This window comes from Salminus brasiliensis, chromosome 1 (genome assembly GCF_030463535.1).
Source record: "Salminus brasiliensis chromosome 1, fSalBra1.hap2, whole genome shotgun sequence".
Classification (NCBI taxonomy): Eukaryota; Metazoa; Chordata; class Actinopteri; order Characiformes; family Bryconidae; genus Salminus; species Salminus brasiliensis.
Genome location: NC_132878.1, coordinates 32,243,953 through 32,316,041, shown reverse-complemented (window position 1 = coordinate 32,316,041; position 72,089 = coordinate 32,243,953). Strand labels below are relative to the sequence as shown.

At 39.2% G+C, this 72,089-nt stretch overlaps 3 protein-coding genes and 1 pseudogene across 4 annotated transcripts; 3 read left to right on the top strand and 1 right to left on the bottom strand.

The window, feature by feature from the left end:
* Window positions 1-13,752: 13,752 nt before the first annotated feature.
* On the top strand, window positions 13,753-18,125 carry LOC140554667 (E3 ubiquitin/ISG15 ligase TRIM25-like; annotated as a pseudogene).
* Window positions 18,126-20,701: 2,576 nt separating this feature from the next.
* LOC140554662 (tripartite motif-containing protein 16-like) lies at window positions 20,702-24,775 on the top strand. The gene is made up of 6 exons (XM_072677890.1): window positions 20,702-21,325; window positions 21,534-21,629; window positions 21,797-22,030; window positions 23,373-23,532; window positions 23,660-23,719; window positions 23,853-24,775. Exons 1-6 carry the CDS (start codon window positions 20,735-20,737, stop codon window positions 24,398-24,400), a joined length of 1,689 nt encoding a protein of 562 aa, XP_072533991.1. The 5' UTR covers window positions 20,702-20,734; the 3' UTR covers window positions 24,401-24,775.
* A 1,500-nt stretch (window positions 24,776-26,275) lies between these two features.
* Window positions 26,276-40,655, top strand: LOC140554658 (uncharacterized). Its single transcript, XM_072677876.1, is given in 15 exon segments — window positions 26,276-26,352; window positions 27,730-28,331; window positions 28,540-28,635; window positions 29,829-30,062; window positions 30,208-30,364; window positions 31,255-31,314; window positions 31,434-31,649; window positions 31,652-31,857; window positions 33,887-34,615; window positions 35,183-35,278; window positions 36,156-36,389; window positions 36,574-36,730; window positions 36,819-36,878; window positions 37,831-37,902; window positions 39,235-40,655. Coding segments are annotated over 14 exon segments (3,423 nt in total). The 5' UTR covers window positions 26,276-26,352; window positions 27,730-27,746; the 3' UTR covers window positions 39,756-40,655.
* An 8,605-nt stretch (window positions 40,656-49,260) lies between these two features.
* esrrgb (estrogen-related receptor gamma b) lies at window positions 49,261-70,623 on the bottom strand. 2 transcript variants are annotated; one of them, XM_072695325.1, is made up of 7 exons: window positions 70,552-70,623; window positions 64,929-65,284; window positions 61,802-61,918; window positions 55,488-55,604; window positions 55,069-55,251; window positions 49,711-49,980; window positions 49,261-49,505 (listed from the first exon to the last, which is right to left on the bottom strand). In XM_072695325.1, exons 1-7 carry the CDS (start codon window positions 70,608-70,610, stop codon window positions 49,261-49,263), a joined length of 1,347 nt encoding a protein of 448 aa, XP_072551426.1. In that variant the 5' UTR covers window positions 70,611-70,623. The 2 variants fall into 2 exon arrangements, with proteins under 2 accessions (XP_072551426.1, XP_072551435.1); XM_072695334.1 differs by having other exon boundaries at window positions 55,494-55,604.
* Between the last annotated feature and the right edge of the window lie 1,466 nt (window positions 70,624-72,089).

Here is a 72,089-nt window from a genome sequence, read left to right as displayed (position 1 = left end):
CTGTGCCATGTGTTTCATTGGAAATGTAATTGGAAATGCGACTGTGATATGAGGGCAATGTTGTGAGAAACCTAATAATAAACCATACCAAATATTTTGTGATGGCAAATTATTAAATTATTATTATATATAGAAAGGACATTTGTGTTTGGTATATTGTTTATTTGTTGTAACAATGCTTCTTGGCAATTCATCCTATACTGTTAGAAAGCATGTTAATTTCCCTTTTAAATGGTGCCACATTTGTAAGGAACATGCATTTGTGGGATGAGCAGCAGAGCAGAGCATGTGGTTTGCGCCCATGAAAAATTGGCCAAATCCTCTCTGTCAATGCCAAACAGCTTATTTTGCCATTGACGTGTTTGGTGTTTGGTGGACTGGATGATTGAAATTTGAAGAATCAAGACATATTTGGCAATTTAACATTTTTTTTAATTTAACAAACAGGAGCCTCAGTAGCGTGTGAAACAACCATACACAGGCACAACAGCCTGGTGCCTCCTCCTTATGCTGGTCACCAGCCAGGTCACACACTGCTGTGGAATGGCATCCCATTCTTCAACCAGCATTTGTCGCAAGTCAGCCAACGTTGTTGTGTTGGTTACTCTGGCATGAACAGCACGCCCAAGCAAAATTTTATCTCATTATCTCTTTGCAATGAGATTGCCTCCAGTGATGACAAGTCTCATTTTTCCAGTGATGGAGATGCCGGCTCACACCATCACACAGCCTACACCAAAAGATCTCCACACTTTGACCCTACGATCCAACTGCCTTAGGCAGATTATGGACTCTGGAATCTGGTTGCTGACACCAACGCAAACTGGCCTGATGATGAAACGGGGGCAGACATGGCAGGCCTCCTGGCAGCCTGATGAGACCGGAGATTGGCTGTGTGACATCTGTTCTGGATTGTCTGGGTAGAGAGCCATCAGCCATATCGTCCTGCAAACCTTGACTGCTAATCTGTTATTCTTCTCGTTAGCTTTCTGGTGGTATCGAGAAGTGGCTTGATATTATGAATACAGCAGTTGTAGCCCCTTTCCTGGAGATGTCTGAACATGGTGGCTCTTGATGCACTGACATCAGTCTTAGAGTTCTTGAATCAACTGTTCTCCTCTCAAAGCTGGTAGTCCTGTTACTTGTGTACCTTTTGCAGTAAGTATGGCAACTTGATCTTAATCAATATAATAATATTAAGAGATGGAGGCAATCTATCAATCACACAGAACCTACCTTTGAAAAATGTAATTAATAGAAGTTAATTATAGCCATGACTGGCTAGGTCAGACAATGAGGGTGAACACTCAAAGGGGATGGCTCAATGCAAGAGTGTTTTATTAAACAAATAAAACAGAGGTAAACACAAGAAACATTTACAGGGACAAAGGATATATAACCGAAATATAACCATGACAACGAAAGGGGCCAGAGAGAATCCTGGAGCTAGGCTAGCCAGGAATGAGTGGGAAGAGAAACGCTAACCAATACCAGTGCGTTGGGGAAACTAGGAATAACCAAAACTGTGCTCGTCAGGTGCTAGGGAACTTACGTGACTTGAGAGCTGAGAGATCAGCTGCAAAACCTAAAAGGCAAGGCAAAAACCGACTTGGTAACGAGGCTTGCCCATGAAGGGTACAACTATCATGAACCTGGATAGAGAGGAAGCCTCTCTGACGACCTTGTGGATAATAGGACTTGAACCTTGACGCCCTTGGTTAGTTCGGCTTTTTCTATGCAAATAGCACCATGAATACATTCACTACCTTGACTGTGTTCAGTAAGTTCAATGAGTTCAATGAGTTAAATTCTCGGCAATGGGGAGCTAGCGCTAGCCCCTTAAATACCTCAGCCTCAGGTAACAAAACAATGAACATAGATTAAACACACATGACAATAACCAAACCGTGAAGTAAGACATGAACATGAATAACAACGTAAGAGTCCTCATGAGAGCCTGCGGGCCATGGCTCGCGACACATGCCTGACAGTGAAGGAGAAGATAGGGAGAAGTTAGGACATGCTATGCCCTAATTGCTGATATTCCCTTTCTTGGCTGAAATAACTTTAGTTATACATTTCCTATAAAGATCTACCAGTCTCTGACATCAACTGGGATTTTTCCCACTCTTCCTTGCAGAATTCTTTCAGCTGTGAGACGTTTTAAGACAGATGGTCTCACATGTTTCTCAAGCACCCTCTGATACAATAACGCATTCCTAGAGGATTGTATAATGGAGCTCTCTCCAGTCCCTACTGCAGAAAAGCAGCCGCAAACCATGACATTTCTACCTCCATGCTTCAAAGTTGATGTGGGTTCGTCTGCTCAAATGCTATATTTGGTTTATGTCAAACATGTCCTTTGTTACTGTGCTGAAAATAACCTATTTTAGTAGATACATTAGTCCAAAGCAAATTCTTTCAAAATGTCATGGTCATGGCCTATGTGTTCTTTTGCTCTTGTTTTTTATAGCAAGGTTTTACTCCTTACACGCCTCCCATGAAAATCAAACATATGTGGTCTCTCTCAGATGGTAGATGCTATACTTTGATGTCAGCTGTGGCTGGATTTCCCTGTAGATCCTGTGATGACATTTTAGGACTTTTGGAAACTCTTTACACATTGATGGCCTGCTGTTGCAGAGAACTGAAAGGATGGCCTGATCCTAGCCAAATCATTGTTCCACTTGTAAATTATTTTGCGGACAGTGGAACAGCCGATTTTAAGTGTTTTGGAATCTATCCCTTCACAAGGAAAGGCAAAACAAAACTTTGTAAGTTTGTATGTATGTATGTTTTTTTTATTATTATTTACAGTGCCTTGCAAAATATTCTGCCCCATTTATTGGATATTTTTAACTTTTTTTGGAAAAAGTTAAACACACCAGGCTGGTCCGAGATACTGTTGTGGAGAAGTCTAAAGCCGGATTCCCAAGCTTTAAACATCTCAAGGAGCGCTGTGCAAGCGATCATATTGAAATGGAAGGAGTATTAGACCACAGCAAATATACCAAGACCCGGCCGTCCACAAATAAAATTCACAAATAAACGTATCCAGGTATTAGAATGGCCAAGTCAAAGTCCAGACCTGAATCCAATCGAGAATCTGTGGAAAGAGCTGAAAGGAAAAGAAGAATGGGCAAAAATGTCAGTCTCTCGGTGTGCAAAACTGATAGAGACATACCCCAAGAGACTTGCAGCTGTAATCGCAGCAAAAGGTGTCGCTACAAAGTATTAATGCAAGGGGGTTGAATAAGATTGCACGCCCCACAGTTTTTTATTTCTAAATAAAATATCCAATAAATTTCGATCCACTTCACGATTGTGTCCCAGTTGTTAATTCTTTACAAAAAAATAAAATTTCATATCTTTATGATTGAAGCCTGAAATGTGGCAAAAGGTTGAAAAGAATACTTTTGCAAGGCATTGTATATTGGTCCATTCAAACTTCCAGCTATATTTCATGTTTATGCAGGTCTGGTGCTGGTCTGGTTTGCTGGTGTTTGCTGTTTTTTCAAGCAGGGCAGTGAAAAGGGCAAGCAGCCTTTTTTATGTAAGAAACACAGATTTCTGTGCAGAGTGACAATAGCTCAGGCGATAGTTCCCATCAGCTTCAAAGCAGCCACCATTGTTCTAGTCCCTCCACCATTGTTCTACTCTACCCTAACCTGAAAAAGAGCAACTGGAAAAGCACCTCCTTTGTTTTTCATCAACTTCAGCTCAGTGTTTAACATAGCTTGATCCTCCAAACTGAACTGAAAAGCTCATGAAAGGAGATGTACATCATGAAAAGCTATGTAGTGTAGATTCATCTGTCTCTGAAACTCCCCTTCACTTAGAACCTGCAACAGAAACACTCTCTGAATGAACATCATCAGAGACAGTTTACACCCAACAGTCCATCATGGACTGTTATTACTTCTACCATTAGGGAAGCATCCGCTGCCAACACCAGCTGGCTGTGGAACAGCTTCTTTCAGTCTGTCGTCAACCTTATTAACAGCTCCTGAAAACACAAATACCCTCCTGAACCGCTATCACACTGTTTACATTATTGTTTAATTAACTGCTCAATTATACTTCGTTATTGGTCTGGTTTGCACTGTATCTGCAGTTTACAAATATTCACTGCTTCCACTCCATTGCATTCTTCCATCAATCACTTATATATGTATCCTTAATGAATTGCACATTGTTCAATTTAGACATCTGCTTATATATATTGCATTTATTTTCTGTATCTAATATTTGTTGCATATCTGTGTGTGATACATTTGACCTCTCATGTTCATTTGCACATCAATCTTGTACTTTATGTTTGCTACATGCACTTCTGGTTTGAGGCTTGTACTGGTTCACTGGTTTGCCCTTGTACTTTCTCCCTGACAATAAAGTTAAATCTAATCTAATCTTGCTGTCGGAAGATAAAAGATTTGTTGTGGATCATAAAAAGAATAAAATGCATCTTCTGACAGTGTCTCAAAAGCTACAAAATTCCAAAGAAAGGGCAGCAATCGAGGAGCAGTTCACAAGAACCCATATATCATTGTTCATGGAGCAGTAAAACATTACATATGATATGTCTGCAGAGAAACTTTGTTATTTTACTGATGTTTCCTGAATTATTACCACAACGAACACCTTCAAAATGACCACAATAAAAGTTCTGCAGCAAAAAAATCTTTTCTGTTGGCTCCTGACACGTCAATGTGTTATGGTTTCCCCAGGGCTTCTTTCTCTTAGGTGTGCTTGGTTGAGAGTGTTGTGGACTGTAAGAGTAGGTTACCTTTTATTGTGTTGTAGAATATGAGTGCTAGTGTTCACTCTCGTGCTACTTCAGAGTTATTCTGTTAGTGTTTGACAGGTAGCTACTTTTGTTGCAGAATTTTTGTGTTGTCTTTTTATTGAAGGTGATTGTCATAATTCAAGAAAAAACAGAAGTAACTGTTTATGCAGAACTTTAAGCACTGCAGCATGAAAGTGTTTAATTGTAATTTAAGAAAAGTATCAGTGTTTTTCTGTAGAAACTAATGAACATTTCTGTTAATGTATTGTTTTTCCACTGAATTCCAACTTAAAATGTATGTTTTTTGTTTGACAGCCATTGCTGCCAGTCATTGACCCTTTTAATGTGTTTGTTTACAGTGCAGCATGTGATGGGTGGAATTAATCACTTAACACTTAATGACTAGTACTTTCTCAATGCTGAAGCTGAATAATATATAATCTTACTGTCGGCAGACTGGAGACTGTTGTGGATTGTAAAATAGTATATGATTTTCGCATGCCATCTGAATAGCTGAAACAGAAAAAAAAAAATTAAAGAACTTTGAGGGCAACAATAACAATAGCAATTCATAAGAACACATCTGAAACAGGAGTTGTTTCAAAAAACAACCAACAACCAAAATCATTTCATGTTTTCATCTTTGAGAGAGAAGAAAAAAACTGATGTTGTTCTTTATTAGTTAATCTGATTCAAACATGTCAAGTGGTAATGTGACAGTCTTGTCCTTAGCATTTAAACTAGCAAACATTTTTTTTATAGAAAGCATTGTATCAAAGTCATATATGAGTACTATATACCTATTAAGGAATCTTGTGCATTTATTCAACCTCATCTCATTATCTATGACTTTAATTAACTTGAAATGGGATTTCAACAGAAAAGGCCACTCTGCATATCTTAGTATATAAAGTAAGTATCTTACTTCATATAAAGTTATGTTGGCCACAAAATAGTTGCACCATCTAGAAGTATACATTTGATAGCTTGAGAATGCCCTGCCCAGTTGTTGCAGAATTTTTGTGTTGTCTTTTTATTGAAGGTGATTGCCATAATTCAAGAAAAACTGAAGTAACTTTATGCAGAACTTTTAACACTGCAGCATGAAAATGTTTGATTGTAATTCAAGAAATGTATCACTGTTTTTCTGTAGGAACTTTAATGAACATTTCTGTTTATGTATTGTTTTTCTACTGAATTCCAACTTAAAATGTATGCTTTTGTTTGTTTAAGAGTCTGTCTGTCTTTCTTATCTCTGTGTGTCTGTGTCTGTCTTCGATCTATCTTACACTATGGCCTCAGAAGGAGACTTTGATAATCAATTCCGTGACCTGCTTCAGAGAGCTCAAAGACTTGCGGCAAAGCTCAGTCCAAAATGGATAATACTCTGATAGACATTCCTTTCCTTTGAAGTAACAAATTACATTATCTTTATTATGGTGTTTTACAGAGGCACGTTTGTCTGGCAGTTTAATAGACCTGGGCATGAACTCATTTTTGATTTACAATCATAGACAAAGGAAAGAAAATCAGCAGAGGACACAATAGGACACAATATTCCAAACTTTCCCCAAATGCTTGTAGATTGATCTCATGTAAGTTTTCTTTTTTGGTCTTTAAACCAAATTGTACTTTAAACTGAATTGTACTGCTATTCTTATAACTGATTAACACAATATTTCAAAATAACAAATAACAAAATAACAATAATAAATATTACCTTTTGTCAGAACAAACATGGCAGGAGCAAATTTGAGCTAGTCAGCAGCTATTTACATTTACATTGAAGGCATTTAGCAGACACTCTTACAAAAGTGCTTCATTGTTTACTTAAAAAAAAAAACTTTAGTTAGTTTGCACTACACATTTCATTAATTACTATTAAACGCAAAAATCCACTTGGAAAAGGTGGGTTTTCAGGCAATATTTGACAACCACAACAAAGGACTCCATTATTGAGCCACACAGAAAAAGCTTAATTCACTATTCTAGTACAAGGCTAGAAAAAGGTCTGGATGCTCGTCTTCCATGGATCTTAAAGGATGGTGGGTCAAGCCGAGCCGTAGTTGAAGTTGGAAGTGCTCTTGGTACTGATCGCCTTTTGACCATTGCTATCAAGTACGAAATGGCTGGTCCATTCTTGGCTTTTATAGGCCAGCGTCAGGGTTTTTAATGTGATGCCAATGAAGAGAATGCAGATTATATCTATATGACTCCTAGTCACACACTTAATGAAAACAATGTCTTTTGCAGATAATATTGCAGAACGTAATGCAGGTGCTGCTTTAACTTCTGGGTATTACTTTACAAGGTACCACTGTACCACTAATCTGGGCACAACAGCAAGCACACCCTTCTATGTTTAAGGGAACCTTTGGCACTGAACATCATGCAGCTCAAAAAGTATGGGTTGCACCAGATAAAACATGATAGTTTTTAATGTTTTTAAATAGTCAGAATGTGGTTACCATCCAATTTCTTTTGTAATTTTTTTCTTCTATTTTTTTGTTTGTCTGCTGCCAGTGCTTTTACCTCAACAGTGCTACCTGCTCTTCTTGTTAGATAAGGTCAACCTGTGGCAAAGAGGCCATCCATATTGGAATTAGTAGTAAGTGTTTGATTCAGTTTAATTAAATGTAAAAGGGTGAAACCATACTGCTTACACATCTCATCTGATGAACTAGTACAACTATCTTTCATGTAGATCTTTTCCAGTCTTTCCAGGAGCAGCTAGCTTCATACCTTTCATTTTGAGGGAATGTTTATGTCATCATTTTTAATTGTATTTTCTTTTATTTTTTATTTTCTTATTATTTCTCATCTAAATTTACATTGCTGACAAATCACCAACCGGTTTTGTTGATCAGGTCAGTTGCAGTGCCGGGAACTTCAGAGGAACTTGTCTGTGATACTCAACAAACCCCACAACTAAAGGTCCTGCTTCACCCTTGTCACCTGGTATGCATGGAAAACAAGGAGTGCTATTAAAAAAGATAAGAACCAAGTACTGTAGCAGAAAAAAAAAAACATCACAAATAAGAGTACATCTTTCAGCAGCTTCTCAGCCTCCTTCTTTTAGTCAGAAAAACATTCAACAATATCAAGCACTTATTGGAAAACTTTATCAAAGTCTTCAGTCAACCCAAGTGAAGATAGCCCTGGGTCTACCTTCTGTATAGTTTGTATATTTGGGTGATTTTATGTAGAACCAATGAATGAAAGAATTAAAATTAGCATTTTGGGGTTTTTTTTTTTTACAAATTTGCATTAGTCATTTATTTTGTGGGTTTTGTTTGGCAGCCTTTGCTGACAGTTATTTGACTGTTTTATGACTTTTTAAATGGTAAAATTCATAAAGAAAAAAGCAAATCGCTCAATACTACAGATAATTACATTTTTAAAAAATATCTTTTGAAAGCAGAAAAGTATTGTATACATTATATAGTCATTTTCTGTAAAAAATATAAGAAATAAATACTTTCATTATTCATATAATACTTTCAGTTAGGCCTGAATTTATATAGGGTTTTGTATGCAACTAAAAAAGAAAACCACTTTAAAATGTTGATATTTTCCATAAAATTATGATTTTTTTTGCAGTGCAGATGTGTTGGGTATCTTTTTCAAACATAATACACTTTCACTTTTTTAAAAAGAACAAACAGTTCATGTGTGTTGCATCACAATAACCCATCATATTCTATTGCACAAAAATACCACAAAGGATAGCATCTTTCTGACCAGAGATGAGGCGGCATAGCTGAAATCCAAAAAGCAACCAAGCATGTTAATGTAAAGTAATGTAAAATTCGGTTTTAAATACAGCTTTATAAGGAATGATTTGTTCCAGCAACACATTCATTCCACATTTATATTTTTAATGTTTTTGACTGTGTACTCCTGGTAAATACTAAAGCTAATAAGTTAAATTTCCACAAATTGTGTACATTTTCTGAACTCAGTCTTTTATAGCAACTAATAATTCTGCAAGAAAGTGAATAAACATGCATTTAAGTTCAACAGACAAACAATCCAACTCAAATCAAAGAGTAAATACTATAACCCACAAACCCAGAAATTAAAGCCCAACGTAAGCTTTATGTAGCTGCCTAAGAGATGGGAACATGAGAACACATAGATAGTGACTATCAGTGATCTGTAGGACACATCCAGTATGCGAATGGATGGTGACAGGAGTTTTTCATGAAAGCCTATCCTATAGTTTAAATGTTAATTAGTCAGTCATCAAAGTAAAAGTAACACCTTTCTTTTCTGCACTGAAATGCTGCCTGGCAGGGCAAGACTGGGCAAGACCACAATCACAGGTTGGGTTGCACAATAAAGCATTATCTGTGGCTATTTAACTGCTGTCTTACAGCTACCTAATGTTCCAAAGCACAACCAAAGCAGCTTCTTGTGTGCTATTACCAATCAGTGCTTTGGTTATAAAAGCCTCCTTTAAAAGCCTCCTCCAATCCTGCCACAATGTCAAGGCAGACCTAATTAGCTAAAACAAACCCACACCGCAGGGGAATGACAGCAAGCTAGAAAACATATAATCATATAATCCCCTGTCTTACCTCAAAACTAATGTTAGGACAGTATTCCAAATTTACACATGTTCAAAGCTAAGATCTCCAACATTATATTCATACATACCTGGCTCAAAATTTCATTAACATTCTAAAAGATGAAGAAATAAAAAAATAATAATATCAAATTAATTAGTCTGACAGAAACAAAAAAAAAAGAGAAAAATATTGAAGGCGTAGAAAGGGAGAGGTTGTGTTTAAAACCATGCTCTGGTCATCCAAGACAGAACATTCATAACCTGGCTGAGCATCAGGTATGCAAACTCCATGACTGACTAGAGACTTCACACTGTCATTTAAAAGAAGGGATATGCAACAGAATTCTGATAAAGTACTAAAAACCGAACTACATATAGGTTATTTGTTTTCACTTTGTCACTTTTGTGCACTTCCAGAATCATCAGGAACATTTGCACAACAGTAATTGTATTTACCAAACTACAAACAGCACCACACAATGGATTACTAGCAAAAGCTTGTAACTTAATTCATGTGCCAGTTATTGTGTTTATTCAATTGATGAAATTGTTCTATCATCTTGTGCTTAGTCACTTTTTCTTCTTGGGACTAAACTCAAAGCATTCTCTGATGTGCATTTTACTATAACAATGTATTACCAGTAGCCATTCCCCCAGGCTACCTTCCCCTGTGGTGTGGGTAAGTGGCTATTCACAGCGCTATAAGTGGCAATTTGTTTTTGTTCTTGGGACTACAACATATTGTATGGGGAAAACTTGTCCTCGTCCTCGTCCAAACACCCAAGCTATAACCAAAACACAGAACATGCGTAACAGCACCCAAGCGAAGATAGCCCCAGGGAGCCTACAACACACTGATGGTGAGCGTCAGTGATTGGAGGACACACCTCATATGCAAATAGAAGGTGCCAGGAGCCAAGGTTGGTTGTAACTTCTGACTTCTTCAGAAATGATTTTGATTCTGGGGCATGTCCTCTTTCTCTGTGCTGGCATGCTCACACAAGTATTTTAACATTTTTCTGGATATGTGTGGACAGGGCCCAAAAGTTTGAAAAAAGACTACCTGGGTGGAGTACACTAGTGTATCGTCTGCTAAAAGCTGCCCACCCCCTTTTTGTTAAAAACAAAGATGTCACAAAGATACAAATGCATTTGCATGCAATGGAACATTTTGTATGAAGACTTTGCACAGATTGTGAAACGGTAACAGAGCATCCTGTTTTTGACTCACACACAAACAGAATTCTGTCCTGTTGTTAAGAGAAGTTAAAGAGGGGTCCGCATGGACAAAATGGCACTGCAGAGAGAGCATGCTAGCGAGCATACATGCGTGCACGCGAGAGAGAAAAGTTGGAATGGGGAGGAGTGTGCAAGAGGAAGAGATCATGGTGTAGAAAATGAACTCGAGCCCAACCCTAAATACACTAGTCGGAGTTTACATGACTGGTTCATGCACTGAAGGAACAGTACTCTTTTTCTCGCTTTCTCAGCAGCCCTCACACATAGTGGCCTAATAGGATTTGTCCCGGTCCTCCTGGGGCCCCATAGGGGCCAGACTGGGACAGTTGTTTATGATGGGAATTATGCCAAGACCTAGGCCATACACATGACTCAAAAAAAAAAGATTTTGAGTTACTGTTGATTTGACAATGGCAATTACTATTTACATGTTAACATGAATACAAAACACTCTCTTTCATCTACATTGAATACCTTCAGCAGTCACTCTTATCTAGAGATAAAAAATGCTTTACTGTTTTTCAGATAATATCTTTAGCTAGTTTGTACAAGCCAGGACCTAAGATATACATCTAAGCTTACATACAGCTAACAACACTCAACATACACTACACTTTGCTGCAATGATTTTAGATGAGGTTGGCTTACAGCATGCATTTGAAAACAGCAAACAAGACCAATTAGACAGCCAGAAATGTCCATTCCAACACTTCAGTACCAAGACAAAAAAAGTCTGGATGCTTGTCTTCTGTGCATCTTAAAGGATGGTGGGTCAAGCCGAGCTGTACTTGAAGCTTAAAGGGTTCTTGCTTTTGACAACTGCCATCAAGTACAGAGGGGCTGTTCAATTCTTGGTCAAAGAGAGTTTAGTTTATTAATTTGCTTGTGGGTGGAATACAACCTAATTGAGTAAAACTCACAACTTTTACATTGGCTCCTGGCATTACCTATTAGCATACTGGGCATGTCTTTCCCCCTTTACTCACCATCAATATGTAGTATAGTTAGCATTTTAGCATGGGTATAGTTGTAATGTCATTTGAGCAAAAGTATTCATTATTCAGGTCAAAATGTAAATACCAGATTTTAAAGATGTAGAAGTTAGAGTATCAGCTTAAGTATTTTACTTAAGAGAAAATGTAAAATTACTGGTTTCAAAGCTACTTTAAGTATAAAAGTAAAGGTAACATAAGGAAAGGCTGTGCTACAAGGTTCTATTTTTCACAAGGACTATAATGTTCTATTAAAATGTTAATGTTTCCAGATGGTGCGATTTATCAGGATGAGCCGGAATGAAAACAAACTGAAATAAAATAGGAGTAAAGAGGCTATTTCTAAAATGTAAGGAGTAGAAAGTACAGATAATTGTGTGAAAATGTAAGGAGTAGAAGTAAAAAGTCGGCAGAAAAATACTCCAGTAAAGTATAGATAACCAAATTACTACTTAAGTAAGGTAACAAAAGTATTTGTACTTCATTACTTGACACCTCTGCATTTGAACAATGTGTTCTGTACACTTAACATGATTATGTGAAGTTATGCTTTCTTTCTGTGTTTCTACAATTAAAGCCTAATAAGTACAAAAATAAGTTGCTCCATTTCAGCGCTCTTTAAGTGTACTGTAGCATAATAAAATTTAGTATACTGCAGTCTACATTTTTCACTAGGGCTATCATACATACATGCAAGTGACATGCAGGTGCAGTCACTGTAGGGTTCCTTTTTCAGTAAAGCAGTTCATTCAATATTAACAAGTATATTTACCAATAGGTTATGAGGTAAAAGGACTGTTGCATAGTAATGATTAGTCTATCTATTCCCTTATGTTTTGGTCCTATGCAAAACATAGCCACACACACTACAAGGTACCAGATTCCTATGTTCTCAGTAATATGGACAGTAGACTAAAATGTTGTGATGGCACCCTCTTTTGGCTTCAGCGGGAGGTGCATATGGACTCAAATAAGCTCAAATGCACTCAAATGCTCAAATGGGCTTTTGCTCTGCCTTTTACCTGAAGCTCATCACCAGCTTCATCTGTGACTCATCTCAAGACTCATTAGGACTGCTATTAAGCCTGAATTTGCACTGCTCATTGCTCGCTGTGAAGTTTCAGTGGTTTTCATGTGGGCTCTGAGCAATTTGTAATATTTTGTCTTGTGTTTGACTCATTGCTAGTTTATTTTGACTATGAATGTGAACATGTCCATGATGTACCTAACTACCTGTGTTCTGACCCCTGCCTGCCCTCCTAATAATGAGTATTTATTTAGTAAAAAACATATTTCAAATAAAGTAAAAAGATCATTTATTAGATTAGTTTTCACCTTGATCAATACTAAAATAAAAATGAATTTTACTTCAACAACCAAGTATAGTTTCTACTTTTGAATAAACTAATTTAAACACTGTAATCTTATTAACTTTTCTCAGGTCAGTGTTTTGAATCAGTACAAACTAACTTATCCTAACTTTAAAAAAAATATCCTAATCCTAAATTAGAATAAAACTTAAAACAACTCAGGACATATTGTTTAATGATAATCAATTGATAATCATTATTTAATGATATTTTAGTTTTCCATTTCTTTGTTGACTGAAATAAACCTGCCATAAATACAGCATAATCACAATTTAATGCAACTATGAACACTGCACTTCTCTTTCAGTCAGTCAGTCAGTCATACTTGGCAACACAGGGAACAGAGACTTGCTCTTACAGCCTTTAGCACTAAGGCCAAGCAGTCAACCATTACATAGAACTCAGAGAAGAGAAAAGTAGGCAATGGGACTGAATGAAACACCTGAATTCAGTGATAATAGGTATGTCGCAAAACGTTTGTCTATTGAGTGTACATTGAACAACATTTTGCCAATGTTGTTCAATGTACACTCAATAGACAAACGTTTTGCGACATACCTATTATAAGGGCTTCTCCACAACCCGAACCTTGATTAGCAGCATTTAATACATGCTGTCTCTAGATGTGGTTCAAAGAAATAAATATATCTTTATTTATTTTAAAGTTTTTGCTCTAAAAGCAAAAACCTTAAAATAATACTTTTATTTTGTACTTTTAAGAGTTCTGCCCAACCAAAGCTTTCCACATATAGCCACTCCCACTCTGCTGCTTTCTGAGTTTAGAGGAAATGAAACTGATCTGACTGCGTGTGCTCTCTCTCTCTCTCTCTCTCTCTCTCTCTCTCTCTCTCTCTCTCTCTTTTCTTTTATACACACGACACATATACAGTCTGAGAGTGCAGGAAAATGGCAGAGGCCAGAATTTCAGTAGACCAGGACCAGTTCATCTGTCCAGTCTGTCTGGATCTGCTGAAGGATCCAGTGACCATCAACTGTGGACACTGCTTCTGTATGGTGTGTATTAATGGCTGCTGGGATCAGGAGGATCAGACTGGGCTCTACAGCTGCCCCAGTGCAGAGAGACGTTCACTCCGAGGCCTGTTCTACGCAGAAACAACATGCTGGCTGAAGTGGTGGAGAAACTGAAGAAGACTAATCTCCAGTCTGCTTCTGCTGCTCAGTGTTACGCTGGACCTGGAGATGTGGAGTGTGATTCCTGCACTGGGAGAAAACTCAAAGCCTCAAAGTCCTGTTTGGTGTGTCTGGCTTCTTACTGTGAGACTCATCTACAACCTCACTATCAGTCTCCTGCCTTCAAGAAGCACAAGCTGGTCAAAGCCTCCACACAGCTACAAGAGAAGATCTGCTCTCAGCATGATAAACTGATGGAGATCTACTGTCGCACTGACCATAGGTGTATTTGCTATTTGTGTACTATGCATGAACACAAAGGCCATGACACAGTCTCAGCTGTAGGTGAAAGAGCTGAGAAACAGGTAAGAAACACATAATTTTTATTTCTATTTGTAGTTTAAAATGTATAGCAATGAAGCAACATATATATTTTCTCTTAGACTCAGCTAAAGGAGACACAAAGAGAGATTCAGCAGAGAATCCAGGAGAAAGAGAAGAAAATGCAGGAGGTGAAACAGGCTGTTAACACCCTCACGGTGAGTAGTATTCAGAGAGCTGCTGGAGTATTTTACACCAGGTCTGTGCTGTATTTCTGTATGATAGAAATGAACAGGATTTTTGAAAACTTATGACATGGATGTAGAAATATTCACATTGCAATTTGCTAGCGACCTTGTGATTTAGAAGGCCTGATGATAGTGGTGCTACTTTTCTCATAATATTTTCTCATAATAAATGTCTTCTGTCAAGCTTTACTTTAACACCAGTCATGCCAGTGTATTATTACAATATAAATACACTATTATTATATAAAGTCATACCAGTGCGTGTATGTGTGTCTTAACAGAGCTCTGCACAGGCAGCAGTGGAGGACAGTGAGAGGATCTTTACTGAGCTGATTCGCTCCATTGAGAAAAAGCGCTCTGAGGTAACAGAGCTGATCAGAGCTCAGGAGAAGACTCAACTGAGTGAAGCTGAGGAACTCCTGGAGCAGCTGAAACAGGAGATTGCTGACCTAAATATGAGAGAAACAAAGCTGGAGCAGCTTTTACACACAGAGGACCATGTCAGTTTCCTTCAGGTAACACTCTAATTGTACCAGTTCTATGTAACTAACAGGCTAAGTGTTTACTACGCTCCCATTTACCAAAATAAACCTGGGTTGTGCCACACAAATTAGTTCAGGCTTTGTAGTGAATAAAAATCCACATCTACTCCTAAGTAGTGTGCTGCAAGTTTTGATAGCTCACCAGGGCAATAATTCAAATAAAAAATAATAAAGTCCTAAAGTCCTGGTCCCTAATTCTTGTTTCCAGAAGGGTGCTGTGCTCCTTCTTGCCTTAAAGATCATCACTGTGGTCTCTGTAAATAAAAAGATCTCCCTCTTTCTTTCTCTCTGTAGAGTTTCCAGACTTTCTGTGTCTCATCTGGATCTGACTCGCTCATCAACGTTAAACAACATCTCTCATTTGGGGCAGTGAGGAAATCTCTCTCTGCCCTGAAAACGTGACTGGAGGAATTCTGCATGTTGGAGTTCAACAAAATCTATCCACATTGTAAGTTGGATCTGGTCTGCTTTCTTTTTTGATAATTTACTCAGATAATTTTTTTCCCAGTTTCTCAAGATGCAGAGTTGGAAGATCCTGTCTGGACAGGTGTCTTTAGTCTATAATCACTTGAGACACATTGACTACACAGCAATAGTAATCTCCATTCCACTAACTGTGAAAATACTAGCACCATCTGCCTTTACCTCTATGGAATGAGGTCAGTCACTTTAAACGGTGTGAATATTTGCATATTTAGATATTTGCATTAGATCTTTTTATTTAATTGACATTGCTGTGTAGACTTTTTTCACTTTTTTTGTATATTCTTGTAAGAAAACATTTACAAAAGCAATAAAAGGTAAAGACATTTGAGGGGTGAATACTTTTTTATAGGTCCTGTTAATGTTATTATAACAGGAGCCTCTATACACTGTTAGTATAGTGCGTGAACGAAAGAAACAAAGATCTTGACATTTTAGCAAATATGTAGTAACTACATATCGATCAAATTAAGTTTGCTTTACTTGGATTCATTCTTTGCTTGCAAGGTAGGCTGAGAATTCAATTTTATTTACTAGATCTTGTTAATATTCTTGTCTTTTGGTTAGTCTATGAGCTTGGTGCTCATTATTTGATTCAGGTGTTTTCAGGTTTCAGGTTAGCTGAAGCTGAAGTTTGAACAGTCTGCAATTCTAGATAAATCAGGTGTTTATCTACTACAGCCTTTGCACCTTTTGGATCCCGGTCTATTCAAACTAGCTAAGAAGTAAACAGTGAAGCACTTTTCTAAGTCGACAAGAACGTCTGCTAAAGGCCTTAACCCCTAGGGCCCTAGGATGTTAAGTCAAGTCAAGTCAAGTCAAGTGGGTTTTTATTGTCATTTCAACTACATACAGAGTACACAGTGAAACGAAACAACGTTCCTCCAGGACCATGATGCAACATAGACACAGTGCATACAGAACACAAGTGCAGACAGACAACACAACACAGTACAGACAAATAATAATAATAATAATAATAATAATAATAATAAAGGGGTTAAATTCAAATGTAAATCTGCTGTTTATGCTGCCAACTATTTAACTACAAGCCAAAAAGGAGAACAAAGAGCTGATATTCACACCTAAGGTGTCATGTTATTTTTGTAGTGGTGGCTCAGCGATTAGAGCGCCGGGATATAGATAACAGGGTTGTGGGTTCGATTCCCGGGCTCGGCAAGCTGCCACTGTTGGGCCCTTGAGCAAGGCCCTTTACCCTCTCTGCTCCCCGGGCGCTGGAGTTGGCTGCCCACCGCTCTGGGTGTGTGTGTGTACTCACTGCCCCTAACACATGTGTGTGTGTGAGTGTGTGTTCACTACCAGATGGGTTAAATGCGGAGGACACATTTCGCTGTACAGTGTACACTGTACAGTGACAAATACGTGCACCTTTTTATTTTTGTGTCACACCCTGTTCAATCTGTTCTGGTCAACCTCTCTGAATTGGAGGAGGGATATTTTAAGAGATTGACTGTGTATAAGCCAATTATGGATTTTCTGTCTTTTTTTTTTTTGGTTGTTTCTTTGTTTCTTAGCAGTTGCAGCAGTTCAGTTGATTCTACCCTCAGAACCAAAGTCAAGAGAAGATTTTCTGCAATGTATGTGGAAACTGCACATTCTCTCACATTCACATTATTTGTTCTTGTCTTAGTATTGAAATATCAACATGCCTTTTTACATTAAGAAGCCAAAAACAGGAATCTGACATACACATACATTTATTGACAGTAGGCCTAAAATGCTCAACTTCTTTTTTTCAGATCTGTGTGAGCTGACTCTGGATCCTAACACTGTAAATCATTACCTCAGCCTGTCTGAGAGGAGCAAAGTGGTTACACACAGTGGGAAATTCCAGCAGTACTCTTATAGTCTAGAGAGATTTGACCCCTCCAGTCAGGTTTTGAGTAAGGAGAGTGTGAGTGGACGCTGTTACTGGGAGGTGGAGTGGAGCAGTAGTCTATGGGGGATGTTGTCAATATCAGTGTCGTATAAAGGAATCAGCAGAAGAGGGCGTGGTAAAGAGTGTTGGTTTGGATACAATGGTCAGTCCTGGAGTCTGCAGTGTTCTCCCTCTCTCTCTTTCCTTCACAACAACATTGAGACTACCATCTCAGCTTCTCCATCCTCCAGAATAGGAGTGTATGTGGATCACAGTGCAGGAACTCTGTCCTTCTACAGTGTCTCTGATACAATGACCCTGTTACACACAGTCAACACCACCTTCACTCAGCCTCTCTACGCTGGAATTGGGTTTTATGGTGGGGTTGGCAAGGGTGGAACTGTGAAGTTATGCATGCCATCGTTTCTGTGATTCTTGGTCTGTTATCTGCTTTATTGATCAGTAACAAACTGTATAAAATAAACCATTTGATTTCATGAGCAGCAGAATTCACTAATTGTTTAGTTTATGAGATGTGATAAATAAATCCCAATTAATCATAAATATTTAGTAGTCATTCATCAATCACAAGCCTTTATACTAACTACAACGGATGGGTATAATCACCTTATGCTCAATCTTCTGCAATGTCTTACCTACTGCACAACAGTGACAAACTACATCACAGTATTTAGCCTTCAAGCACACTAAAAACATTATATGGACAAAAGTATTGGGACAACTGCTCATTCATTGGGTCTTCTGAAATCAAGACTAATAAAAATGTTGATTGCATTAAGTGACAAGAGTGATACTGAACTCCACCTCATACTCAACTAATTTCAAAATTTTTGTATTGGATGGGGCACCATAATTCCAGAGAACACAGTTCCACTGCTCCACAGCTCATATCTGGGAGGTTTTATACCAACAGATGTCCACACTGATGAATCCAGCAAAATGTCAAGTCATGTAAACTGCATCTCTACTATAAGTAATCAATAATAACTCAAGGCCAGTTATTCTGTTAGTAAGTGGCCCCATGGTGTTACTATGAATGCTGAAGGTTGTCTTTTATGATCTGGTTTGATGACTGGCAAATTGATCTTCTCCCATAGAAAGTTTTCATCAGTTTCCTCTTTAACATATCAGATTGATCAACCTTGTGTCTGGATGGAGCGTTGGTACTGAATGTACATAAATGTATGTGCACACAGACATATAGTAAATAACTACAGTTGACCTACACTCTGAGCAAAAAAAAAGTGTTCTTCAACTCAAAATGACAGTGACACTCAAATCATTCCCTAAATAAAACGGACATACATAAGAAATGTCATTCATTTCATATAATGTCCTTTTCATTGGCTCATTATCAAAACATCACAACATTCAATACATGAAACAGGGTGTGGTCCATCTAAAAACCTGGCTTGGGACATGTTAAGGTTTGTTCAAAGTAGAGATGTAAATGTAGAGATGTAGAGATGCTGTAATTGTAAATCACATTATCAATACTTTAAATTAACAGCACTTTACTAAAGGTGTTGCCAGTTAATTAGTGCAATATTACAAGTACATTTAAAAGTGTAGCAAAATGTTATTCATCAAGCTTGCCTTACTTTAATGCATTTTTAATAAAGTAGTATCATTTTCTGTAATTATCAGGGATAGGTTCATGTGTAGGAATATGATCCAGTTTGTAATTAGCTACAATAATCATCTCACATAGACAATATATAGAACCAATCAGACGTGATTGAAGTACACATTCCAGACTTCAGTTTAAAGGTATTAATAAGAGTATTCATTTAACTCATACATTTGTGTTCCTCCATCTTGAAATTACGGCACATTTTTTGAAACAGCTCCACTTATTTTAGGACACCATCATGTTTGAGACGTTCAGCTTCACAGTTGTTTTAGGATGTCTCAGGTGTCTTCCATTCCTTTATCAGTGCAGGCAGAACATACTTTCGCTGCTTTTAAGCTTTCAAAAATCTTTGGAGTCTGTAGTTGCCATTGTTCAACATTAGGGCACAAGCTGTGCCAGTAAAAGTCAAAGAAGTTGTTGAAGGCTGAAAAAACAAGAATAAAACCATTACAAACCTTGGAATTACCTGTGTGGAATATCAGTAAAAAAAAAAAAAAAGCACTGGTGACTTTAATAATCTCAAAGGGACTGGTAGGCCAATGAAGACCTCCACTGCTGATGGCAGAAGATTGTTTATTAGTCTTCATGAATTTCCTCTGTCTATCTGAAAGATCGGCCTTCAGGAGACAAGTGTGTATTTGCCAGAGACTACTATCTGCAGAAGGCATCATGAACAGAAACACAGGCTACAATGCAAGCTGCAAATCAGTAAACAGAACGGGCAGATTACAGTTGGCAAAAAAGCTTAATCTTTATCAAAATGATGGCAAGAGTAAAGTGTGCCCACAATCCAAACCATACCATCACATGATGGTGGGGTGTCATGGCTTGGGCATGTATGGCTGCCACACGTACTGGTGAATTCTGAGGTATGTAGGAACATCTTATCTGTGCAAGTTTCGGTAAATGCCTCCAAACTCATCGAGTGGTGCTTTGTCCTACAGCAAGATAATGATTCCAAACACAAAGCTTTAAAGTTAGGAAAGAGAAAAGTTCTTGAATGGTTAGTTATCTAGTTAGTTATCTGATTTAAAGTCAATTAAACATACGTTCCATGTGCTGAAGAGAAAACCTTAAAAAGGGAACAAGGCCCCAAAACAAGCAAGAGCTGGTGATGACTACAGCAAAGGCTTGGCAAAGCATTACCATAGACATTACCTAGCACCTGGTAATGTCTGTGATCCACAGCCCTGAAAGCAATGTCCCAAGTATGATGTTGTCTCCTTGGGATTACCAAAATAAACTGTGTGGAATATCATTAAGAGGAAAGAATGCACTGGTGATCTTATTAATCTCGAAGGGACTGGTAGTCCAATGAAGACTTAGATCACCATTGATCCATTTTATCTCGTTATGTGTATTTTTCAGTCTCCTTCTCTTTTCTCCTACTATTTTTGTCTCCACCCCCTTCTCTCAATGACACTTTAGCATACATAGAACCAGGAAGCCACTCCTGCTCACTTCAGAGAAAATGAAACACTCTCTGTAAGTCTCTTTCTCAGTCTGAGAGTGCAGGAAAATGGCAGAGGCCAGCATTTCAGTAGACCAGGACCAGTTCAGCTGTCCAGTCTGTCTGGATCTGCTAAAGGATCCAGTGACCATCAACTGTGGACACAGTTTCTGTATGGTGTGTATTAATGGCTGCTGGGATCAGGAGGATCAGACTGGGCTCTACAGCTGCCCCCAGTGCAGAGAGACGTTCACTCCGAGGCCTGTTCTACGCAGAAACAACATGCTGGCTGAAGTGGTGGAGAAACTGAAGAAGACTAATCTCCAGTCTGCTTCTGCTGCTCAGTGTTACGCTGGACCTGGAGATGTGGAGTGTGATTCCTGCACTGGGAGAAAACTCAAAGCCTCAAAGTCCTGTTTGGTGTGTCTGGCTTCTTACTGTGAGACTCATCTACAACCTCACTATCAGTCTCCTGCCTTCAAGAAGCACAAGCTGGTCAAAGCCTCCACACAGCTACAAGAGAAGATCTGCTCTGATCATGATGAAGTGATAAAGGTCTACTGTCGCACTGACCAAACTTGTATCTGCTACTTGTGTATGATGGAGGAACACAAAGGCCATGACACAGTATCAGCTGCAAAAGAAAGAATCCAGAAACAAGTAAGAATGGGCATTCATGGCCGGATTATGTCAAATACTAAAAAAAGAAAAGAATATTGAGATTTAACGTAAATTAGTCAGCTAAAGTAAACATCCAACACCCTTATTCCAGCCATTCTTTAGCTTTACAGATCTAAATAATGTACTTCAATCTTCTAATAAATCAGTTATGCCCTATCTAACACAAGACATTGATTTGTTTCGCCAGAGTAAAGTGAAAGATATGCAGATGAAATTCCAGAACAGAATCCTAGAGAAACAGAAGAAACTACAGGAGGTGAAACAAGCTATCAGCACTCTTAAGGTGATCATCTGGAGATCTTCTGAAGCAGCTGTATTTCACACCTCCATCCTATTCAGCGTTCAAATGTCAATTGTTAATGAGCAGTGAGTCATGTAAAATCTGTTCAGAGACAGAGTAGCTCTGAATGGACCTCATTTGTGTGTGTGTGTATGTGTGTATCCTAACAGAGCTCTGCACAGGCAGCAGTGGAGGACAGTGAGAGGATCTTTACTGAGCTGATCCGCTCCATTGAGAAAAAGCGCTCTGAGGTAACAGAGCTGATCAGAGATCAGGAGAAGACTCAACTGAGTGAAGCTGAAGAACATTTGGAGCAGCTGGAGCAGGAGATCACTGATCTAAAGAGGAGACACACTGGGCTGGAGCAGCTTTCACACACAGAGGATCATATTCAGTTCCTCCAGGTAACACTGTCTGACCCACAGAAATACTAGAAAAAAGCTTAGAAATCTTCTCAAATATCTCTTCCAAAAATGCATTAAACTCATAATAAATAGGAAAGTCCCAGTACAGTTTTAGCCCAATCCAGTGCTGTTTAACATTCTTGAACATACTTTGCTGCTGCAGTATGAAGAGTTGAATTGAGCTTAAAAGCGCCAATACCTATACAATGGTGGTCCATTTATAGACTTAATAGGCTAGTTACCCTATTAGAAGACAGATATACAGATGTACGTTAATTGTAAGGAACAAAAAATGAACTAGGAACAGGTCTCCAATGCAGATTTTTTTCTTCAGTCAGAGTGGACGATTGGAGAGAGAAGTGTTAGCCAAGAGAACTTCAATCCCCAGCAATCCTAGGGGTAATCATTATCAACCAGACACACCGCAACATTTAAGGCTGTGACAAATGGCACCTTTGTAGAGGGGTGACTGATACGGTACACAGAAGTGAGTGAGTGAGTGAGTGAGAAAGAGAGAAAGCGATGTTTAAAAGAAGAAACATGAAAATTTAAAAGGAAAATAAAATAACAGGGTTGTATAAGAACTATGTTTTTGTTTAAAGACACCTTTGTAGAGGGGTGACTGGTACGGTACACAGAAGTGAATGAGTGAGTGAGTAAGTGAGTTAGAGAGAGAGAGAGAAAGAGAGAGAGAGATGTTTAAAAAGAGGAAAATTTAATAATAACATGGTTGTATAAGAACTATGTTTTTTGTTTAAAGAGCTGCTTCAGTGAGTTCCCTGCATTTTTTTGTTTTTCTTTAGTTCTTTTAGTGCTAAGTCCTAAGTCTGAGCTACGCCATCATGGCATCTCCTTTGTTTGGTTTTCCCACTTTTTTATTTAATTATTTTAAGTGGTGCAACTCCAATTGCCTGTGCTTGCTGGTGGTGCAGTGGCACATCACATAAGGCTTTCCTGACCATCCTGTAACACAGGGTCTGAGTGTGATACAGTGATGGCAGCTGACTGCCTGCCTTTGTCATTTCCTTTTACATAAACTATTGTATAATTATACATTACTGATTAAACTGGACAGTATCTCATGTCAGATATCAGAATGCATATAATGCATATGCAAGTCAATTCTCCAAGGGGAGGCCACTGGGGGGCCAGTGATTGTATAAGAATGGCCAAGGCCCCCTGTCCCTGAACCATTAAGCTGTACCTGGATTGTACCCACTGGAACAGATCAGGACATCAGTAATACAAATGTGTCTAATTGGCATTGATATCATTACAGGTATGCATGTACAGGTAGATTACACAAGTTATCCCTCTCTATGCCGTTTATTCTTCTCTGTAGAGTTTCCAGTCTGTGTGTGCCTCTTCTGGATGTGAGGACTCAGCCAGCATCAGTGTCCATCAACGTCTCTCATTTGATAGAGTGAGGAAATCTCTCGCTGATCTGAAAGAGGGACTGGAGGAATTCGGCAAGAAGGAATTCAGTCAAATCCCTCCAAAGAGTAAGAGGAGCTTCCTACTGTTCAAATAAGTTTGTTTGTTTGTATGTTGTCATTAGGAGACATTAACCTATAAATCAGCTCTCCTTTAACCATTCTGTTGGATAATTTGGTCTCCGTGTTTCCACAGTTGCAGCAGTTCAGATGATTTTACCACCAGAGCCAAAGACCAGAGAAGACTTTTTACAATGTATGTACACAAAACACACAAACGTATTATATATATATATATATATATGTGTTATATATATATGTGTGTGTGTGTGTGTGTGTGTGTGTGTGTGTTAAAACACTTCAATTTACTTGTTTTCTTCTTTCCTTAGATTTCTGTCAGCTGACTCTGGATCCTAACACAGTAAATCAGTACCTCAGTCTATCTGAGAACAACAGAGTGGTGATGTGCAGTCAGACTGTCCAGCAGTACTCTGATCATCCAGAGAGATTTAACTACCGATGTCAGGTGTTGAGTAAGGAGAGTGTGAGAGGACGCTGTTACTGGGAGGTTGAGTGGAGCAGTATTGGAGGATTTCAGGTGTGCATATCAGTCTCATATAAAGGGATCAGCAGGAAAGGATGGGATAAACAGTGTTGGTTTGGACACAACAGTCAGTCCTGGAGTCTAAGATGTTTTCCCTCTCTCTCTTTCTGGCACGACAACACTGAGACTAAGCTCTCAGCTCCTCCATCCTCCAGAATAGGAGTGTATGTGGATCACAGCGCAGGAACTCTGTCCTTCTACAGCGTCTCTGATACAATGACTCTCCTACACACCGTCCACACCACCTTCACTCAGCCTCTCTATGCTGGATTCTGGGTTGGTGGTTGCAACTGGACAAATAATGTAACTGTAAGGTTATCTGATCCAGAATAAAGTGCCTGTGGTACAATTCAACCAGTAATATGAATATTCTGTTAAAGGGTTTAACTAAATTACTCACATTGAAGCAACCATTGCAGTGACATTCAGTAATTCAGATTTTTTTTTTTTTTTAAACCTAATAAACGAAACATAGCAAGGATAAAATAACCAAGCTAATCACATGATTACAAGATATATGCTCACAATCAGAATCAGGTAGTAGGAGGTAGGAGTCTATATATGTGAGGTCATTAGGAGAAGTACATGCGTTTGTAATATTATTAGGAGTTTTAGAGAGAGAATTTTAGTTACTATTGGTCAGCAGTTGCTCTTTAAACCTTTTGCTTTAAAAGAAAACATAAGCCTTGTTGGCTAATATGTTTTTAGCCTGCGTTTGCTCTGGATGTAGATGACGGAAGGTTTACAGAGACATTAATTTGTGTATTGTGCATCCAGCCATGATGGGCAGTAACAGATTAAAATCTGCAAATGAAAAACTGATTTGGTGTGCAAATTCTTCCATGTTTTAAAAAAAACAAAAAAAAAAACTACTTTTTACATTAAGTAAGTAAATGTAAAAAATGATTTCCACTAGTAAGACTAGTCTCAAATTAGAATAACTATCAAACTATAAAGAGCTAGGTTTCATGCCTGGTCAGGCGTGGCAGTGAGAAACTAAGAAAAACGTGCAGGGACTGGACGATGCAATATTTTAATAAACAAAGGCAGGGGCTGGGAAGAGAATGGCGCTTGGGTTCACGAGGAAAAGACAAGACAAGACACGACACGACAAAACAGGGCAGGACAAATGATAAACTGCTGAGCCTAGCTCAGGAGAGGACCGGGGCAGAGGGAGAACTTAAAGCCACAAGCAGGGCTTGGGTAGACAATAACAGGTGGACAACAAGTCAATGATTCGCATACAGACAGTGAGAAATAAAACAAACGAGGCAGGGGAACAAGGGCAACCACAAGACCAGGACAACAGGTAGCTAAGTAAGGGCTACAACACGACACGAGCAGGTTTACCCAAAACCTAACAGAGCACAAGCAACGTGGCACTGAGGGAATAGTCAAGTCAAGTCAGATTTATTTGTATAGCTTTTTACAACTGTTGTCGTCACAAAGCAGCTTTTACATAATTAGTACTTAATAAAGAACAGAGACAGAGAAGAAAGAAGAAATAACATGAAGGGTCAAAGACCCCTGTGAGCAAGCCAACGACGACAGTGGCAAGGAAAAACTCCCTCAGAGCTGGAGGAAGAAACCTTGGGAGGAACCAAGACTCACAAGGAGGACCCATCTATCCTCCTCTGATCAGACTATTTAAACATTAATGATAAAAATTACCAAAGCAGATACAACAGAAAGTTAATAGTGGTGATATTAATAGTGTCAGACAGGCACGAGTCTATCTAGGTTTCAGCACGGCCACCAAACAGGCAGCAGCGGCAGGCGGGTGAGCCATGGGTGGTGGCGGGTTGGGGGGGACCCGCTGGCCGGACTGGTAGGTGGCAGCTGGTTAGACGCAGGTAGAGGGGACCTCAGCGGGCAATCTTCCAGCAGGTCGGGCTGGGTGGCCATTTACTCGAAGAAGGTAAAAAGAGAAAAGTTAGTTCTAAGAGGAATTTTATGGAGGGCAGAGAATATCCTTGAGCTGGCTATGGAAACCTCTGGACCCACAAGGATTCAGCGAATTCACGGCAGAGAGTTCATGAAAGCACAGAGCTTTTGAAGCAGCGGTCCCAGCTGTTGAGCATGAGGCTAACAAGGGGGTTGCGCCTGCAGTGCGCATGCGCAGGAATCCCGGCTCCTGACAGGCTCGTGGGCGGAGCCTCGGCATTGCCCCGGAGGAGAGCATGAGAACAAGATCCTGACACTATGAGAAGACTTCTGGCTATGACCGAGCACACAGGACAGCACAATGTGCACTAATCTAGTAAAAGTCAGAGCTTGGTAGACAGGTGGGTTCATTTTATCAATGCTATTACATGACAAAAAAAAATCTAAACTGTCTAGGACATGACATGGAATATTTGACTGTCTAGACCCTCTTCTGTCGTACTGTAAAGTCAGCATGATGAGCTGGAATCAGTTTGATCAGTTCAGTTATTTTTCTCACATTGGCCTTTGTAATAAACTGTTCACAGAGCTTCCCAAATCATACTGGTTGCCTGTTCCTGTTGGACTTGACGTTAAAATCAGTCAGTACATCTCTGAAATAGTCCAAATAGTGCCTTAAGTTCATCCAGTGCTGTGTATCCTATGTCTACATATGAAACTTAAAAAGAGTGGTGCAGCAGATTTTTGCTTTTACACACCACATATCAAGAACACACTAGTGATTAATAGTTTTTTTTTAAATGGTTGAAAATATATTTATTAAAATATATATTTCATGTCAGTATTTAACTAGTGTTTCTTTTTTCCTTTCTTTTACTGGCTGGTTTTACTTTAATATTTTTAATATCTTCATTATGTTTTGTCATTGTTTTAACCTATTTGTTACATCTTATTATTTGCTGTCCTTGAGGGATAGTAAGGTATTTGATTCTCTCTTGTTAAACTCATTGTAAATGTGTAAAATATGTTATGTTATACATATGTTATTAAAGTTTATTATTATTATTATTATTATTATTATTATCAGTTATGTTAAATAGCTATGCTTACTTCCAAATTCCATAAATGCATCCTTTCACTAAGGCCCTGTCCAAGACCATTTCAGCCTTTGTATGTGCCTGAGGGGAATGCGAGATCATAAGGATGTCTGATTTTTCACTTTGGGGTTCAAAAGGGTGCTGTCTCGCACCTTCCATGCAGCGTTTGGCATGGTCCACATAAATCCAGATGCAGCACTGGTCTCTTACCCAAAAACGTCCTTGCTATGCATGCTGGGACCAGTCAGAGAAGATAGGATTGTTTACAGCTGCATGATAAACATCAAGTTGTGTTATGCTTCTTATCTACATAGCACCACTGTAGGTAAACAAACCTGAGAAAAGTACAAGTACAGTCATAACTCTAGGAGGTGTGGTACACGCATTGCCTGTATGTTGCCCATGTCTTAAATGCACATAAAAAAAACCCCAGAGCCATATTGGTCTCACATTATTGCCATCATCAAATTGCTGATCTGAAGAAGGGCATAGAGCACCATAGACATAATCTATCTCTTCCTCTGTTATCTAGTCTCCTCCTCTTTTCTCTTCATTTCCACCTCCTTCTCACAATGACACTTTATAAACACTCTGAAAAACTGGTTGCTTCCTCTCTTTCTCTCTCTCTCTCTCTCTCTCTCTCTCTCTCTCTCTCTCTCTCTCTCTCTCTCTCTCTCTCAGTCTGTTAGAGCAGGAAAATGGCAGAGGCCAGCATTTCAGTAGACCAGGACCAGTTCAGCTGTCCAGTCTGTCTGGATTTGCTGAAGGATCCAGTGACCATCAACTGTGGACACAGTTTCTGTAAGGTATGTATTAATGGCTGCTGGGATCAGGAGGATCACAGGAGGAGCTGCCCCCAGTGCAGAGAGACGTTCACTCCGAGGCCTGTTCTACGCAGAAACAACATGCTGGCTGAAGTGGTGGAGAAACTGAAGAAGACTAATCTCCAGTCTGCTTCTGCTGCTCAGTGTTACGCTGGACCTGGAGATGTGGAGTGTGATTCCTGCACTGGGAGAAAACTCAAAGCCTCAAAGTCCTGTTTGGTGTGTCTGGCTTCTTACTGTGAGACTCATCTACAACCTCACTATCAGTCTCCTGCCTTCAAGAAGCACAAGCTGGTCAAAGCCTCCACACAGCTACAAGAGAAGATCTGCTCTGAACATGATAAACTGATGGAGATCTACTGTCGCACTGACCAAACTGTTATCTGCTATTTATGTACGATGAATGAACACAAAGGCCATGATACAGTCTCAGCTGCAACAGAAAGAACCCAGAAACAGGCAATCAATTAATCTTTTCTGATTCTGTTATATTCCAATTGCGAGAAAAGAGGATTGAGATTGTCTAACAATTAATACCCTTTCGCCAGCCCATAGTCTTCCAGCAGACAGTGTCAAAGTCCTTTACAGAAATTATGAACTTCAGCCTTCTAATTAATAATTTACCACACAACTCACACTTTATTAAGAGTTCACTTTCTTTCTCCAGAGTGACATGAAAAAAATGCAGAGTAAAGTTCAGCAGCGAATCCAGGAGAATGAGAAGAAGCAACAGGAGGTGAAACAAGCTATCAACACTCTTAAGGTAAATAGTGAGCAGATCTAGCTTCTAGAGCAGTTATTTCACAGCCCCATCTCACCCAGTGTTAGACACTTTTACTGCCAACAGGAAGTGAGTCTTGTACAGTTGCAAAAAAAAGTAAAGAAACCCTTTGGAATAACCTGGATTTCTGTATTGATTACTAATACAATTTGGCCTGTCATTATCTAACCCACTGTTGTTTCCAAATGCCATCAATACAACAGTGTATTTTAATGTGTATGCTTTTGTAAGAGTATGTAAACGTGCAGGCTAGAAAAAGTAAGTGAACCTTTGTGTTTCAGTTTATCACAGTGATGTGAACATATGTCATGTGAACATCTCTATATTTCACAGAGTTTACATCAAACCTGTACATTTTAAAAAGTGCAATAGCCTGTGTATAGTGTAAGATAATGTGTATATGTTCTGGATTTTTATTTTGGAGATGTTTTTACTACCTTGAGGGACTATGCACCTACATGTTATACAGGACTATATAGGTCATACAACAGCATCTTAAAAGGATTAAGGTCAGGACTCGATCATTCCAGAAAATGTCCTTTTTCAACCATTCTTCACTGATTTATTTGTATGCTTTGAGTCATTGTCTCATTGCATTACCCAATGTCAGCTTCAGGTAATGGACTCAAATTGAAGAGATATTGAATTCATTGGTCACTCAGTGATCACAGGGTGTACAGGCCCTGATGCAGGGTGCTCCCTCCACCACAGCCTTACAGTCACCGAACTATGATAATGCTTTTGTAGCCTTTTCCAGCTTTAATGTCTTTATAACACATATGTTGAGGCCAGGTCTTTCTCAAGAAGAGTACCAGTGGGCCAAGTACATATGAAACCCACACTTACATTTACATTTGCATTTTCGGCATTTAGCAGACGCTCTTATCCAACACTTCCAATCTAATCTCCTTAATTGAAACACATCTTGCCAATTAGCTCACACAGAGGTTTACATACTTCTGCTTGCTTGCACTGTGGCTATTTACTCAATGTTCTCAGTAAACTGTTCTGCTAGTTTAGTCTAGTCTGTAATTGACTTAGATCAATCAGACCACAATTAATTAGTAATCAATGCAGAAATCCCAGTGATTACAAAGGCAACCCTTACTTTTTCTTTTAAGTGTACAATTACAGTAAGAGACACAATAGTTCATCAGGTGTATGTGCCCTAACAGCACTCTGCACAGGCAGCAGTGGAGGACAGTGAGAAGATCTTTACTGAGCTGATCTGCTCCATTGAGAAAAAGCGCTCTGAGGTAACAGAGCTGATCAGAGCTCAGGAGAAGACTCAACTGAGTGAAGCTGAGGAACTCCTGGAGCAGCTAAAGCAGGAGATCACTGATCTAAAGAGGAGACACACTGAGCTGGAGCAGCTTTCACACAAAGAGGATCACATCCAGTTCCTCCAGGTAACACTCATCTGTCTGATCAACAGAGACAGCTGATGCTTAGAAAGCTTCTCACACTGCACTTTAGAAAGTTCATAAAAGGGATAAATATATAAAACAAAAGTCTGAGATTGAGGCTGGTCTTCATGTTATGTCCTACCTGTAGAGTTTCCAGTCTGTGTGCGTCTCTTCTGGCTGTGAGGACGCCAGCATCACTGTCCATCAACATCTTTCATTTGACGGAGTGAAGAAATCTCTCTCTGATCTGAAAGAGCGACTGGAGGAACTCTGCATGGTGGAGTTCAGTCAAATCTCTCCACAGGGTAAGGACAGCTTTCTGTTGTGAAGTATTGAAACTGTACCAATTTTTTATAAATAAAAAATGTTTCTATTTTAGGATATGAATAGGCAATCTTTCTTCTTGCACTTATGCACATACACATTTTTGAATCCACATTCTGTTTTTGATAATTTTACACATACAGTCATGTGACAAAAATGAGAACACCCCATGAATGATATTTTCATATATAAACATTCATTTGAAACCACTGACGTCCCCCCATGTGCACAGTAAACAGACAGTTAACACACTATTGTCATGGTGTGTACGGCCAGACCTGAAGGGATGAACACTCGCAGAGATGGAATCAAAAGATGGTTTATTAAACGTGATAAACACAACACAGAGGTTAACCAAACAAAGTGCACTAAGGGAAACAATAGTAAATTGAACCACAATGTGACAAACAAAATGGGGAACCAAAACAAACCTGGGACTGGGAGGAGGCAAGGAGCTGGAGTAAACAAACTAAGGGCAGAGCCACGCTCTGTAAACAAAAGAGGAGTAGGTGGGGAACCAGCTGCTAGACCAAAAGGCAAAGCCAACCTAACCTGACTTAGCAGCGTACTGCCTTGAACGTGGGTCGCCTTGGAACCTAATGTTATTGTTATTTAAGAAGGGTAGTCTCTCTTTTTTACAAGTGAGCCTTGGCCAAGACTGTTCAGTGCTGGTTTAGAACCAAAGCGTGGTTCTCCTGCTGATAGAACGGAGCATTTCCATGGTTCAAACATTATTCAGTTATATAAAAACCCAATTACTTTAAATGGATTTTACAGTGTATCTGCTGTTGCTTCTTTCTGGATAGACTAGCCTATATGGGTCTGCATATACAGTATTCTGTTGGATCATTTGTTCTCTTTGTCTCTACAGTTAAAGCAGTTCAGATGATTTTACCCTCAGAGCTAAAGACCAGAGAAGACCATCTGCAGTGTATGTGGAAACACAAAAAAAAATAGAAACGACTGATCTAATACAATACTTTACTGTATACAGCGCATGAAAATGCAAATCACCTAAATATACCTATTTTCTTTTTCTTTTTTTTTTAGATTTCTGTCGGCTGACTCTGGATCCCAACACAGTAAATCAGTACCTCAGTCTGTCTGAGAACAACAGAGTGGCGACAGACAATGGCATAGTGCAGCAGTACTCTGATCATCCAGAGAGATTTAACTACTGGTGTCAGGTGCTGAGTAAGGAGAGTGTGAGAGGATGCTGTTACTGGGAGGTGGAGTGGAGCAGTAGGGGATATGTGTACATAGCACAATAGTCAGTCCTGGAGTCTACAACAGAGAGACTAAGCTCTCAGCTCCTCCATTCTCCAAAATAGGAGTGTATGTGGATCACAGTGCAGGAACTCTATCCTTCTACAGCGTCTCTGATACAATGACTCTCCTACACACCGTCCACACCACCTTCACTCAGCCTCTCTACGCTGGATTCTGGGTTGGTGGTTGGAATCGGATCTTTCAGGTAACTGTAAGGTTATCTGATCCAGAATAAACTGTATATCTTTACTTTGGCAGCCATGATGGTGTTAGCATTTTACCCTGATTTGTGTTGCTACCTACTAAACATCTTGATAGTGAAATTATGACATATAAACACACTCAGAGTTTGTATCTTCTATTGATTCGTTGCTCTAACAGTAGACAGCTGTTTTTGTTGTCCAATATTTCTTTGAAATGAACTCCTATGAGTTAGTCCCTGTTTGTGTCAGCTAGTTAGCTGACCAGTACTACATATGAGTTTTAATGAGGTTCACCCAAAGCTTCGCTTTAATCAGCTCTCTAAGTGATAGTGTTATCTTTTCCATTTGTTATGTAAGATCTGTCAGTGAAATAGTTCAGCACATTATTCAGATGTCCAATGTTTACAGGAAATCTGTCAAGGAGGAATGTTGCTAAATCTCATTCCAATTTTATTCCGTTTGTGTATAATAATAATTATGTCCTTTTTGGAAAAGCACTTCCAATGCTAACTCCTGATTAGTGTTTCTTGTCCTGACACATAGGCCACTTATCGACTTACTCTATGTTGTTTTGCCCAAACAGACGGAGATGGGGTGGACTAGCGGGGCATTGAGGAGATGAGGGTGGAGTAACAGAGCATTATGCAGATGAGGGTGGAGTACTCGGACATTGAGGAGTGTCTAATACAGTGACTGACAGGAAGTTAGTGTAAACACAAACAAGGCTCTGTACAGTTTTTCTCTGGCACCTGATACACATGTGCTGATGCCATTGCTAAAATAATTATTTTATTATTTATGACGATCTACATATTTCTGAGTTTTGAATTTGAAAATTCACTAATGCACTTTGAGGTTGGGCTTAGATTTAATTTTACAAGTGAAAACTGACTTGTGCAAATTCTTACATTGAAACTAATGTGGTATATGTAACTCTCTATTGAATATTGACTCTATTTAAATTAGTCAGAACTGAAATTTAACATAAAATTGATTTTGCATAAAGTCATTGACATTCCATTTTCAGTCTTGAGAGTTAAAGTGTAAGATCAAAGTTCATTCTTTGCTAATATTAATTTGCTAATAATTTAACTTTTTGGGGGGTTGAATTGTGGACTAATAGCTAAAGCAGCTGTCCATATGGGTACAGTTCACCTAGTGATTTAACTTTTAGTGGATTATAAAATGAGTGCAAATATTATTATCATTATCATATAGGCACTATATGAGTTTCTACTATTACTACTATTGTTCTCTGTTTATATGTAGGCCTGGTAATGTAGACAATATGTTTGTCACAATGTTAAACAATGTACACAATATTTGTCTATTTTAATATTATACTGGAGCTCCTGACTAAACTGAGTAAACTTTAATGTTCATTGTTACTTTTTAATTAGACAATAAATCAACTATTAAGTCATCAATCAGGTGTGTTCATGATCTGGGTGTGTTCAGCTGCAACATTTAGCTTCATGTTTGTCGACATACATCCACAAAATGAAATGCAGTCTGTGCAGCCTGATTACAGATGTGAAGGCAGGAGACACATAGATTTAGAAGTTTAGATGACAACTGATGTTTTATGGGTGCATTTCTAAAGGGACCATTTGGCTCACCATCTTCAGCTAAACCTGTGCAGATCAGGTTTCTTATTTGGGCAAGATTGTCAGCAGCATAAAGATAAAAGAGAACAACCAGCAATACTAAACTAACTGGATTAAACTAATAAACAAATTATAGATAACTTTAACAAGTCTGGCTGTGGCTCACAGAACTGGACCACAAGAGCTCACATTAAGAGCAACAAAGAAGATCTGGCCCCCTCTAGTGGACTCTGTCCCAGTGAGCAGTTTAACTATTATAATATGTACTGCCTAAACAGCATGAAAGTTTATTTTTAGGCTACAGTGTAGCTAAATGTTAATATCTCTAATATCACAGTTAAAACAGAAGTCAATGTTGTGCATTAATAAGTAAATAAAGAATCCATAAACATAAAACACAACACTCTGTTGCTCTGTTTTTCAGTCTCCTCCTCTCACTCTCACTCCACCTCCTTCTCCCCATGACACTTCAACAACCTCAGAACTAGGAAGCCACTCCTACTCAGTTCAGAGAAAGTGCTTCGTCCTCTCTTTCTCTCACTCTCTCTCAGTCTGTAAGAGCAGGAAAATGGCCAGCATTTCAGTAGACCAGGAGCAGTTCAGCTGTCTGATCTGTCTGGATCTGCTGAAGGAGCCAGCGACCATCAACTGTGGACACAGTTTCTGTATGGTGTGTATTAATGGCTGCTGGGATCAGGAGGATCAGAGGAGGGTCTACAGCTGCCCCCAGTGCAGAGAGACGTTCACTCCGAGGCCTGCTCTACGCAGAAACAACATGCTGGCTGAAGTGGTGGAGAAACTGAAGAAGACTAATCTCCAGTCTGCTTCTGCTGCTCAGTGTTACGCTGGACCTGGAGATGTGGAGTGTGATTCCTGCACTGGGAGAAAACTCAAAGCCTCAAAGTCCTGTTTGGTGTGTCTGGCTTCTTACTGTGAGACTCATCTACAACCTCACTATCAGTCTCCTGCCTTCAAGAAGCACAAGCTGGTCAAAGCCTCCACACAGCTACAAGAGAAGATCTGCTCTGATCATGATGAAGTGATAAAGGTCTACTGTCGCACTGACCAAACTTGTATCTGCTACTTGTGTATGATGGAGGACCACAAAGGCCATGACACAGTATCAGCTGCAACAGAAAGAACCCAGAAACATGTAAGAACTGATAAAAGTGCTCAAAATGAGTTAAATGTATATTATATTGACTATAAGCTCTATTAAATTAAAAGTAAACAGAAAATAGCAATGTGCATTAATAGAGTCATGTGACAAATTTAGGACACTAAGTAAAAACCTTTGTCATTTTTTACATATTTAAATACATGGTCATTTGATCTTTATTTTAACACTACTGAGAGATGGAGAGAGGTAATATAACTAAACACATACAACTGAAGAAAAAAAAAAGAATCCAATACTTTTGGGATGATTTGGGGAGTTGGGGGATTTGGTGGAATGGTGATCATCCAACAGCCTGACCTCACTAACGCACTTATAACTGAATGCAATCAAATCCTCATAGCAGTGCTCCAAAATCTAATAGAAAGTCTTCCCTGGACAGTAGAGACAGTTACTCCAACAAAAGCAGGATAAACTCTTTTTAATTCCCTTGATTTTGCAGGTGTCCCAATACTTTTCTCCATATAGTCTTTGAGTTTAAAATATCAGTCAAATGTAATTCTAAAGCAGTTATCTACCAATTTCAATATAATTTCCCCTTAGAGTCAGCTAATGGGGATGCAGAAAAAATTCCAGCAGAGAATCCAGGAGAGAGAGAAGAAGCTGCAGGAGGTGAAACAGGCTGCGGAAACTCTTAAGGTAAGTAGTAGTGAACAGAGAGCTGCCGGAGAAGCACACTTCACATTTCACACTTCTGTCAGACATTGAGAGGCTCATAGTTCTGTGAATTTATTGTTCTCACACTTTCGTATAGCATTTAGTAGAAGCCGCACATCATAAGCAAAGAAGTACTGTAAATGTAACACCAGCAGAGGTATCTTCAACATTTTTGGTAGCTGAAGTTGGGGCTTTCTTCTTCTACAAGAGCTACTGTGTTTTTATTTCCATAAAGATTGACCCTATCACTTTTAGTATTGCTTCATTACTAAGGCTTATTACAGGCTTTGTTACTAAGGCTTATTTGCAGTGCATAGTGTTTTTTTTGGCTGCTACTTGCTGTGTGTAGTCTTCTGGTGTTTGTGTCCATATTATGCAATTGACATGTCCTAAATTGTAAAAAGACAGAAGAATGATTTTGTTCAGTACGTGCCCTAGTATACCGTTGCTCTCCAATGAAAATCATGCATCTCCAAAGTGGTGACTTTACAGCAGAAGGTCAAAATGTTCTCAGCTTTGAATGGATGTTAATGTAAATTTAGAGCATCTTTATTGTTCCATTAATCCAGAATTATGTACACAGTGCACAGAGCAGCTACTGGGTTTAAACCATAGAGAAAACTAATGTTTTTGATTGGACAGAAGCTATATGTAACAGACCTGGCTAAATAAAGTCTTTCTGATTCTGGGTGACCGTAAAGTAAGTATTATACTATATTTATAGTATAATCTTTTAATATCACTGAGGATCACTGATATTTGCTACTGATAAACTAACCAAATTCCTATAACTACAATCATCCAAGGAATCTTAGAGGAGACATGTCCACTAAATGTGTGTTTGTGTTTGTCCTAACAGAGCTCTGCACAGGCAGCAGTGGAGGACAGTGAGAGGATCTTTACTGAGCTGATCCGCTCCATTGAGAAAAAGCGCTCTGAGGTAACAGAGCTGATCAGAGATCAGGAGAAGACTCAACTGAGTGGAGCTGAGGAACTCCTGGAAGAGCTGGAGCAGGAGATCACTGATCTAAAGAGGAGACACACTGAGCTGGAGCAGCTTTTACACACAGAGGATCACATTCAGTTCCTCCAGGTAACACTCATCTGTCTGATCTATAGAGACAGCTGATCCCTAGAAAGCTTCTCAAACTGTTCCTCAGAAAGTTCATAAAAGTGATAAATAAAAAAAACAAATATTTCTGTCTAAAGTCTCAAGAATTGAGGCTGGTCTGAGATGATTTGTCACTCACTTTCTCCATGTTATGTCCTACCTGTAGAGTTTCCAGTCTGTGTGTGTCTATTCTGGCTATGAGGACGCCAGCATCACTGTCCATCAGCATCTTTCATTTGATGGAGTGAAGAAATCTCTCTCTGATCTGAAAGAGCGACTGGAGGAACTCTGCATGGTGGACTTCAGTCAGATCCCTCCACAAGGTAAGGACAGCTCCCATCTTGATGGAAATTCTGATTGCATGTCCTGATTCATTCGTTCCGCAGAACAACATGACTTCTTTTTCCACAGCTGCTGCAATTCAGATCCAAAGACCTTCAGAGCCTAAACGTAGAGAAGATTTTCTGCAGTGTAAGTATACATCCCACACACAGTACCGGTTAAATGCATGTGTGGATATGTTTATGTTCATAATTGTGAACTACAAAATGTTTATGGACTTACCTTCTAATGAGTGCACCCACTGCTGACACAGATGTCAGTCACTGTAGGGAAGTACTGCCAATAGAACAGCACCCTCTGGAGCAGATAAACATGAACCTGTTGGCACCATGCCTAATGCCAGGCATGGGCTAGAGGTGTGTAAAGCCCCCCCAGCATTGAGCTGTGAAAGAGTGGAACTGTGTTCTCTGCAATGATGGATGGTGCACCCTCCAGTGCTTCTGGGATGAGTTGGGGAGCTGTGGAATGATATCCTCCATATAATGTATTTTTATGATTTACACAAAGGTATGGCTTAAATGACCTGGTAGGAGTATTCATATAGTGTTCACAAGCAACATTTGAGGGTTTTAATGGGAACCCATTGGAAAGACAAACCTTGCAAGTTATGTTTTTGCAGCATAAGCATAAAGTAAGTTTCTCTGTAATTGATCATTGATAATGGACAATGTACAGACCTATTTGCTCACACTTGAAAAACAACAAATGATTATATATGCAAAAATTGCCTTTATGCCTACTGTTGTAATTTAAGTTTGTGCAAGTTTTTGCATTTTGGTGGATTGTGAGATGGTTTAGTATCACCATATTCTTTGTTGTTTAAAAATGCATGATTCATTACTCCTGATAATATTGTTGTTTTGTGTTTTTACTATTTACACACTGTATAAGTGTTAGATGTCATGAGAATATGGCCATTAGTGTTCATTTAGTTTTAGTAGCTTCATTGATGTATGGAAATTGCTGTCTACCAATGCTGGTCCCCTCGACTCGTGAGAGCAAATTTGCAGCTCTGTGTATATTGGTCTATACATCTTACACATTCATTGATTTAATTGAACAATTTGGTCTCTTTCTCTAGTTTCTTCCACAGCTGTACCAGTTCAGATGCCTTCACCCACAGAGCCAAAAAACAGAGAAGAGTTTCTGCAGTGTATGTAAAGCACACATACACCATTCTGCATGCAAGCAGAAAAAAAAAACATTTTCAATTACAGTGTCAAAAAAGCCTAGGTTTGGGCACTTATTGAACACAATTTCACTGCACTAGTTATGTAAGGAGAAGATCAACTGTCCTCCATGATGCACACATTTATAAAGCATTTCCTGTATGTCCTGTGGACTGATGAAGTTAAAATGGAATCTTTTTGTGAAAGAAATAACCTTTTTTTTGGGGAAAATAAAGGTGCTGAATTTCATGAAAAAAACACCTTGCCAACTGTTAAGCACAGGGTGAATAGTCATGCTTTTGTATCCAGTGGCAATGAGGAACATTTAAATGGAGTTATAAACTAATAACTATCGTTTGGGAGAAGAACCATGGAAAAAAAACCTTCTCTCCAATGTTACGCAACCTATAAAACAGTCCTCTTTTTGTGAGGATAATTTGCACCCTACTACCACCACAGCTTGTCCTTCTCTTCCAACTGCTCGGTTTTTGCTTGACAAGGGTAAGTCTGACCTCAAGTCTCAAGCCCAAGTTTCTCGAGTTTCCCCTCCTTGCCTCAGCCCACAGTAAGTGTGGTCCGCAATTAAATCAATGAAATAGTAGCACATTCTGGAATCACACATCACACCATCTGTGATAAGATGAAGATGAAAAGACGATGCCCTACACAGCAGGATAGTGACTCTTAAACACACCTTATAATGGACTACCTCAAGAGGTGCAAGCTGAAGGTTTTGCCATGGCCCTCAAAGTCCCCTAAACTAAACATTATTGAAAATCTATGGATAGACTTCAAAAGAGAATAGGTGAAAGAAAAACGGATGGAGGCTGGATGCAAAAAGTCTTTAGAAGCTGTGATACTTGCCAAAGGTAGAAAGTACTTACAGTTCCCAAACATTTGCTCCATTTTCTGAAGATGGGACTTCTGAGAAAAGATGGAAATAAAAAGTAACCTTGCCCATCATTTAAGGAAAGACTTAAATGAAGAAGCATTGTTGCTTTTTTAATCAGGTCATGTTTTAGTAGCTTAGCTATTCGCAGAAACAGATATTTTGTGATTTATATTATTGAGGATAATATGTGAATGCGGTTGAACTTACTTACGTAACTATGGTTATTGGACTATGCAACTGTATATGAGAAAGGAGGCAAATCCAGAGGAAAGAAGATCTCATTATTTCTCATTATTCCCATAATTTCTCCTAGACATCGTGAAGTCTTGTTTGAGACCAATGTGAGACTTGGAGAAGTAATGTTCTGCATTACCTAACAAAGTCTGTGAAATTAAACCTGAAATGTGTATTTTCATTCTTTCAGATTTCTGTTGGCTGACTCTGGATCCCAACACAGTAAATTATTTCCTTAGTCTGTCTGAGGACAACAGAGTGGCGAAGAACAGTTGGAGAGGCCAGCCATACTCTGATCATCCAGAAAGATTTACCTACTGGAAGCAAGTGCTGAGTAAGGAGAGTGTGATTGGACGCTGTTACTGGGAGGTTGAGTGGAGCAGTGACGCACAGGTGTACGTATCTGTCTCATATAAAGGAATCACCAGGAAAGGATGCAGTAATGCCCCTGGGTTTGGACAGACCAGTCAGTCATGGAGTCTGCAGTGTTGTTTCCCCCTTTGCTTCTTTCACAACAATGCTAAGACTGAGATTCCAGCACCGACCTCCAGAATAGGAGTGTATGTGGATCACAGTGCAGGAATTCTGTCCTTCTACAGAGTCTCTGACACAATGACCCTCATACATACAGTCCACACCATGTTTACTCAGCCACTTTATGCTGGGCTCAGGGTTTGTAGGGGACAGGTGAGGTTGTGTGATCCACAATAATGTGTCTACACTATATTAGGCTTGGTAACTAAGCCAAGTAAAGATTTGTTGGTTTGGGGTTGATTGATATGCCCACAGACTGTCTCTCCGAATGTTATTGGTCACCACAGTTTTCTCTGCAGCCTTATTATAGTCATATTCTTGAGGACATACCCCACTTAGACCTGAACAATGTGTGAATTGCTTAGTGCTGACCTGTAACGTAAAAAACTCACTTTTCCTGAAAACTCACTTTTCTTGAGATTTATTAAAAATTTAAACACTGCACATAAAATGTCATCTTGGCAAGTGCAAAACATTACTATAATCTGGTTGCTATATGCAGATCAACCCTTACGTTAAAACCACTGGTAAAAATGAAACTAAGTGAATAACGTTGATTATCTGGCTAAAAAGGCACTTGTGGGATCTATATATTAGGCAGCAAGTGAACAGTCAGTTCTGGAAGGTGTGTTTGAAGCAGAAACAATAGGCAAGCATTTGAATCTGTTTACTCTGCTTACTTTCCAAAAGTGGACAGAGGGGTGAACAGTAAAACTGCAGTGCTGTTTGTAAATGTTACCAGTGTTTATATACTGCAGTGTTGTATAATGCAGTGTACTGCATTACTTAGGTTATTATGTATTGGGTATTGTATGAATTTTACTGCAATTTTACTGGTTCCAAAGCTTGTACTACCAGTGAAAATAATCATCCTGTTGGCTAGTTTTTGATGCATTGTATTTACACCATAAATACATGGTGTTCATGGTGCCAAGGTAACATTGTTGTCTTCATGTTTTTGATGGCATACACTTGATAAAATAAGCTCATTTTTGTATTTTCTCTTTACTCTTGACAGTCTGTTTAAACTGCTTATATATCTTGCCGTTCAAAATAAAGGCTTGTTGATTACAATTACTATGGAAAGCAACCAGTTTGTCATCTACATCCACAAATTCACAAATCTGTGCAGACAGTAAATGTGAAAGCTGAAAAGAGAGTGTACACTAAATGGTCTCTGATTAGCTGAAAAGTTCTAAAGACTAAATTTCTCACAATGCATAGCATGCTTCTTAGATTGGCCCCCATGAGGTGCCTGTGTTTAGTACTGAGTCCTATGATTCTGAATAAATGTACATTAAACATGCTTTTGTTGAAAACCAAATGATGTAATGTTGCTCTCCAACAATTCATATATTACATGTGAAACATATATATATATGTGTGCCTCAGCAGAAATTAAGATTGATCTTTCATCTCAGTAAATACAATGCTTATATAAACAACTAATTTAAATCTTAATAAAATATTCAAATTTAAAATACAGCTCTACACATTTTAGTAGATTCTGTGTTGCATTTTATACACAGCAGATGAGACTTCTCGGTTCATTTTGGAAGGAGACTGGCACAGTAACACATGCTTTTTAGAACTTTTGCTATCTATTTATTTATTTATAATTGGAACTGTTTACTGGATATATTGCCGTAATATATAACATTTTTCTATACCTGTATCACTGCACCAATGTACCTTAACCACAAGAGGGCGGTATGGTTAAGGACATTTAAGGGTGGTATGGTTAAGGTCTTTCATGAATGACTCTGGTCCCTGTCTGTAAGGAGTTTGGTGTGTTCTCCCCATGTCTGCACAAGATTCCTCTGGGTACTCCGCTATCCCCCCGCCTCCCAAAAACATAGTAGGGGCATTGGTCATAAAAAAAAGAGGGTATTCCTGCCTTGTGCCTAATGGCTCTGAAACCCAGCAGATAAAAAGATGGATGGATGGATGCCATTCTTGACCAAATACTGGAAGAAAGCATTGGCTGTGCCCTCGTTGATTTAGCCTCTCCATTTTCTCATGGGGGGAATCCCCATACCATCTAAGGGCCAGCAAATGCATTCTTGGCTGAAGTGAAGCTGACACACGATACGTACATTATCCACGTTCAAATGTGTCCTCACACAACATCCCCTTCTCCCCTTATGCTGTAAGTGTTGTCTTGTGTACTATAGATATGGCAGTATGATGAGTCCAAGTTGGAGTTCATGTAAAAAAAAAAGCATTCAAAATGTAGTTTTTGTCCCAAATGTCTGTAAAAATTCAACCCAAGTGATGATCTCTATTCTTAACAGCTGACCTCACTGCTGTGTCAACTTCAGTACAGCAATTACAAGTTGATTTAATTTATTAAGATGCTGAAATGCTGATTCTTTAATACCTTAATCAGTATTCATGCTCTGAGCTTGGGCTGTTAGTGAAGTGATGGCTCTTCAGAGCTGAACGCTGCAGATTCCTCTCCACTCTGCCTGGCCTGTGTCTGCGAGTATGGCCTATCATGAGGCTCTGGAATGTGAGCCACACATTAACACTCACTTGTCTGGAGTCTGAAGTTTTTTTCTTGAGCACTGGAGCTGCAAGGCTAATGTAATGGAAGCTCATATACCCCAGTTAGCGTAATGCTAACTGCATGTCTCATTACACACTCTGCTCAGACTGTGTGGGGTTGTTCAGGAATCTCTAATAGCCTTAATTGTGGTTTCTGATGCTGTCATTTATAAACATGGACCAGAGTATGTGCATAAGTCCCAGCAAGTCGAGACCCACTTTTGCTCATTTTAAAGCAGAATTATTAAACAGTTTATTTACAGAATTTACAGAAAAAATATTAAATGTGGTGTGTGTCTGGGTTTCCTCCGGTCTACCAAAAACATGCACAGTAGGTGAACTGGCCGTGATAAATTGCCCCTAGGTCTGAGTGTGTGAATGAGTGGTTGTGTGTGGCACCTTGCAATGGACTGGCACCCTCTACAGGGGGAACTGTCCAGTGGTCCCAGGTAGGCTCCGGTCCCACCGCAGCAGTGACCAGGACAAATGCAGATAAGATGATGGATAGATGGATACCATTCTTGACCAAATCCTTAAACAACGCATGGGTAATGCCCCCCTAATTCCCCACACAATCTAACCCATTGCATTCGTAGCTGAAGTGAAGTTGATACAAAAGTCCTTGCGAGGAATCAAATGAACACAAGTTCCAATCCTGAGGCTAGATCTACTAAGCCTGTAGGTTCCTGCTGAGTCGATTCAAGTGTGCCTGAGCTGGGAAATCATCAAACTGTACTGTACTAAGACCCTCCAGGACCATAGCTAGACACCCATGCACGCCTCCTGGTCCAAGACCAGAACTGGACACTAGTACGGAGTACTGAACAGGTAATAAAACACCTTCTCGTGAGCCCACGGATTGTCTTCATTATTCTGTGAGCAACTCCTGAACGGACTTTTACCGTGTAAGCAAATCTCAAAGAAGCTCGATTAATTACTCCTGCAGTTCTGCGCTGAAGGAGCTTAATTTACTGCTGGATCCTCCTCAGGTTCAATCTGCATCCTCACTCTGACAGACTGTGAAATGATGATTTTAAAACACTGCTCTCCATCTGCTCCCTGTGTGACAGAGTGGTAAATTAGGATTATTGATTATGGCTGAGTAGGTAGATGGGTGAATCACTATGAGGTTCACAGTGATTAAATCACATCCTTTGGGTGTGCACCACCAGCTTTCAGCACCCTCACTGCGTTTTGTAGTCGGTGTAATCCTTCCTTAATTGAAACATCATCTCAACTGGTAGAGAATTTGATTCATATTTAAATACATATAATACTAACAGACCTTTTTCACAGTTTTTCACTATTTTTACTGTTGGATAATGTATATATTTAAGTGTATTACTTGTGATACAAGAGACTTGTGTCCATTTCTCCATTCTGATAATACTTTGCCTAATGTTTATTGTATTATTAAATATTACAAGTGAAATTCCATCAGTTGGTTTTGTTAGTGGTGTCTGAATGGATACAATTAATTTTAATTGGCTGTTTATGGGGAAAAAAAGAAATTTAAATATTTTTTTAGAGAAAGTATTATTAGTATATTCTTAAATAGTATTGTTATGTTGTTGTGCTCTAAGTTAGAACTGTCTTATTGTCTTGCTCTCAAAAATAAAAAATAATGCCATAAGGGTTTCTTTCACACAAATACACTGAAGAGTCACATTTGATTCCTTATGGAATTCCAATGAATGGCACTTTAAAGAACCATTATTATTAATTGGTTTGTGGAAAATATTTTTTGTTCAATATTAAGAACCTCTATATAGTGTAAAAGCAGGGGTGGAAAAAGTAACAGTAAAAGTAAACTGAGTTGTCAAAGTCAAAATCTTGCTCAGCTAAAAGTAAAAGGTTCAAGAGATTCATGTGTGATGCGGTGGGTTGGTGGTCCCTGCTCTTAAATAAAGAACAATAGCTATGATGTTGATTGTAAATAAGTTGAAAAAAGACAATATACACCGACCAGCCATAACATTAGCGCCACCTGCCTAATAATGGGTAGATCTACCATGTGCTGCCACAACAGATCCGACCCGTTAAGGCATGGACTCCACAAGACTTCTGAAGGCATCCTGTGGTATCTGTCACAAGCCCTTAGCAGCAGATCCTTTAAGTCCTGTAAGTTGTAAGGTGGGGCCTTCATGAGTCATATCAATGAGCTTTGGGGTCTTTGGTTCACCGGTTGTCCTTTCTTGGACCACTTTTAGTAGGTACTGACCACTGAATACCAGGAACACCCCACAAGATCTGTCTGATGTTTTGGAAATGTTCTGACTCAGTCATCTAGACATTATAGCTTGGCTCTTGTCAAAGTGACTCAGATCCTTACGCTGTTTACTGTTTACTGCCTGATATATCCAACCTTTGACAAAGGCCATTATAACCAGATAATCAATGTTATTCACTTCACTGGTATTAATGTTATGGCTGATTACTATTATTTTGTAAAAGCTCATTCTAAAATGCATCAGTTGTCATTAAGGCTAAGTTGTTTAATTGGATGTCATTTCACATTAGTAAGTGTTATGATCCTCTATATATGTAAGTCTATGTAGTTTTTTGTCAGTTGTCCACATAGTATTATGTAGGTGTCTTATAAATGCTGCTATTTTAGTTAAGGAATAAAAAGTTTGTAGTAGTTTTCCAATATATACTATATATCCAAAATATACTATGTATCAAAACATAGTGTGTGTGTGTCTGTGTGTGTGTGTGTGAATGGCACACCAATGCCTTGTTTATTTACCACTGTATACTTGAATACGGTTGGGAAGTTCTTCTTGAGCTTGGTCTAGGAACAGGAGTTTAAGGAGGAGGGTCTACTGCGCAATTGCTGCAAAGGGAAGAGATGGCCACTGTCCTCCCTGACCCGGGACATCTAAAGGCCTCCGATCCCTCTTAAGCCCCTTATTAAAAGACTGTTGTTAATTGTTAATGGACAAAATCCTAAGGGAAACACTTCCCTTTCTTCTTGATTCCCATTTTCCTGACACTCGCTCATTTTATCTAAGCTTTACTACCCAACAGGAAACATTTATGGATATTGAGGGATTTCAGTCTGTCATTTAGAGCTTTCTGACCGCTGGCCTTTCTGAGTCCTGCCCACCCCAGGGACCAGCTCTCTGTTAAATATGAGGCCACCCCAACACTTCTACTTCCTTACAGGCCAATGAATATTGAGTGATGCTTTTCTATTAGCATTTATAGATGAACGAACTGTGCATATGTTCTAGGTGTTGGGTTGTGTATTGGTGTGTAGACATTTTATTACTGCTCTGGAAGGGCACCGTTTTATTAATAGTTACATTCACTGCTCTCTCTTCTATTTCATGCTTTTATGTGTAAAACATAAGTGAAATATATCAGGCATTTTTCCATAATTAAAATCATTTATTCTAAAAAAAAGAAAAAAGGATATTGCATTTATATGGCAAATGTTGGGACATAGGACATATTGCTTAAAGTTTCCATATTGCTTACAGTATCTTTACAAGCATGTTAATACAACATCAAAAAAAAAAACTTCATGAGCAAGAAAATTACTTTGGAAAACATTATTTCAGAAAGGTCTTGTGGATTCTTGCTTTTCTAATAATTGAATCTAAATTTTGATTGGGTCATGCAGCATCAACAGTCCAACATAGGGAGAGATTACAGCAGGATATCCTAATGCAATGTTTGATTTTCTTCAAACAAAAACCTGTCTTATGTAGAACCTGATCACATCAATTTGTTAAAAAGTTGAAAACTATAATTGTAATTAAGAACATTTCATTTGCAATCAATTCCCGATTTGTATTGATCTATTTATTTATTTATTTATTTTTAACAAGTAGGTCTTTTGTGTTTTCTTTACAGCTGGACAGACTAGATTTCTTTAATGGCTCCACATGCAAGTGTTTTACTCTTTTATTTTCTTTTTATTTACTAATTTCCACATTTTTAATTTAAGAAGAACATTAGTGGCATCAAAACTGTGAAACAACTAATATGGAATCATTCCAGGTACAAATATTATTAATAATACTGAAGTAATTCCATATAAGCTGTTTCACAGTTTTGATGTCATTGGGTTTTTTCATGGTATTAACTTTTCATGAAAAAGGCATAATAGATAGACAGATATGGCTATGAATTGATACATAGCCATACATTTGAATTATTCACATTTGGCTTTGAAACGTGTAATCATACAAAATTTTATAATTAGGTGAAAAGTCTGTGAATCCAGTGTGTCCGTGTGAAACTTTTGACACAAATTCAAAAGGTTTAATAAAGATTTCAGTAAGCTGGATCATTTAAGCCTGAATTAAGGAATATCCAATAGGAATACCCCTCAGACTTCCTCTTTTATTGGACAGGCTTGACTTCCGGCTTATGTTTTCAAGCTAAATTGAAGAATCCTTGACTTTCTATGTGTCTTAGCATCTATATTATAGTCCCTATAATGAGAATCCTGACCTAGGATCAGATATTACAGTATTCATGAATACAGTTATGTGAACAGATGTATACGGTATGTATTACATTTACAGATGCGTGACTGAGGTAATACTTCACCAAGCCTGGCCCTTGTATAATCTCGACTTCATATGTGTTTCCCAGCTCTAACAAAAACACACTCATAGTTCATCAATCATTTGGATTACTGCAATATGGCTTAAATCAGTCATTCATAGATTGAAGAGACCTAATGAGACCTAAGAATGTAGGGCAATAAGGGAATAAGATGGTGCATATGAGACGTTTTTTTTCTGTACCTTGTATCAAATACAACTTTTCAAGACAACGTAAGGTAAAACACTTTTTTTTTCATTTTGGACATTTACCAAGTTTTTTCCCCAATGTCATGTCATGTTCCACCCACTCTCTGAGTCTCTACTTCATCACATGATGCTACCAAACTGGAACAGTGAAGATTACCACAAGCTTCCACCAGGACAAGTGAGGCACCACAGCATCTTCTCAAACCGTCACTAACACCACGTTATTGGACAACTCAACAGAAGGCATTTTTAGTCACCACACTGTTATGAGTAAGCTTTCTATGTGACCATATGACCATGGTCATCAGCCATTCCCTCAGCCTATGATTGTATGGGAGGAGACTGTAAGAGAGAGGAGGGATGGTGTTGGTGGTTTCTGGAAGCTTCTGTTCAGTAATTTTTTGGGCTGACTTGGGCTGGGAATGTTATGGTTATATACAGCAGTCAGGCACATGGAGGGGTCAGCAGCGTCAGACTTGGTCTCAGCCCTGTTCAAATATGCATACAAGACTATTAAAGAAGACTGCACTGGCAACGATATATGACTCATTTCACATCTCCGCTTCCTCAGCAATCACTTTCATTGAAAAGAATGACGAATGGATTAAGCTCACAGCATGTCGGGAACGCAGTACGTGTTGATATGGATTTTTTTTTTATGTCTTCATGTGGCAGGAAATATTCAGAACTACTTGGCTGAACGCATTTCGTGTTATTGCTGGAATTGTTGGCTTCCTGAGCAGACGACGCATTATTATCTAACACAGTTCACCAGGAAAACAAACATGGGTTTCAAAAACATACAAAACATGACAAGCATTCTTCATTGTATCCTTCCATTATATTCAGCACAATATTTTTTTTTTCAGTAGTGCTTCACTGTTGAAGCCTGGAAACATGGACACAAGATGAACAAGCTTCACAGCTGCAGCGCCTTCCCATTTTTAGGCCACTGTACTGTACCAATCTAGTCTAGGGTATCCAGTCAGCCTGTGTTCTTGCTCTGCTTGTTCCAGCTTCCAGCACAGCACAGCCAGGCAAACAGAGCGCTACAGCCTTTGATCACCTTGTTCAGGTGTCTCAAGAGCTGAGATCAGAATTTGTGCTGACCTCTCTCTGAGATCAGGTTGAAAAAACAGACACCTCAGGGCTTTTTGGGGTTCTGCTATTGCTTCGTATTGTCGGAGTCATAGGAAAACCTTGTGACTTTGTCGGAGAAGTAAGGTGATGATTTCAGAATGGTATCAGCATCAGATTAGCTGGTGATTAGATTTGATTTATATTTGATGGTGCACTCTCTAACCCTGTTTGGTACCATAAATAAGCATTTTAAGTTTTTTTAAAGAGAATGTATACATGAGGTTCATTAGCACACACTCTAAACAAAAAGGGTTCTTTGGTGACAGTGGAACCCTTTTTGGTGCTACACAAAGCTTCTATATAAATCATCTATAAAAGGCATGACTGAAATGGCACCACACTAAACCATTGGCTTTACTAAAGAACCATTGAAGAGCCTTTTTTAGGAGTGTAGAGAAGAACAGATTTACCAGGCAAAGCATTCATGGTTTTATACAGAACCGATGGCTGTTCTAAAGAACGCTATCTACAGAAAAAATACGTTCCTTAATAGTCTAGAGAAAAACCACTGAAACATGCAAAAACATTTGTTTTGTTGTCATGGTTGTCAAGAAGAACCCTTGTATATTATATGATATATATTAGTGTTTCAGTAATGCTGGCCTCCTGCACTAAAACTATCTGCTTTTTATTTCTATGTATTTCATTTCTCTGAAATTTGTGTATATATGACCATTGAAATATATGAAAATGGAATAAGTGGTATATTAGCATTTGTCTTAGAATTCTTATAATCTTATATTATAATTTCAGCATATTCTTCATGTCTGTAGATGAAATGAGTTTTTATTCCATGTCATTTTGGACCATTTCTTTTGGTCTATTCAAAAAAACTTACAAGAAGAAATTAGAAATTACAAGGTTTTCTTATGACAATGACATTATTTCTTCTCTGGCAAGATTGACTTCTCCTATCCTTCAGCACAGCTCTATTCCCTCAAGCATCTTCTTACAGCACCAAAAAAGAGAAATGGAAAGCTGTTAATCTTAAATAAGAGCAGCAATGACTGCAACAAGAATATCAAACAACAACGTCTTCAAGTTTTAAGTTCTTCAAAAAATCACATCCATATTTATGATCATTTGTCACAGATAACCGTCTTCCTTTTCCCCTTCATTCCTTCACCATTTTACATTATATTTGTTTGTGTTTGTGATTCTGTTCAATTGCCCCGCCCTCAAAAAGGTCCAGTAACAGTCCAGTGAATGTCCAATCAGGACGAAAGTTAAGCATTGGCCTCTAGTAGCTCCAGGAAGAGTTTGTGCATGGGCACGCGTCCATCCTGCTTGATGCTGCAAAAGTGCTGGACAGCCTTGGTGGCGGTCTGCCGGAGCAGAGGGAGGGTCATGATCAGCTTTCCGGCACGCCGAGGGTCCTCTGCATGGTGGGCACGCTCGTAGTCCTGCAGGGCCTCGTGCACGCAGTCCTGGAGCCTTTGAACCGCTTCCATGTCCTCTATGTGCATAGAGTCTGAGGGACAGGACAAGAGAATGTGAACATACCTGAAGCTGCTGGCCTGTATCTGCATGACTTTAAGCATTGCACTGCTACCACATGATTAGCTGATTAGATAATTGCATGAATGAGTAGGTGCACTGTAGGTGCCTTCCTAAAAATTGCCTCCTGAGTGCAACTGCCTGTATATTTGTGGATGATGTACACATTAGTATTGTACCTGAGTTGGCAAGTGCTATGGCTTTGAGGGTGACAAACTCCTCTCTCTCGAGTCCCATGGCCCTGTACTTCCTGACCAGCTGTAGGATGGCTGTGTGGAGCTCAAGCAGACCCGCAAGCTTAGCCTGACCAACATCCATAATGTAGTCCTCAGCAAACACAAGCTTATCCTGAGTGCCCAGTGAGCGGAACACCACGCGCAGGATCAAAACCTCCATCCAGGCGCTCTGGAGTAGACGCATCTGGTCCGGCAGAGAGAGGCTGGAGAAACCTATAGGAAAGAAGACAATGTCCAATATAAAGACAATGTTTCTTTTCTAGAATTACATTTTATAAATAATAAAAAGTCAAAGTTTGTTACAATTTTAAAGCTTCCAACCTAATATTTCAGAAGAGAATTAAACACTTGAAATGAAAAAAAAGATTGGTCAAATAAATGTCAGCTTTTGAGACAACTTCTATTCATTTTGATACCCAGACAGTACTGTACAAGCACACCAAATGATTTCAAATCAAAGTTTATTTATACGCAGTCATATACAGTACAACTATCAAATGCTTTGATAACTGTCCAGTCACATGAAGCAACAGTGGACAAAATTAAAGTGTTGTATGTATAAATTAGAATGTCTAATAGTGTTAATCACAATTCTGATTAATCACAAGTTAAAATGCTAGCTAGCATGTCCTTGATTTGTTGTTTGAGGCTTTAATAGAGAAAATTCTTTTTAACTTTTAATTTTTTAAAAAAATAAATGGAAGATCAGTCCAGGCTGATCCTGGGCTGGATTAAACGATCTAGGAGAAAAGCAGCTGTGTTTGTGTGTGTGTGTGTGAGAGAGAGAGAGAGAGAGAGAGAGAGAGAGGGAGAGATGAGGGAGGGGTAAGAGAATGAGATTTAACCCTTATTTCAGCATAAATAAAATGTAATCTACCCCCTGAGCCCAACAGTATCGACACTGTGTTTACATCACTAAATAAAAATGCTAACTGTAGGCTTTGTAAAGAAAGAGACCTATGGGAGGAAGTTGGGGAAAATTGGTAAGATGATTCATTTGTGTAAAAAAGGTTAACACGTTTGCAGACTAATCATGTGCCTTAAGTCAAATTACAATTTACCTGAACAAAGTATATTTAAAAAGCAAATTATAAGCATTAAGTATTTAATTGCTCAGAAAATAGAGAACATTTTATCAGAATATATATACAAATAACATAATATTTATAGAATATATTTTGTGATTTTGGGTGTTTCAGTATGTTTTCATTGAACCATTTTCAAATCTCTCCCCAGGGAAGCCCAGTATTATTTGTAGTTAGTAGGGCCTAACTTGGTGCTTTATTAAGTACATTTTTTAATGTTTATTGTGAGGAAAATCTTATAGCTAACATGTCCTTGTGGGGCCTGTATGAGTAGCCAAGGTTCCATGTGGGTTGTAACAATGGGCCCATTTAGGAAGCCCAACTGGGTCCCAGTAACAAAGTATGTCCAAACCCACTCAGAGCCCAAGCCCACATGAAACACACTTAGCCCACGAGTGTGTTGGCTGGGCACCTCAAACTAGCTTATAAGCCCAATTACGTATTTAAATAATGCAATCATTATATAATATATAATAATTCTTTACTGCATTGTTGTTTCTAGGGTTCTTTAGTAAATGTAACGGTTTGCTATATAACTATTTAACCTGTTTTCGGATTTTATGTCTAGTATATAGTTTATATCTAATACACACACACACACACACACACACACACATACACCACTTTCTAGTAATGCAGTGAGCAGATGACTACTGATTGGGAGGGTGTCAGAAGGGGAAAGATAAAGAAGCTTTCAATTAGTCTCATCTTTATCTGAGTGATCTTTATCAGTCTTTTACAGCTGTCATGAGACTCTCTCTCCTGCCCTTTCTCTTTTGTCTCTCAACCCTCCCAGCCTCTCTGAGTGATATGACTCCAACCCTGGATGCATTCAGTAGCCGATTGCGATCTGCGTGATCAATACATGGGACTTAAATCAGCATCGGGGGCTATTCAGCTTCACAGCTTGAAGATCTTCAAGAGTATTGACATTCGCATGCCGTGCTAAAGGCATCAAACGGCCCTCTGTGACGCCCTGTCACTTAGGTACACCAAAACAGAACAACACAAACAAAGAAAAGCGACCGAACACAAAAAGCATGACTGTCAATTCGCATCCGATCACCCTTTTTAGGGCTGAGGCATCAAGAAAATTAGGCAAGGGGGCAGACAATGGCGCTATTGTTTATCCCTGAATGTCACTGTATAGCCAATTTTACCCACATCACACACACACACACACACACATCAGTGTCTGGCTAACAATACCAACACACAAATCCACACACTCACCAGTGGCAGTTAATTCCCAGCTGCATAGCTAGAAGGAGGGCTTCTTATTTGTGTGTGTGTGCAGCATTCAAGGGTTGTTTTGCTGGGCAACTTAAAAAAGCTGGTAGCAAGCGTGTCAATTCAGATCCATCCACTTCCACTACTCTCTTTCACTGCCATCATGAACACACACACATACGCAAATGCATAAAAAAGACTAACATGGGTCAAAGCCCCAGTGTGTGGACTCAGATGGCAAATCCGAACATTCAACAGCCATCAGTGTTGTTCCAATACTGTCAACTGATGACAGAGAAACACAGAATAACATAGAATAAACAGGCCGTAGAAGACAGAAGGGCTGGGGGACAAACATTTTCTGTGTTACTATGAAGTATATAGGCAGTGTAGGAGACAGCTGGATCCTGAGGGCTGAGAACAGAGACATTTTTAAAGGAGGAAGAAGATCACTGGCTCAAATATGAATGACGACCCTCAGCTTGGTGGCTATATTGCAGCCTGAGGCAGAGATGTTGCAGACCGAGAACACCTCAGGCTGTGTAACTCAATGCCATAATCAGTAGCTGTAGCTACTGAGTGTTTAAAGTACCTGTATGTGTTTGGATTTGAAAAGGAAGTGGGCGTGGCCAAATTCAGAAACCTTGAACGGCATTTGTATCAGTTTAGAGTGTATTATTAGTCAATTCCTATTATAGTGTTTGTGTCCAAGTGTCACACTAGGATACCTACACTAAGACAAGAGGTTGATAATTAATTAAAGTCCAGCTATTGTCTTAATATTTAACCCTTTAAAGCATGAACTATCAAATAATTGCCAGAAAAGTGTTTATGTGGCCTACTGACCAATTATTTAAAAAGAATAAATAAACAAATCTTTGAATATATGACTTTTATTTTTGTATCCTATTTGATACATCTGGAATGTACTGCTCATTTCAGTTTTTTTAATAAATTAAAGCATAGAACACTTGTACTGCAGTAAAAATGTACTGCAGTAAATTCCCAGACTTCTGTGTCTATTTCAGATAATCCACCAGAGAAATGTATCAGAAAAAAAATGTATCTGATTTAATTTTCTTGTTTATCTAATGAATTATTACTGAAGGGCACACAGGTAGCTCATTTAAATAGGTAACCACCACTAGCTTAAAGAAATGCTCCTATGTCTCTAACCCTAACCTTTCTATGAGCTACGTCTGTAGCATAAATCTGATTCCCACAGACAAAAATATCACAATAACATATAGAACAACACTGACCAATCATGCATGTTCCATTCTGTCCCATTTAAAAATATTACATACTTTGATTTTTTTTTTTTTTTTTTTGCCAAATAATCACTTGAACAAGCTAAACTTAATGCCATTGCCTGCACAAGGCATCTGCTGATCTGTACGACAAACACACACATATAAACCACAAATACAAGCATCCACACACACACACACACACCTGGTTTGGGTAGGGACTTTGTTTTGTAAGCACTACTACACAGTCAAGTGTCAACACAAATACAGGTGCCAGCCCATTCTGTATGTGTATATGTGTGTGTGTGTGTGCGTGTGGGCGGATGGGTATATGTGGTTATTTCTGTTGTGAGTGTATGTAATGTTATTTATTGCTGATAAGGCAGAAAGCTGTTGAGTAAGAACAAAAGCAGCAGAAATGCGGGAGATAGAAACGCACCCACATCCACTTTAAACCTGCCGAGGGTTGGATTTAGTTAGGCTTTGGAAATTCTTATTAGATATAGATGTTTATATCCTTTAATATATAGAGCTAGATAGATACATACATATACAATAAATACATATGGCCCATATTATTATTATAGGTGTATTTATATAATTTAAATTGTCATGGAGACACTTTGACCCTATTTACACCTGATCACTTTTTACGTATCATAGTCATGATTACATCTGGATAAGGCCAAGCCGCATGTTACAGCAGTGTAAAAACATCCATCTCTCCCAGACTCATTTAACACCCATAACCCCTCCCAGTACAATTGAAACACCAGTAATAACTGCTGTGCAACAAACAAATCATAATGCATATTCTGTCCCACACAGCAATCAGATTTCAGTCAGAGAAACATTTGACCACCAAGTGTCAATGTGGCTAAAATGTTATCAGGATATAATCCAAATACACAAGTGTAAATGGGATCTTTGTATCTCCATATTTGCCATTTTACATATGCTAATAATAATTTTATATTTACATATATATATATATATATATATATGTGTGTGTGTGTGTGTGTGTGTGTGTTAGAGAGAAAGTTACCACACACAGAAACACACAACAACACTTGTGAGACACAGAAAGGGAATTGTCTTAATTACTGTAGCACATTCCATCCCAGTTTAAAACCTGCTGGATTTATTTAGCAAAGTCTCTCCTAAACATTCTGCAACTGGTATTCTGCAAACATGCAAGCTACTCCACTCTCCACTCCACACTTCACTCTGTGCCTCTATGGTACTCCCTCATCCAGCTTAATCTCTCAAGCTGTCTTACAAGTAGTATCGGTGTTAGTCCAGATTTAATAATGGGTTCCCTGTGTATGTCTGTGTGTTATTGTACTAGTATCTCTGTGAGGAATAAATGTATTTACAGTACCTGAACAAAATGGAAAATGAGAGAGAACAAGATCAACTTTTACATGTTGAGGTCAGGGTTAGCATTAGATGTAGATTACTTTGGTTACATGTTGGGGTTAGCTTTATGTGTAGGTTACTGATGTCACTTTAAAAACTAGGTTAAGGGAAGTTTTGGGTTATGGTTAACATCAGGGTTTGTATGTTTAAGTTTAGGTTTAGGGTTATATCGTTTCGGTAAGGGTTAGGTTTAGGTGCTGATGTAGTATTGCTCAGCTACAGTAATACAAACATCAATTGCTATCTGCACTGTGTGTAGTAAAATAAGTGTGTGTGTGTGTGTGTGTGTGTGTGTGTGTGTGTGTGATTTTGTGTACCTGGAAGATGTTTGGCCCAACCAATGTTGAGCACCAGCTCCCGGTCAGCAAGGTCACACAGTGTGGTTAGCGCTTTGATGTCATCATCAGGGAGGGCAGGGTCAGGCATGGCAAACACCTTCTCAGGCTCCGCCCCCAATAAATGGGACACCACCTTATTCTCAATGTTAATGCTGCAGGGTTCTGAAAGAGAGAGAGGGAGAGAGAGAGAGAGAGAGAGAGAGAGAGAGAGAGAGAGAGAGAGAGAGAGAAAGCTAGTAGTGAATAGAGTAATTCTGGTGGGTTTTGGAGGTTCAGCCTGTTTGGAGAATCTTATTCTGTGTCTGTATCTTCCCAGTGCAATGCACAGTAGTATAGTTAGTGTGAAGTTGTGTTGTGCTGTTTGCTGTGTGATGTAGTGTTGCTGAGGTGTGTATTACCTGCACGTGTTTTCTTGTGGGTCAAAGGTAACTGCAGGTTCAGGTAAGAGTTGTTATCTGACTCCATACTTCTTTTATATTTCTGACGGCCTCCTCGAACTCTGTCCAAACGGACACCTGTGGAAACACCCACACGACACCCAATGAAAAAACAATAAGAGAAGTCTTATTTAGCAGGCTGGCTCCCTGGCTATTTAGCAGGCTGGCTCCCTGGCTATTTAACAGGCAGGCTCCCTGCACCTACAGAAGCAGACTAAACACCTAAAGCACGCACACAAAAGGAATATTATCACTGGGAGTTCTAACACCCCCACCCTTAAGAATAAACATCCAGTGTTCATGGCAGAAGAACACATTTTCTGACTGACCATAGTGCTTGGTTGTCCACTCAGAAAGCAACCCTAGGCAGTGCAAAAGAGCATAAAGCTAGTGGCCCAGATTTTTCCTAGACAACCTGACTCTGAGTCTGACCCTGAGCCCCCTGATTGTGAGAAGCATTAGGTTCATTTTGTTTGCTAATAGAGAATGACATAATGTTTGCATATTTTGGCTAAAGTGTACACATGGAACAGCAACTGTGACAACTTTCTTTGACTCTACATACAGCTACTGTCAGAGCTGTAACATAATAGCACCCCAATAAGCCTGTTCACGAACACGTCTGCATTTTTTTTGAGCTGAAGCAGTTCTCTCGCTGGCTTCACTGTTTAGAAGAAGTCTGACTCCCTCCTCGAAATAAAGATTCTGGATCTGTCTTTGAGTTGGACTCCAACCCCAGCTGAAATAGATATTTTGACTGTTCCTGCCCTTGAGATTGACTCACTCAGTGTTTGTGCCTATATGTCAGTGTAAGTGTAGTTTAGGGAGAGTGGTCTTCTTTAAATAAACATTTAAACCCACTTAAAAAGTTGCTGTTGAGAACATGGATTCTGGGCCAGATTAGAACCTTTATTGGGCCGGTTCTGGCCCGGTTTTGTTTCTCAGGCCCTTCCTAGACTCTAAAGATCTCCTTCAGCTAAAATACTCCCAGAGTCAGGGTTGGTTTCTAGAGACAAAGACACACTATACTTGATACCTACATAGATACACAATATGACATTGTATAATTATAATGTTATAATAACAATCACAATATATAATATATAATATATATATTATAAACGCATTTACAGCAGGGCTATACTAGGGGATGCGGGTGTGTTACGTCAGGAGCATTACATGTGATAGGGGAAGAGTACTAATGAGCGGGTTGGATAATTGGCTTTCTAAAATTGGATATTAATGCAAAAAAAAAAAAAATGTATTGATGTAATTTTGGAGTATTTCTATTGGCCCAAGATGTCCGTGACGATATACTGATTCTAATGTGAAGTAGCAGTGTAAGGACAGGCAGCCATGTACAGTTAAAGAAGGGACAAAAGATTGTCAGTTTCGATGGCACATCGCTGACAGCTGGCTTATGACCACATCCTAGCCATTTAAATACAAGGTCCTCCATGGTCCAAGGTCTTCCATGGTCCATTTACAGTACAATTGCATTGCAACACAGAATTCAGCTTATGTGTGCTTATAGCATTAACACTGTTTTAACAGCCAAATCTCTTAATATGCTGAAACTCACATCGACACGTCATTTAAAGGCACAAACACACTTCGATGGTCATATTTCACCCTGGATCTTGACTCACACCATGTTTTTAGGAGCCAGGCCGAGGTGCAACATCGCTGGCATAGTGCAAATTACCTCACTGTAACATTAGATGGAAAAGTGCAGTTCCAGCTGTTGACGCACAAGTTTCCACGGTCTGTTGTTGAACGGAGTGTGAAGGTGAGCATATTTCTGTGTCTGTGCATGTACGCAAATGTGTGTGATCTAGGTGTTAATAGGTTACAGTAATGGCCATTTTCAGTCATTCGCTGTCTGTGTGTTATTTGTCACATGTGTATTTGTCTACCCATTAAGCCTTGTTCAGTGTTGCACAGTGTGTGTGAGAGGGTATTTGGTCATCATTGTACAGAGAAATAAGAGACATGATAGATAGACAGGCACATTTCGCTGTACAGTGACGAATACGTGCACCTTTATCCTTTATCCTTTACATTATATGTCCAGAGGTATCCAGACACCCTTCAAATTGGTAAATTCAGCTACTTCAACATGCACCTAGGCATTAAACCGTGTACACACACTGCTTGTATAATCACCATAGAACAGCATGGTCAAGAGAATATGACACTCTAGAGCACTAGCACATGAGCTAAAGGCCACCATGTCCGAAGGAAAGAGAAGAGAAGAGAAATAAAGAGAAAATAAGAGAAAAGAAGAGAAGAGAAGAGAAATAACAAGAGATGGCAAGTGAAAAGAACAGGAATAAAGAGCAGAGAAACAACAAGAAAAGAAGAGGAATAATAAGCAGAGAAACATTAAGAAAAGAAAAAAGAAAACAAAAAATAAAATAAGAAGAGAAGAGAAATAACAAGAAGAGAAGAAAAAATGAGAAGAGTAGAGGAGAAGAGAAGAGAACAGAAGAGAAGAAGAGAAGATGAGTAAAGAAGAGAAGAGAACAGAAGAGAAGAAGAGAAGACGAGAAGAAAAGAGAAGAGAAGAACAGAATAAGAGAAGAGAAGAGAAGAAGAGAATAGAAAATGAGAAGAAAAGAGAAGAGAAAGAGAAGAGAAGATGAGTAAAGAAGAGAAGAGAAGAAGAGAAGAAGAGAAGAGAAAATGAGAAGAAAAGAGAAGAGAAAGAGAAGAAGAGAAGAGAAGAAGAAACGAGAAGAAAAGAAGAGAAGAGAAAATGAGAAGAAAAGAAGAGAAAGAGAAGAGAAGATGAGTAAAGAAGAGAAGAAGAAAATAGAGAAGAAGAGAAGAGAACACAAGAGAAGAAAAGAAGATTAAAGATTAAAGAGTAAAGAAGAGAAGAGAACAGAAGAATAGAAGAAAAGAGAAGAGAAGAACAGAATAAGAGAAGAGAAGAATAGAAGAAAAGAGAAAATGAGAAGAAAAGAGAAGAGAATAAGAGAAGATGAGTAAAGAAGAGAAGAGAAAAAGAAACGAGAAGAAGAAAAGAGAAGATGAGTAAAGAAGAGAAGAGAAGAAGAAACGAGAAGAGAAGAGATGAGTAAAGAAGAGAAGAAGAGAAGATGAGTTAAGAAGAGAAGAGAAGAAAGAGAAGAGAACAGAAGACAAGAGAAGAGAAGAGAAGAGAAGAAAAGAAGAAAGGAGAAGAGAAGATGAGTAAAGAAGAGAAAAGAACAGAAGAAGAGAACAGAAGAAGAGAAGAACAGAATAAGAGAAGAAAAGAGAAGAAAAGAGAAGAGAACAGAAGAAGAGAAGAGAAGAGAAGAGAAGAGAAGAGAAGAGGAGATAGAAGAAAAGAAGAGAAGAGAAGAGGAGAGAAGAGAACAGAAGAGAAGAGAGGAGAAGAGAAGAGGAGAGAACAGAAGAGAAGAGAACAGAAGAGAAGATGAGAAGAGAGGAGAAGAAGAGAGAAGAGAGGAGAGGAGAGAAGAGAAGAGAAGAAAAGAGAACAGAAGAGAGGAGAGGAGAGGAGAGGAGAAGATGAGTAAAGAAGAGAAGAGAAGAAGAAACGAGAAGAAGAGAAGAGAAGAGAAGACGAGTAAAGAAGAGAAGAGAAGAAGAAATGAGAAGAGGAGAAGAGAAGATGAGTAAAGAAGAGAAGAAGATAAGATGAGTTAAGAAGAGAAGAGAAGAAAGAGAAGATAAGAGAACAGAAGACAAGAGAAGATATGAGAAGAGAAGAAGAAAGGAGAAGAGAAGATGAGTAAAGAAGAGAAGATGAGTAAAGAAGAGAAAAGAACAGAAGAAGAGAAAAAAAGAGAAGAGAACAGAAGAGAAGAGAAGATGAGAAGAGAGGAGAAGAGGAGAGAAGAGAGGAGAGGAGAGAAGAGAAGAAAAGAGAACAGAAGAGAAAAGAGGAGAGGAGAAGAGAAGAGAAGAGAAGAGAAGGAGAGGAGAGGAGAACAGAAGTGAAGAGAAGAGAAGAGAAGAGAAGAGGAGAGGAGAGGAGAGGAGAGGAGAGGAGAAGAGGAGAGAAGAGAAGAGAAGAGAAGAGAAGAGAAGAGAAGAGGAGAGGAGAGGAGAAAAGAGAAGAGAAGAGAAGAGAAGAGAAGAGAATCTCTCTTACAAACACACACATCCTGTGACTGAACCTATGAGCTCATTCTGAAGAGGGCTTTACACTTCTGAAATATAAAGCTATGGTGACTTTACACCACAGACACACTCCTCTACTACTGAACAGCTGAAAGCATGACCTACAGTTTAACTGTCTTGTTGGGACTGAAAGCACTGTGTGTGTATGTGTGTGTGGACAGAACCTCTTTGATGTTATGTGTTAAGATACTGCCATATGGGCTCACTAATCACTACCCGTCTCCCTAAAACCAATTCACCATGCAAGTGTTACACACCACACTACATCAACAAACACAGAGCAACATGCAACACTGATCAAACAAGTGTCTACACAGTGCTGGATCCTGTGTGTGTGCGTGCATGTGTCCTTGCATGTGTCCTCTGGTTAAATGTGTATATTTAACAGCAGGTGTAAGATTCCATTAGTTTGATTTCATTATAAGTATTGATCTGTGGTGTCTGCTTCAATTAAGGCAGGTTTTACCACCCCTCATAAAGATGCTGCTGCAGTTATGAACCTCGACAGATCTTACCTATGTAATTTTCAAGGGATTTTCAAAACACTTCCCTTTCTACATCATAGAAAAACTTCCCTTTCCATATTACAGAAAACCTTCTCTTTCCATATTACAGAAAACCTTCCCATAATACGGAAAACCTTCCCTTTTCATATTACAGAAAACCTTCCCTTTCCATATTACAGAAAAACCTCCTTTTCCTTAATCTGGAAAAACATCCCTTTGCACATCATAGGAAAACTTCCCTTTCCATATCACGGAAAACCTTCCCTTTCCATATTATGGAAAACCTTCCCTTTAATATTACGAAAAACCTTCCCTTTCTATATTACAAAAAACCTTCCTTTTCCATAATACGGAAAACCTTCCCTTTCTATATCACAGAAAACCTTCCCTTTCCATATCACAGAAAACCTTCCTTTCCATATCACAGAAAACCTTCCCTTTCCATATCACAGAAGACCTTCCCTTTCCATATCACAGAAAACCTTCCCTTTCCATATCACAGAAAACCTTCCTTTCCATAATATGGAAAACCTTCCCTTTTCATATTGCGAAAAACCTTCCCTTTCCATAATACAGAAAACCTTCCCTTTCCATAATACAGAAAATCTTCCCTTTCCTTCCCTTTCCATAATACAGAAAACCTTCCCTTTCCATAATACGGAAAGCCTTTTATTTCCATACCATGGAAAAACATCCCTTTCCTTAATATGGAAAAACATCCATTTACACATCAGAAAAAACTTCCCTTTCTATATCACTGTCCTCAGTAAAGCTTGTGCTGTTTTGTCCATACTTTTATATCAAAATGTGCCCTTTAATTCTCAGGGCATTGGAGCTATGAGGCTGATGTATCTAACAATCAACACAGGGGTGGGAAATTCCAATACTGCCAATGCCAAAAAGTGTCCACAATAAAGTGGCCAGTGAGTAAAAAAATAGGGATTGCATTTCTAACAAAAAGGCCACTGAGTGGAAGCACAAATGAGTGTTTCTAATAGTGGCCAGTAATTGAAAACACAAGGAAGGTGTTTCTAATAAAGTGGCCAGTGAGTGAAAGCACAAGGGAGGTGTTTCTAATAAAGTGGCCAGTGAGTTCACATATTGTCCCTCCTAACTGGCAACTTTAAAGTAGAAGGAAAACACCTTCAATAGGACTTTCAACTGAAGTGACTGTCGAATTATTTCTATTGGCTATTTTCACACAAAGAACAACCGTCAGATTCACATGAGGTCAAAAAAATGAAAAATGGAGATGCAAGCGACAGCGATGATATACAATAATAATAAGTGCTGATGTTTGACTGCCTACAGGCTATGTTCCTTCATGAGGAACTTATGAGGAGCATTTGTGTATTTAGCAGGTGGAAGACATATATATACACTCCCTCAAGCTGCACACACATACACAGCCTACATGCACACCTGCAAAGACGTCCAAACGGCAATCATATATATATATATATATATACACTCATACAGGCCATCCCTCATACTGCTCCCCTTTTCCAACTGCACACACAAGTAAATATATACACATGCTTTTACAGTCAGCTTTATTAACATCCTATCTCTTCACTTTCTCTCTCTGTGAAATGCACACACACACACACACACGTATACACGTTCACTCACCTTCTCGGAGCATGCCCACTGAGATGCACTTGGTGAAGCGGCAGGCCTGGCAGGATTTCCTCCTTCTCTTAGTGATCTCACACTCACTGCTTGCTGGGCACGTATACTCAATACTCCCTAGAGAGAGAGGGGGGGGGGGTTGTTGAAGTATGGATGTGCACTCACCCAAGCACTTTATTAGAAACACCTGCACATTTCTGATTCATGCAATTCCTAATGTGTCCAATTGGAATTTGTTTAGTAGATGTGGTCTGAGCTGTAGGACTCCTCGATGGTAGCTGCTGTGTGAGCTCTTAGACCAGCTGGCAAAGAAGGTTGACTGTGTGACTTTGCACTTTTAGGGTGTTACCAGGGGGGAGTTAGGACAATTCTAAGGGCCTGTGACTGACAGGGGCCCTAAAAATTGATGGAATATTGATGGAATATATTTAGGCAAATTGTGTAATACCTTTTCATAGGCTCTGCTCCTGAGTGTTACCGCAGAATTGTTCAGGTAGCATCTCAATTAGATGCCATCACCAGCTAGTGTAGCTGCTTTTGCTGGGTGGACCCCTTTTTCATTTCTGTGAAGTGTTATTGGTTATTATACTATAAAACTATTTGGACCAAAGGGCAAGTAGAGATCGACAGGCTTTTCCTCTCAGTTCAGAATGTTAAGTTCTAAGTGTAGCTTAGCAAATGGGCTAGAGCAGTGCTGCACAGTGCAAAAGCTTAAAAACTCATTCATGTAGATGTTAAAGAGTGTTCCCAGAGCCGTGTTCCATACCACGACTACATACCAGACCTACAGTTTTACAGATGCTCTGACTTAGCGGTCTAGCCATCATAATCTAGCCTTTGTCAAAGTTCTAGCCAATCGGAGGACATACAAATAATATGTATTATATGTAAAAACCTAGATGTAATAATAGTCATGTGCACTCACACATTTACACACTCACTCACAAGTCATCTGGCAGTCAAGTTCTTAAACCTGTCCAGACCTCCATGGTTAAGCCAAGAGCCACAGCCATTTCAGGTGTAATCCTGTGCAAAGCTATTAGGATTACACCAGAAACGGCTCCTGTGGGCCCCACCCAAACAACAACCAGCACACACACACAAACACCTATAAACACATTAAACAACTACTTAGTGTGTTCCTTCAGTATAAACAGTGGAAGCAATATGCAAATAGTGCACAACATCAGAAGCTTAGTGGCAATGTGGAGCACAGGATGGGAACCAAGAGTGGGATTAGAGCTGTGTGTCTGAACAAAGCCCAAGTAACTAAGCAAGAAAAAGTATATAACTAAGTCAGTATATAACTTATTAATTATGAAAGTGACTCAGGTTTTACAGGCTGAAATTTGACCAAAGGAGGAGCTATTAATGCTCTTCCAATGTCTCTTCCAATGTCTCTTCCAATGTGTTGCATCAATAAGCAGGATCTGATAGATGCATACACTTGCATTCACATTGTGTATTGTCACAGTTTATAAGGTAAAAGGCTCAAAATACAGTGTATGCTAGTAATCAATGCTGCTGCCATTGCACAAAGGAAGCGATTGTTTCCTAGTTACTCAGCTATGCTGTAGAAATGACAAAATGCAACAAAAAATGGGAGTCTAAGTACTACATTACACTTGTTTTGGAGTTTTGGACCACAAAAATGCAAATCTCCAAAACCAGTAATAACACTAGAGTTAGCTAATTATTCTAGTCTTTTATAAGTAATATAAGTAATAATTACAGTCTATAAAACCCACATTAAGAGATGTTTCCAGACAATGTCCACAGTCCTCAACACCTGGCTGCCTCGACTCGCTCAGGTCGAAAAGCCTTATTCAAGTCTAAATCTCTAGGGCCAGAAGTTTAACTTTAGAGCTTCATGGTCCAGCTGATAGAGTCTGCCGTCAGAGCTTAAGAACAGTGAACTGCAGTAATGTAGGACTCTATGGTCCAGTTTTAGAATAGTCTGGTACATTTGTACTGCAATAAGGGGACTATGTGATCCAGTAATGAAAATGGGTGGATGAAATAAAAAAACAAATCCATCATCTCGGTCGGTTGTCACCATGCCAATGCCTGAGACAACATTGAACAGCAGGTGATTGTGTAATTTTAGAATCAACCATAATCAGTTAAAGTAATTTTCAATGTCCATAGTCATAGACAGTCTAATGTGCTACTACTATGGCCCAGGGGTCGCAAGTTCGAATCCCGAGCCATGCCGCTTTGCCATCAGTAGTCAGAGAGCACAACAGGCTCTGCACTCTCCGGGTGGATAAATGGCGCTCCTTCCCCCCTATAATTCTTGAAACGATGTTGGCCGAAACAGGTGCCTGACCCAGTGATTTCCTCTCAGTGTGACTGCTGTCTGGTGATGGCGCATCAGTAACAGTTAAAAAAGAGGCAGTTGCTAGCTTTACATGTATCAGAGGAGACACATGTCCAGTGGCGGGATAATTGCTTGTGCTAGAGGACGTTATGACTTGGTGGGGTAATTAGCAGTACCAAACTGTGAGAAAAGGGAAAAGTTTGACAGAATTCTATTTTAAAAAATAAAATTGGCAAATAGTAACACTGAATAGGCTCCTTTGAATTTGAAAATTGGGTGTCCCGGTAGCTGAATAAAGGCCTAGGTATATCTGGATCCGTTGAGTTTGACATATTCTTGTAGCCATGTGTAGCCACAGGCTTGTTAGTTTGACTAATGTGTGGTGAAAGGGGAGTTATAGACCAGGCAAAATACGAGCCAGCCACATTCAGAAGCGTAACTTTCAAATGCAGGTTGAGCGGCTTATGGATCTCCATGCATGACAAAGACAAACATGTCTAATGCATCATTTTGCCTGCAGTCATGCCAACTGCAGAGGCAGCAATGATTTGTGGATAGAGCTAATGCTAAAGTTCACAAATTATCATGTTTGAATACATTTTTTTGGTGAATAAACTGCATGCCAGGGTTGTAAAATACTTCAGTAACTGTACCTTGTTACTACTCTATAATCCTATATTAGAGAACATGTACTGTACTTGAGTATTGTTTTCTCCGCATTTTTAAATCTTGCTTGTGCATTGTGACAGCTGCTCAACCCCAGGCTTTTAGAGATGCAGACACAGAGTACATGATCTGTGTTCTAACCTTGAATGGTGCGTTTGAAGAAGGCTTTGCAGGCTTCGCAGGAGGCCACGCCGTAGTGGAAGCCAGATGCAATGTCTCCGCAGACTAGACAAGAACGCTTGGGCGACGTCGTCAGTCCAAACTCACTCTTCACTTGTGGCTCCTCCAGCAGTCTGCAGGGGGCCCCGCCAGTCCTCAGAGAGGGCGAGTCCACGCCCCCCTGGCTGCCCTTTGCTATAGAACTGTAGCTGCTGCCCGTGTCTGATGATCCTCCTGGACTGTGCTGCATCAAGCTGTCCGTCAGAGAGGCGGGGCTTGCTGGCTCTGTCTTGATATAGGTGGGGCAGTGGGTGTTGAGTGACATCATGTCCAGGAAGCTGAAGAGAGAGAATAGAATTATATAATTATTTTCTTTTTCTTTTTCTTTAATATTAGATATTTAGATTAATTAGATATTTGTGAATAAGCTTTGTTTTAAATGGCTTATAAGGTGGCAGCAGGCACTGAGACCTTAGTTAATACTACATGCTAAAGGTCTCCATGTCTCTACTGACCCAAACGCACAAGAAAATCTCACCTCCAATCTGCTCAAAACTATATGAATAAGCCACAGAAGGTTTGGGATTCTGTTCTGTGGAGCAATGTAAGAAAACAGGTACTTTTCGGGCGGGGTTTCAGAAGAAGTCCTGTGTTAGAAGATATCCGACTCTAGAGCAGCCGTTACAGTCACTTGACTTAAACCTTGAAAATCTTTTTTAAAGAAGGTGGTTTCCAGCAGCAAACCCATTAATAGTAGTGAACTGGAGGCCACTGCTCATGAGGCATGGACTAAGATTTCTCAGGAACACTGTTGAATACTTTAGTACTTACTCTTAGGTATGGAGCTTAAAGAGGATTTCTCTATCACTTTTTTGATAAAGCACTTGTACTTTTACTCACGTCTGGGTCTCTAGTACTTTATACTTTATAGTGCCATTACAATAACAATTCAATGAACTCAAAATGTATGTATGCGATTTACCAAATTGCTGTTTTCATGTCTCAAAATAATGACATTTTCTTATACTTACGTTTTATTTTCCAAAAATGATCAAAATATTTGAATTCATGTTTAGAATAATGACTAATTTTTTTTTTAATTCTGACCTACAATTTCTTAAGAATTATTTGGTTTCCCAAAATGTATGTAGTATATCAAAATAATTACTTACTATCTGTTTTGTTAGTATCTTTATCTAATTTATTTTCTTTTAATGTTTTCTTTTTTAAAATCTCTAACTATAAAGGATATCTCTATATAACTAGTAATATTTGTTCTTGTAATTGATCTGTCATTATTTTCCAAACAAGTATTTTTCCATACTAATGTGGCATAGACTAAAAGTTTAGAGTAAAAAAAAAATGGTTGAAAGCATATACAACATAGGGGCACAACAGGACAGTTATTGGTTCAGCATTCAGGCTGTTATCTTTTAGGTATCCTTTCTGTCAGATCTTCCAAAATTTCCACAATGTCAGCTTCAGTGTTTCCTCTTAGTGGCGAAAATTCTGCTTTAAATGCAGGAAAAAAAATGCACCACAGTAACAAAACCCCACAAATGACAGCTACGTGGCCTTTTTCTCACAGCTTTCACCTCCAACTTTCCCACGTCTGGCTGCTACACATGTTTACAGTACACACACAACTATTACCAGAGTGTACCTGTTAATACCTGTCCATCAACATTCAGCCAGGTGTGTGGCACAACCCCCACCTCAGAGACTCTCACACACTTAGGCACACATGCACACACCTTCTGGAAAGCCACCATTAACGTGATGCAGAAGCTGATTTGGCTTTTGTGTGTGAACGAGTGGAGCCCTGACCTGACCAACGTCGCTGCAATCTCATTGCTCTAAGTCTCTTCCAGTGAGTTCTGCCAGAGAATTACCTCCACACAAATCTCTTTACTCAGCCTGCCCGCCTCCACGCCACACAACACACAAGTTAAACACTTCCGCTCGCTAATTGCCTCTCGTGTTGTCTGTAAATGCCCATATTTTGCGACAGTCCAGCATCTCAGTTGTCTGCGGTAAGACCGCATAAGCCTGCAGGCTGTGTGGCATCAGAAATTCAAGTAGTAAAAAATATTAGTAATTCTAGAATTTATATGCGTGCAAATATTTTTTACATGTAGGAAGACGGTATCTTATTTCTACATGGAACAACTTCATATTTACATTAATCAGTTCCACAGAAATAAATTAATACATTACAAATAATAATACATACAAATTAACACATAAGATGACACAAAAACACTTTGTCTGCAAATGCCTGTATGTTGTGACAGTACAGCAAGTATGGAAAGCATTTGAGCTTCAGGACATCAGAAATTCCTTTTAAAGAAGTAACAATTCAGTTATTTCTCCTAAAAAAAGGGACACACTTAATTCTAAGTGAAAACTGTTTTATTTATATTTGTTTAGGAATTAAATTTGCACATGGGGAAACTTTCACTAGTAAGAACAGGGTTAAAATTCTTACACTTATTTGCCATGCACATTTGTACATGTAAAAAAAAAAAAAGTAGTTTATGACTAAATTACAGTTTTTATGTCAAATTAAATTTATTTGAGTATCTTAGTGTCATCACTAGACTCTAAAACTTAATCTCAAAAGTAAATGTTTACTTTTTTTTTAAATTCATTTTTAAAACATTTTATTAAAAGTAGTGAGAAGTAAAATCTGACATGCTCAAAGTTAAACTGTGACATAATAGAAATAAATGTAATTTTCCAAAAATGTGGATGAATAGCTTAAACCTGTTCATATGGGCACAGTTCAAGTAGTGATTTGTACTTTTAATGAATTATAATATGAGTGTATTTATTCAATTCTGTCTGTATATGAGCAGTATGAGTTTCTACTGTGGCTAACTGTTATATTGATCATGTAGGCAGTGTTACATGTAGTGCTAGAGCTTGTCTTTATTTCTTGTGTGTACATGTCTCTGAGGTGGTCCCGACTTGTTTATGTTTATGAGCTCTTTTTATGTGAGCAAAAACAAAAGATTATGGAGTTTCTGGCCATTCCTCATGATGTGCAACAATGTCTAAAGGAGACAGAGACAGACTTCTCTCTATGTGGGGATCACACACTGCATGTTCTCCTTTATCAGGCTAAAGGTCTATTAATGGGGTTGAAGGTGTGGTAGTGTTAGGACTGTGTGTGGAGTGATATCAGCTGCCTGAACAATTAGCGTGCCTAGCATTTCCGCTGACCCCTTGTCCATCTTTTCTTCTAGTTCATCGAGTGCACCATTTTCCTGTGTAAACTGTCTGCGGTGTTGGTGTGTGTGGAGCTAGGCTGCTGATACGGCTGTAATGAGTGTTTGCCGCCCTGCTTTTATTCCGCCGACTGATAAAGCTGGAGCCGCTAACTCGGAATGAACTTTAATTATCACTGTTACTGTTTAATTACACAATAAAACACCTGTAAAGCCATTAACATCAATCAGCTGTGCGTTCATGCTCTGAGTGTGTTCAGATTCAACACACTCAGCTTTACGTTCAGATAACTGTGTTCCTCAGTATAAAGAGCAGACTTTACCCCCAGTATGTTTTCCACATTATTAACCACTAGTTTTAGCTTATTTTACTGTAATAGACTTCATTGAACTGACATCACAAACAAGGATACGGGGGGATACATGAATATATGAACCTTTTTTGATGCTATATAGAAAATATAAGAGTAAGTCAGAATAGAGAAAAACAGAGTGACTAAGGGTGAGTTAGAGAACAGCAGAAAAAGAATGCAAAAGCAGGTAAAATAGAAGAGAAAGTAAGAGAAAGAGGGGAGATATAGAAGAGAGAGAGAGAGAGAGAGAGAGAGAGAGAGAGAGAGAGAGAGAAGGAAGGAAAGAGAGAGGGGGGAACAGAGAAAGGAAGAGAGAGATAGAGAGAGTGAGAGAGAGAGAGAGAGAGAGAGAGAAGGGAAGCGAGAGCTAGAGAGAGTGAGAGAGATAGAGAAAGAGAGAGATAGGAAGAGAGAGATAGAGAGAGAGGCAGAAATAGAGAAGGAAAGAAAGTGTGAGAGAGAATGGAGATAAAAAGAGAGAGAGATAGAAAGACAGAGAAGGAAAGAGAGTCAGAGAAAGAGGGGGAGAATTAGAGAGACAGAGAGAGGGTCAGAAATAGAGGAGGAAAGAGAGAGAGTGATCATTTTTTGTCAGATTAAAAGCCTTGTGATTGATGAAATATTGAATCTATGTGTTTGACAGTAATCAATCCTCTCATCAGTGCAGTGTGTGTGTAGTGTGTGATTTCCACACATTACCACTCAAACCCACACCTCTATCACAGCTAATGGGAGAACACTCCTCTAGCTGACTTTCAAAAAAGCAATTAACCCTCGACACAAAGCCTATAAAGTACAGTGAGCAGAGAGCGGCCTGAGGACAGTCGCGGTAAAGAGAGAGAGAGAGAGAGAGAGAGAGAGAGAGAGAGAGAGAGAGAGAGAGAGAGAGAGAGAGGACAGAAGGTCACTCATGTCTTTCTGTTTAGCTGTGTGTGGCAGAATACTCAACACTGCTAAAGTGGTAGGGGTCTGATGGGGGTCTATATGTGTGTATGGATATCTTTTTAGTGTAACTTAACTAGCTTAACTGGTCGGATAGATGGATGGATGGATGGATGAAGGAAAAGATAGATGGAGGGATGGGTGGATGAATGGATGATGGCTGGATGAATATCTTATTAGTGTGATAAGATGAGTGGATGAATGGATGGAAAAATGGCCGAATGGATGGATGAATGATGAATGGATAGATGAATGATGTATGGATCCGTCGAATATAGATATCTGAATGAATGGATGAATGACAAATGAACAGGTGAATAAGAGGGCCAATGGATGGATGGAGTGGATGGAAATGAATGAATGAATGAATTATTAGTGTGGCAGTTAATGCATGTATAAGTGTACGAATCACTGGATAAATAAACAGACATACAAGTGAATTAATGCACAGGTGGATGGATGGATACATGGATATGTAGATGGTGTGAACTGATGAATAAATGAATGAATGGATGGATGGATGGATGGATGGATGGATGGATGGATGCATGGACGCATGGACGGATAAACAGGTGAATAAATGGAAATGTGTGCGAATGAATGAATAAATAAAAGAACACATCAGTTATTACATATATTAATGGACAAATCGACTGTTGACAGACTGAATGAATGAATGGATGAGTGCATGGTTTGATGGATACATGAATGTATGGATGGCTGAATTAGTGTATGTATGAATGAATGACTTAATGGATGAATGGATAAATGAATGAGCAGGATAATCATTCGTGCATGTATGGACGTATAAATAGTAATATGGGTGGATGAATGAATGCATGAATAAAGGAATTACTGCATGTTTAAAAGCCAGTAACTCGCTCTCTCCTGTCAGCTCTCCATAGCTCTACTGATCTCTGTAAGCTGAAGTTGCAGCGCTGCCCCTCTGCTCCAGTCCACTGAACACTCAACACTCACCTACAGCCTCAGAGCCGCGCGAGCAGCACGAACAGCTGCTCCCACACACCCTAAACATGAAGACACAGACAGAGAGAGAGAGAGAGAGAGAGGGTTACTTACTCGGGCTGTTGAGGAGGGAAGGAGAAACACTCGGGCTGGCAGAACTCCACTAGATCCATGATGAGACAGAGGCTGTGATCATACTCTCTCTCTCTCTCTCTCTCTCTCTCTCTCTCACACACACACACACACTCAGTTTCAGCTCCTACAGCAGGACTGAAGCGCGTGTCTCCGCGTGGCTGCCCTGCTCTCTGTCCTGTCCTCCAACAGAGAGGGAGAGTGACTCGCGCGGCTCAGATAGCGGCAACACAGGGGGCGCTCATGAATATTTATGTATTCATTTGCATTAGCAGCGCTCCTCAACCAATGGCGAAGGAGAGTCGGCGAGCTCTTAGCCAATAGGTGGAAGGAGGAATTCTAGGCGTCACGAAGCGCAGGTGACTACGAGAGAGAAAGACAGCTGGTTTTATTATATTCAATTTATTCTTCTCTCTATGTTTGTCCATTAACATTTTATTGTTAAGAATCACTGTTGTCTCTGTCCCTCGTCCAAACTTGCTGCTGCAGTGTTTTCATGGCGGCTAACGACCTCGTCCAGCAAATGTTACCTAGCATAGCATTTACATGAATCCAAGCAAACTATGTCTATTTTTAGATCTTCATGGCCATAAAACCCTTCATAAATGTTGTAGGATCAAACACCATGACATTACGCCAGAGAGAGCAATGTCATGGCAAGCTGTGGCTTAGTTGGTTAAAGTGCCTGTGTAGTAAACAGGAGGTCCTGGGTTTGAATCCCAGTAATGCCTTTTGGGCGGTGGTGGCTCAGCGGTTAGAGCGCCGGGCTATTGATAACAGGGTTGTGGGTTCGATACCCGGGCTTGGCAAGCTGCCACTGTTGGGCCCTTGAGCAAGGCCCTTTACCCTCTCTGCTCCCTGGGCGCTGGAGTTGGCTGCCCACCGCTCTGGGTGTGTGTACTCACTGCCCCTAGTTCACTAGTGTGTGTGTGTGTGTGTGTTCATTACCACAGATGGGTTAAATGTGGAGGAGACATTTTGCTGTACAGAATACAATGACAAATACGTGCACCTTTTAGCTTTAGCTAAAAGTTAGCATTAGCAAACCATTGCTACAATTGCTGCTGCAAAGCAAACCAGTTGTTATCATCACAAACATACGGGACAAACAATACTGAGCTACTTCTGTAAAACAATACTTCTTGTAAAACTTCTTGTCTAGCGTTTGTTCGTCTTCTTGGCAATGCGTGTAGTTCAACACATAGCTAGCAAGTGTCAGATACGCATTGGCTGGAATAGTGTTGCATTACTCGACCCTAGTTTCCCATTTACAGACCAGAGAGGAAACAGTGGCTGAATTTTACAAAAAGTTTACAGAATTGAAATCGTATACAGCATCTTTAACTTGCCTCAAGTTAGCCCAAGGAGAAAGCATCATGGTCTGGGCGCATTGTTGATGTTGAGTGATACAACAAGACAATGACCCAAAACATGCTAGTAAAGCAACTAAAAAATACATGAATTTGTGTCCTTAACTCTATTGAGATGCATCACCTGAAGAGGACTTGGAATAAAAATCG

Bases quoted from the DNA above. Each gene is read 5' to 3' on its own strand.
- LOC140554662 (XM_072677890.1), top strand. From the start codon at position 20,735: ATGGCAGAGGCCAGCATTTCAGTAGACCAGGACCAGTTCAGCTGTCCA. The intron at 22,031-23,372 runs GTAACACTGTCT...TCTTCTCTGTAG, and splicing joins ATCATATTCAGTTCCTCCAG to AGTTTCCAGTCTGTGTGTGC. The intron at 23,533-23,659 runs GTAAGAGGAGCT...GTGTTTCCACAG, and splicing joins CAGTCAAATCCCTCCAAAGA to TTGCAGCAGTTCAGATGATT.
- esrrgb (XM_072695325.1), bottom strand. From the start codon at position 70,610: ATGGATCTAGTGGAGTTCTGCCAGCCCGAGTGTTTCTCCTTCCCTCCT. The intron at 65,285-70,551 runs GTAAGTAACCCT...CTCTCTCTTCAG, and splicing joins TTCCCTCCTCAACAGCCCGA to CTTCCTGGACATGATGTCAC. The intron at 55,252-55,487 runs GTAATACACACC...TCTCTCTTTCAG, and splicing joins CCACAAGAAAACACGTGCAG to AACCCTGCAGCATTAACATT.